At 40.2% G+C, this 71,701-nt stretch overlaps 2 protein-coding genes across 2 annotated transcripts; both read left to right on the top strand.

Annotated features, from left to right (window-relative positions):
* Positions 1–1,356: 1,356 nt before the first annotated feature.
* On the top strand, positions 1,357–21,623 carry NDUFA9 (NADH:ubiquinone oxidoreductase subunit A9). The gene is made up of 11 exons (XM_065632003.1): positions 1,357–1,443; positions 5,546–5,716; positions 6,540–6,637; positions 6,829–6,920; positions 9,650–9,791; positions 10,951–11,053; positions 11,788–11,855; positions 12,014–12,090; positions 16,559–16,654; positions 18,654–18,720; positions 21,339–21,623. The coding sequence occupies exons 1-11, from the start codon at positions 1,386–1,388 to the stop codon at positions 21,507–21,509; spliced, it is 1,143 nt and encodes a 380-aa protein (XP_065488075.1). The 5' UTR covers positions 1,357–1,385; the 3' UTR covers positions 21,510–21,623.
* Positions 21,624–35,956: 14,333 nt separating this feature from the next.
* Positions 35,957–53,362, top strand: GALNT8 (polypeptide N-acetylgalactosaminyltransferase 8). Its single transcript, XM_065634213.1, has 11 exons — positions 35,957–36,149; positions 38,862–39,150; positions 41,786–41,952; positions 43,063–43,246; positions 45,156–45,353; positions 46,989–46,998; positions 48,000–48,179; positions 49,763–49,900; positions 50,717–50,812; positions 51,393–51,560; positions 53,288–53,362. The coding sequence occupies exons 1-11, from the start codon at positions 35,957–35,959 to the stop codon at positions 53,306–53,308; spliced, it is 1,644 nt and encodes a 547-aa protein (XP_065490285.1). The 3' UTR covers positions 53,309–53,362.
* The last annotated feature ends 18,339 nt before the right edge of the window (positions 53,363–71,701 follow it).

The raw sequence follows: 71,701 nt of genomic DNA on the forward strand, positions 1-71,701 counted from the left end.
CCACTATGCCACAGCTTTGGCAGAACTGTCCCTTAAGATCTGTGTCAGAAAAGGAGTTGAGTTAAAATTGACTATTTTGGAGTCTGTACCGAATTGCTAGAAATATTCTCTTACTGCTCTGCCTTTTACTGCACTGATGTTTTAAAAACATTTTTGTGAATATGAGCACTGGCTACAGTGGTGTAAGCCAGGTTACAAAAGAATGGCCATTTGTATTCAATGCAGGCTAAAAAGCAATGGGAACCCATGGGAAAAACGAGGTTATAATAGTGCGAGTGGCAGATTTAGAGTGCCCTGTGTGTGATTGTGATGCAACATTCACAGCAGCACTTGCTTAGGGGAAAAAGTCTCAGTGAAATGTTGAAGACCTGGGCTGACAGAGGGAGTTAGGAATTTTAGAGTAGTTGCATGTCTGTAATCATAAAATTCTTTAATGCCCATTTAAAGGCTAATTTAATGAGGCCAGGTAATTCAAGGCATAAGTAATGAGTTACTGAAAATGTTTTCAATCAGTCCAGCTCAGTAGTGGCCAAAGTTACTGTCATTTAATTGTTAGACTTGGCTGCTTTCCTGCTTGACAGGCACTCGGAAGCAGGCACAAGGACCTGAGAAAAAGCATTTCCCCGAGGGAGAGAAATAAATATTTAAGCTTGGGGTTTTCACATACACCTGCAAACGTTGGGGGTAACCCCTGCTCTGAAATTCCTATCTTAGGTGCTTCTAAACTTCCGTCCCACTCTCCGGAGCTGTGAGCCCATGGCCTCAAGTGTCCTTCCCCGGCCTGGCCCAGACTCGGAGCCATTCCCTGCCACAGCGCTCACACCCCGGCCGCCCTGTCCACCAGGGGCTGGCTGGGCTCCAGCCCACCATAGAATCACAGAATAGTTGGGGTTGGAAGGGACCTTCAAAGCTCATCTAGTCCAACCCCCCTAAATGAGCAGGGACATCTCCAACTAGATCAGGTTGCTCAGAGCCCCGTCCAGCCTGACTGTGAACGTCTCCAGGGATGGGGCATCTACCACCCCTCTGGGCAACCTGTGCCGGTGTTTTACTCGGCTGCCAGGGACTACGACTGCCCGCAGCCGTGCCCAGAGGCCGGGGAGGGGAGCTCGGCGGGGGCTGCAGCCGCCCCAGCGGGACCATAGCCCGCCCCCGGCTGAGGGAACCCCCGCCCGGCCCCGCGGCCCCGCAGCCGGGGGGTGGGCGGGGCCCAACCGCGGGGCGGGGCCTCATGTGCTCGCAGCTCCGCCCTCCAACCCCGCCCTTCGGGAGACGGTAAACAGTGTTCACACACGCACGCGTGCTGCGACGGCTGGGGTTACGCATGCGCATTCCCTCTCCTGCGGTCGCTGCCGTCCGGCGCGAGGGTTGTTGGGTAAGGCAAGATGGCGGCCGTGGCTCGCTGCTCCCGTGCTGCCCGCGGCCTCTTGTTGCCAAGGGCAGGTGAGTGTCACCGCCGCCCAGGGCCCGGGGCGCTTCTTCTCCCCGCCGGGCCGCGGGGGAACCAGGCTGCCCTTGCGCTCTCGGCCCGAGCCTGTACGGTGCGGTGCCAGCGGCCTGCCCGCGGGCCTGCCTGCGCTCACCGCGGGGCGCCCTCGGTGGGGAGCCGGGCGAGGGAACTCACAGGGCAGCGCCTGAAAAGCAGCTGTTTAAGATAACTGCTTGCGGTGGGAATGGTGGGGTTTCTGCCTTCCTTCTCTTTAGGGAACTGGGGTTTGCCGCCCTAATGGCTGCCTGGGGTTGGCTCAGGCTGCCGGTGTAGCGATACAGTGAGTTGCCTCACTGGGACTGTCAAAATCTCGGCAAATAAAATGCTGCCCTGTAGGCTAAAAGTTTGGATTCCTTTTACGACCTTGATATTTTGGCCGTGGTCTACAAGCGTGCTCAGTTACCAAAAATTATATATAAAGCTTGTATTTGGGCCTTTGCTGCCAAAACAGAACTGATATTTAGTTAAATTGATTCAGCACATGCTCCTCTGTTGAGTAAAGTGGGAGATGGGAAACGGGACTTTTTGGTTGAGAAAAGGGAGGGAAGAATGTAACATGCTTCTAATTGTAGCAATGTGTCTTTGAAAGAAAAAGATGGTTCTTGTTTACTGTGGGTATTTGAGGTTTAATTCAAATCAGTGCTCAAAAACTGTTTCAGATATGGATTGCTAAAGTAAATTTACAGTGAGAAATAGATTATGGTTAGTGAAGAAGATGAAATTGTACTCTTTTGGGTAAATAATCTCTGAGTAAGTGTGTGTTACACTGAAGCTCAGAGCTTTTAGCAGTGTCGCTCAGTCTGACGGTACTAACATAAGTTGTGAAAGCTGTATGGATCTATTAAGTTATGTAGTCCAGAGTTATTACGTGTTGCATTTTGACAGGGCTCTGTGCCACATGGAAGGTCCTTTACTGGTTGTGAATCGGTGTGAGGATCTCTCTAGCCTGCTTTCTTTGAGTCTCATGCATGTCCTTAAAACTCAACTGTGTGTTGTTTTTTTTTTTTTTGTAACGTGGTAGTCACTGGGCACTGAGCCATAGATGGTGATATATTGTGACAGATCTTGTACAGTTATGGAACAAGAAAAGAAGTACACCAGTAAAGACCTTGCAGAATAAGGAAGGTGACAACAGGAGTATATGCGCAGGTGGGAGAATACAAAAGAGGAATTGGATGTTATTTGTTAGTGTGACAGTCATAGCATCATGAAGAGAATATCATCAATAATTTTTGCAGAAATAACAGCAAAAAAACTACAAAGTAGTTGAAAGACATGTAGAATATTTTTCAGATTAACTTTCCTGTCCTTCTTACATGGGTTGTTCTGTTTAATAAGACTTTTTTTCAGCAGGGGCTCACATTGGACTAAAATGTTGCTTTTAGGTTTTGTATTGTAAGGACTGAAATATTCCTATCTGAAAGTAACATATAGTGTTAGTTCTCTAAATGTGGATATTGTGTGATTATTTTTTTTACAAACCTTTAGATTCTAGAGAAGTGTACGTAAACGTAGTACTGAGCTTTCTCTTTCACCATCTCAGCATACCATGTAGCTTCTTTGCATACTTGAAGGTATCTTGTTGATTATAAAGAACCCAGTCATTTCTCTGTGAGCCTGCTTTTTCTAAAAATCAGTAGCAAAATCCTCGTTATTAGAACACTGCAAGAATAAAGGTAGCAAGTTAATCAAACCACCTCTCTCAATATTATCCTTTGCACTTGCGCTCATACTGAGCTTGGTTAATGTCCACTCTCCAGGTATCCATTACATAACTACAGGCTTTATTCTCTACGGAGTATTCAGGATACACTCCTGATTTCATTTGCAACTTTATTCTGTTGTTGTCATTTAAAAGAATAAATAAAAAAAATTCCCTCTTCCCCCCAAAAGATTTTTGAATGTAAAAATTTAGGGCATAAGCCACATGTTTGTGTATTTTGTGTCAGATAACATTGTAAAGATAACGTGGTAATGGGTTTTAAAACGTGCTATATTGGAAATCCATTGAAATTACTGTCTTCACCTTCATGGTAATTTTGCAGAAGTATACATTAAGTTTTTAGAGGGCAATGTAAAATTAACTAGATGGTAGAAAAAGCAGAGAGTGAAGATAACTAGTGAATATAGCAGTGATGATTTGGCACGTTCCGTAAAATTTCAGTTTGAGGTGTTGTAAAGTTTAATATGAACATACTGCATTACTTTAAGAACCTGACATATAGTTTTAAGACATTAATTGGATACCACAGAAATGTATATTTCTATTAAACTGCAGCAGATCTTTGACAAGTTGGGTTTTTTTGCTTGGGTGTGGAGTTTTTTCTTTATAAGGTTAGTGTTGTATGTTTTGTTTGTTTGTTGGGTCTTTATCAAAGGGTATATTTTCCTTCTTTCTCATACTTAGTCTCAAGGTTTCCGCTCCAGTAATGGAGAGGCCCTGTGTATCTGTCACTTTAAGGCAGATACCGTGCCCAATTTAACTGTTCCTGAACTTGGACCTATTTGGTAGGAGAGTTGCTTTTAAGGAAGTCATATACCTACTTGAAATTTGTGTAGGTAATATCTTATTTTGTCCCATTTCTGTCAGCCAATTGGAGTATATCTTCTAGGTATATTGTATCAATTTCATAAGTACAAATGTATATATGGGATTGCTTTATTTATTTAAGTGGGTGCCAGCCTACTTTCAGGACAAGATTGGAGATGTGGTATCTCTTTTTATTCCAATTTGTGCAGTACGGAAAGAGGAGGGATAGACAAACTTTCGGGTACAGAAATACCTCCTTAAGGCACTGAAATCTTGCTGGTTTTTTTTCTGGTTTGAATTCTATTAGCTGATCTAAAAAAATATAATTTGTCCAAACACACCTTGTCCTTTTTGTCTTCTTAATATCATGGCTACAACATCAGTGTCACAGGGTAACTGGTAATACGTAACCATATGTGGATAAAATGTACTCTTTCAGTGTACAAGTGGGATTTTTTTTTTGGTGGTTTCCTAATGCATCCATCATTCTGATATCAAATATTAGTCTTGTTTTCATGATAATTCTTGGTACATAGATTTATATGGGGCAGATGAAACTTGCTTATTCTTATCCAGAAAATGCTTATGGCCATGACTTACTAAAAGTTGGAAGGTCAGTTACTGGATTTCTGTTATATTCTCAAGCTAGTTTTCCAAGGTCAGTTCCTACAGTCTGCTCTTGTCAACAGCCAGATATCTGTAGCATGTTAACGCACTCTATATTTCATCTGTTCCTTTTTTTTTTTTTATAATCATGGACATGTACTAACATTAAACACTTCTAATTTCAAAAATCTCTTACAATCAGTTAATTTCTTGCTTTTGGCTAACTTTGTTGGAGAGGACATAGGCTTCTTCTCTTCAAACTCCCTGTTGGAGCTACCTCGGCAATAGCCTAGTGATGTCCTGTTTCCCTGGCTTTCAACTTTTCATCGTTCTTTGAGAAAAGGAGCAGCTTGGAGGCAATTCTATGTGTCGTGGCTCTGGCTCTTTGCATTTCTTTGTTTATCCTCACTCCCAGAGATTCGATATAGGAGGGTTGCTCTTCCAGCATTTGGGTCTGCTATATTTAGACTGAGGTAAAAAGTCTGGTTAACTGCATCTGGAGTGATTCTGAGGTCTTTGTCCTGCAACTTCTAGATCTGGGAACAGGATGTGAATATACTTGAATGGGACCTACCTGTAGCAAGTATTCTTTATTTGTTTAACCTCTGTGCCTCACCTTATACATCAAGTACTAATGCTAGCCAGTTAAGCTTTACTTGCTGTTTAGGAACCGATAACCTTAGTCTGCACCTTTCGCGTTGTAATTTGGTCTTTGACTCTTATAACAACTTGCTCAAGCCTACTGTCCTCCAATCTATCCAGATGTCTCTGCAACAGTCTGTCAGGACTCTTGACATGGGAAATTTTGCTGAGGGAGATTAGAGGAAATGAATCTGTCATGGGAAAAATAACATTAACTATGGTTTGACACTGATAACTTTTAGCTTGTAACATGCGCTCTCTCCCGTTTTGTGTTGTAGGCCCTGGCGTTTCTGTGTTAGCTGCAGCACCATCTGTGTTGCTGCAGCACCGCCAAGTTCATCATGCGGTGATCCCTCATGGAAGAAGTGGACGATCCTCTGTTAGTGGCATCGTGGCCACTGTCTTTGGGGCTACAGGTTTCCTGGGACGCTATGTTGTCAACCGTTTAGGTAATATTCCCCAGCAGGACTAAGTAAAAAATTTCAGCGTTTAACAAAACACTGGTTTTGCTTCATTTTGCAGGATAAGCTAGAAATCTGTAGCATTTTGGTTCTTAAAAGTACTGCAGTGCAGAAGTGTTTCGTGTGATATTTTCATAGTGTTTGGTCTGCTAAAGTGCCAGGATGTGACAATTAGTAAAAGTTGGTTTAATCTAGGAAACGTAGAAGCCTTTGAAGGTTGTTAAAATCATTAAAATAAGTCATTCTCCTTCAAGTACTGTTTTTCAGTCTGTGAAATGCAGATCTGAGGAGCGTATAGCACATATTTCATTCTTCTGGTTTTGGCCTTATTAGGACTTCTTACGAAAATGTTTGCAGGAATTTGATTGGAATTCTTTAGAATTGCCATTTTCAATTTAAGTATTAGAAAATAACTCTTGCTTTTTTTTCCTTCTCGTTTCCATCCAACTTAGAAAATGTAAATATCCTTATGTGACCCGTTTTTAGGTATTGTACTAATGTTTATAGCACACACTATGATTTTGTTGTTGTTGTTGTTAATGAGCTTATATTTTTTTCTTTCAAGCATGTCTGCTTGGTCTTACAAGCCCAAATGTTCAAGTACGTCCCCGCTCAAGAATTCCAATGATGTATGTTCCCAAACTTACTTCTATGCTACTTTTAGCTTTGCAGATAACTATTCAAGATATCTATGTGTATTTGTTGTGCGTTAACATCACAGAAAAAAAGGAATTTTTGTATATTCAGAAGTTCCTATGCTTAAAGTGATGCAGTAGTTTGAGAGAAATGAAACTTCTTTTTGAACGCTTAGGTCGCATTGGATCTCAAGTAATCATACCCTATCGCTGTGATCAGTATGACCTCATGTATCTGCGACCGATGGGTGACCTGGGGCAACTTCTCTTCCTAGTAAGTCTTTTGCTTTGGCTTTAGATCAAATACAATGCCATTGCTATACAAGGAAGTGTGCTAATCGTTCCCAAAGTCAGAACTCCAGCTATTGTTTAGCCTCTAAATGGAAATGATGTGAAAGAGCTTTCTTTGATTATGCCTATCTACACATTATCTCATCTTTTTCCCATTTGATGCTCTGGTTACAGGAGTGGGACTGTAAGGACAAAGACTCTATCCGAAGAGCCCTGGAACACAGCAATGTGGTCATTAATCTTGTTGGAAAGGAATGGGAAACAAAGTAATTTTCCTTCTTTTTTTTTTCCCCCTTATATAGATAGATTTCCACCAGGTATTGGATATTGTAGCCACATTTACAGCATGTGTACAGTATGCAGTGACGCTTACATTGTTCTTGGCTTCTATGAAAAGGCAAAACTGAAATTTTACATATAAAAGTTATTTCATTTCTATAAATAGTTAACTAGAACCCTGATTGTGATCTGCTCTTGAAACGTGTGTTCTTTCTATAATTTTCTAGTGTACAGCTTTTGATCTGCCAGAGTGTTCATTGTACAGCTTTCATACACCTTACAGATGTTTGGAGGTTGCTTTCCCTCTAGCTGACAGAGATTCACCGGTTTCTGTGAGACCATGTTTGCATTGTTACAGAAGAGGGATAGTTTCTTTTTGAAATCAATTTTAAAAAATCCCATATTTATTTTAGGTTAGAAATACCTGTGATAGCCTCATATTAGCGGGCGGGGGGTGTGTGTATGTGTGTGTGTGCAATTAGGTCCACTTTGTTTAAAGCATTGGAGAGAACTGCCAGACAAAAACTCATTAGTTGTGTGATTTGCCTTTATAGGCTACATAATTTTGCTGTTGTAGTAGACAGAAACAAATGTAGATATCAGTTTCATCTACACTTACAAGCCTAATGCCTTTGCTTTTTTTTTGTGAACAGCCATTTGCTGTTGTAGTGTCAAATTGTGTAATTATTTTTCCTAAAATAGTATGTCTGTTGGCAAGCACCTATTTCAGCTGTTTCTTGTCTAGTCAAATATCATACATAACTTCTGGAGACACTTTGATTTTTTTGAATTCAAATTTGTAGAGGTACTCTTTTTTTTTTTTTTTTTTCTGATAGTCACGTAGCAAATTGTCCCATTGTTGGAGTCTATAACATAGCTTATTTGGGAAAGACCCACCAAACCTAAACTAACTTTGGTGTTGTGCATCTGTCAAGGTTTTTTATTCTTTTTACATCTTCTTCAGACTTTGAGGTATAGGTGAAAAGGTACAAACTAACCTGTCAGGATTTTTTGCACTGTTAGCTAAATTATGAACATAAGAGTTCAAACACCTATTGCTGTCAAAATAGAAGAGATTTCTTCATAATATGAGTGAGGGAAGAAAAGAAAGACTCTACAGTTGGCCCCAGGCCAATCTAATCTTGATTCATATTTCATATATGTATTTCATATGTACTTCCTCCTCTAAAATTTCTGAAGTCATGTAAAAAGTATGATTTATGCAAGGGACGTCTCTTTGTTATTGAAATGAAGTGTAAGGACAACAACAAAAACTTTCATTCTAGTTAAGCCCTCAAACCTTGTCCCCCCCATCAGTTTCAACAGCTTCAAAAGCAGAGGTGTCTTGGTACATGTTAAAGACTTCTGAATGGTGAAAAATTACCACTGTATTGCACAAATGTTCTTGTCACGTATTTTGTCTACCATGTTGGTATCGTTGGTGGTGCTGAGATAAAATTGTATGGTCTGTTAAACACGATGTCATACTAACCATTATAATAACCTCGAAGTCTATGGACAACATAAGGAGGGGAAAGAAAAAAAGTAAAATTAGAAGTAGAGATCAGTCAAAAAAGTAAAGCCTGCCATTAAACATGTTCGTCCTTGCCTAGTACTAGCGTACAGTGCCATCTGTGTATTCTATGTTGTTTGAAAACTCCATAGTTACAGGAGGGATGTTGTTTGTTCTTCTGTGTTTCTAAAAATCTATTTTTGTGAGTAGAACAGGAGTGATGGTTCCCAGGATCAGATTAGTTATTGAAGGGTCAAAAATAACTTTTTAAGGCTTTCTTTAGACTCCAGTGGGATCTGAAGAGCTGTGGGAGTAGATAAGGACAGAGAGAGAGGCATTTGGACAAGTTGTTTGTTCTCCAAAGCAAATGGAAAGGATGGAGCAGGGTGCTTACAAGGACAATATAAAGACATGAGAAGCCAAATCTCTTTCTTGCAGTCTTGGGATAGTTGGAAAGAATTTGGGGATTGTTGCCAGCCTATAGTGTCAGTTCTGATGGGAGACAGAGCTTCTGTATTGTTATTGATTAGATGCCAAACTAAATTACAGTTGAACGCCCTAATTTAGGCCCCTTGAATGCCATAAAGTGAGTGGAGTTGTTCTTTTTGCGTGCTTCTCCTTGAAGTCCTTTACAGCTGCTATGAAAAGATTCTAACTGTCCTGTCAATGTGAAATTTTGCATTTGCATAAACACCTGAATGGTGTTTGGTCTGGTTTTGTCCCCTTTCCCAGTGCCTAGCATCTGCCCTAACTTAGGCTGCTCAGAATTTTTGAGCTCTCTTGTAGCGTGATTGAGAGCATCGAATCAAGCCAAATTTTGAACAGGTATTGTAAAAACACAGCTTTGATCCAAATTCAAGATGCAGCACTTCTCTTAAAAGAAAAAAATAAATTTAAAAAAAAAAATCTCTTTTCACTTTAAGTTTTCCATCTGTTACAAACAAGTGGGCAAGAGGATTTTTGATACCGATTTAATTTTAACAGGTGAAAAAGCAGACAGTACCATTGCTGTAATTGAAGCTTACTGTTGCATTTCACTCTCCTCATGTTTTTCTTATGCGAAGAGTCCCTCATGGAAGGAAACTTTCTAGCAAGGAACATCACAATAGGTTTTTGGAATATATTCAAGGAATATTTATTGATTGTTAGGGAATTACTGTTGATTGCTCTTAAGCTAACATTTGTTTTTTTGCCTTGTTTTAGAAACTTCAAGTATGAAGATGTATTTGTAAATATTCCTCAAAGTATTGCACAGATAGCTAGGGAAGCTGGTGTGGAAACACTCATTCATATCTCTCACCTGAATGCTAACATGAAGAGTCCTTCCAAATACCTCAGGAGTAAAGTAAGTCTGGAATCCTGAATATATATTCAGAGAGCCTACTTTCATGTGTGTGCATTTCGTTTGTGGTTTTGTGGTTGTTGTTTGGTTGGTGGTTTGTTGTTTTTTTTTTTTTTTTTCCTTCCCAACTGGATCTGTTTGAAGGAAATCAGTGTATGAATTGACTATGGAATGTTTTCTGCAGCTGAGGAATTTTTGAGTTTCTGTGCATATTTGAGCTAGAAATCCTCCTTAGTACTTCATGCGCCTTGAGGGGAAATAGAACTTGTATTCCTGAAAACTCTTCCTTTCTTCTAGCCATGAATATCTTTACATCTAAAATTTTTGTCATTAAGAAAGAGGAACTAGTTTGATGATGGTTTGGAATCCGATATGAAGCCTAACATCTAAGGCTGGAATGACCTAGCAAATTAAGTAGTTGATGTCAAAATAAGCGCTGCAAGGTGCATGATAACAGGCCCTTAAAGTGGGATTGTTACATGTGCAAAAAAAAAAATCAAGTTTTGGTATCCTATTATTTTTTTCCATATTAGGAGGTATAGTTTTCTGTTACTGATTTTCTCTTTTTAATATAGGTGGTGTCCCAATTTCAGCTATTTTTGTTTTATTTGAGCTTATTGTACTCCGCCTTGTCTTTAATATAAAAAATTTTTAAAACCAGGTTTCAAATTTGGTAGCTCTCAACATATAACAGCTCTACAGGATAGTTAGGCCTTACTGTATTGGCCAGTCCCATGAGAAAAGCAGATAACTGCCACTGAAATTTCTAACTGTACTTAAGCAGTTCTTGGAGTGTTCTGATGATGTAGCAGGGATTATTTAAACCTTCTGTTTTCTTCCAAGCTCTAGTCTGACATAAGCAAGAGAAGTACTTAGGTTAAGCCTCTTTCTTTTTAAACGTTACCTCTTTAAATTTGTGTCACTTCACTAGTGAGACTATTGTATCTCAAGTAGAAGAAATGATCTATGTGTTTATGGGACTTTTGAGATGTTTTGTGAGAGCATCTCAAAGATCAAATGGCTCAGATACAAACAATTGTGCTACTGATGGTGTCATTTCTTTGAGTGCTGTAGTCAGGACGCATTAAGTTCTGAAAAGACATCCTTTTCTGGTCTGTTCAGAATAAATCTAATGGACATGTTCATTTTAATTGAATGATAGGCTGTTGGAGAGAGAGCAGTGAGGGAAGAATTTCCAAATGCTATAATTCTGAAGCCCTCAGAGATGTACGGGAGAGAGGACCGATTTCTCAATCATTACGCAAGTAAGTACTCTTGAAATAATAAAACTATATGTGATTTGTATACCTGTCTGTAGAGAACACAAGGAAAATGTGATTTGCTTTTGAAAAACAGAGGTATGTTTTTATCAGAAATGTTCTGTATGTTGTTAGCTGAAAGTGTGTAATGGAAACATAAAAAACTTTCATGACTGATTTCTAGAATTCTTTCTAAATCTAGTTAGATTTTGCTGTGTGTGGTGTTTGTGTGGGGGTTTTTTTTGTTTGTTTGGTTTTGTTGGTTTGTTTTTTTTTTTTGAGGTGGGGCTATGTACTACTGTGTTTTGTTTGTTTTGAATTTAGGTTGTTCTGAGCTAAGGTTTGGTCATCTCAGCCCTGAAAGTAGTTCATCATGAAAGTAGTTTTTCAAGTTGGTAATGTGGGAATGCAAAAATCCATCTGAGTTTTCCTGGGCTCAGAAGCAACTGTAATGACTCTGATGTATCACCAACAAAATTTCTAGGCAAGATAGAGTGGAATCTGTTTCTGTCTTGCAAAGCTGAGATATCTCTGAACCACTCTAGGTGAACAGTAAATACAGCCTTACCATGGCTCTTAATAAGAAAACTAAATGTGCATTGAAAACAGTGCTACTGATTTTTAAAAGTTAGTTTTCAGAAGAAATCCATACTCAGTGTAGTGCAACATGCTTAGGTTATTGGTTTACTGAAAGGATTCACAGATTTTATTCTCAAGTTATATATGTGTCTTTCTATTAGACATGCGCTGGTTTGGTGGTGTGCCTCTTATTTCTCTGGGCAAAAAAACAGTGAAGCAACCGGTATATGTAAGTTTTCTGTAAAACAAGACAATCCCAAATCCTCTGTGTGTGTGTGTGTGTGTGTTGGGTTTTTTTCTTTTCCTCCTATAAATCACTCCTCAAAGAGGAGTGTGCGCATGCATTCACTTATTCTATTGGTAATTATCTGAATTTGTTTCTCACAGGTGGTTGATGTAGCAAAGGCAATTATAAATGCCATTAAGGATCCTGATGCTAAAGGAAAAACATATGCCTTGGCTGGGTATGTTACTTTTCTAATTAAGTGAAGAACTTCTTTTTGGTGTCATTTTTTGGCATGCTGCACAGTACATTTAATTTCTCCATCCGTGCACACAGTTTGAGCTGCAATAAATTCCACCTCCTTTTTGGGAGGAAGAATGACTCAAGCTGTTATTGCGAGTACTCTGAAAATCCTAGTTTGGACCCCGTTGCATTTAACGTTATGTATGTGCACACAAAGAAATATGCAGTGTTGGGAAATGTACTAGACAGCGCAGCTTTGAAGAAGATTCTGCTAAAGCTGTGTGAAAACCACCTGGAATGAGAATGGGTAGAGACTGGATCTCTTGGAATATTTGGTGTACAAAAGCTCCAAGTCAGAATATGTCATTAGCATTAAGAATAAACGACGTGGCAAATGCCAAGTTAATGGGTCCATGTTTTGCTATTGTAACATGGCACTGGAGTTGGTCTTCATCGAATATATGTGGTAAAAGGAAAATCAGATTAATTGATAAAGAAAGCAGTTACTAATTAGTCGAGATAAAAATTATGCTGAAGAGCTCCCTTTTTTTCTTTTGCATGCATATCTGTCTTCCCCACTTACATGCTGAAAATGTGTGTAGTATCTGGATGTTGCAAAAGGCTTATCTGAGGTTACATTGTTTTTGCCATGCTGGTTTCCTGACGCTGTTACAGTGACGGCTGTTTATTCCTGTAGTGCAGAGATCATTGCTAGTTTGGCTTTCACTTGTGTGATGTCTCTTTCTTCAGCGCTGTAACTGAGCTCTTGAGGAAGATGTTATCCCGGCAGCCAGGCCAGATGTGCTGTGTGTGCCGGTGCTCTGGAAGAGGCACCAAGCAGCTCTTCAGCTGCTTTTGGATTATGATGCTGAGGAACTTCTGCTCAAAAACGAGCAAAATAAGACTAAGAGGCTAAAAATGGTCTGAAAGGACCAACAGCAACAATAAGGTTATTAGGTAACTTGGAGTGGCTTTCAAATCACCAGGATGATATGAAGTGCCACAGTAAAGAACAAGTGGAAAAAAAGGCTAAACAGCCATTCAAAACCACTTTTTTATCAAAGAGAATAGATACGTAGGTGTCAGAGGGACACAGTGCAAAACCACAAAATGTGACAAAATTAACCCTTTGACTGTTTTTCTCTCTCGGGGGCAAACTTGAAGATGGGTCAATATGTATCCAAAACCACCTGCCACAAAAGAGAGGCGCCTGTTTTTAGGTTCATCTCTGCCTCAGCAGAAGCAGCTGCTCCAAATGCAGGAGAAATTGCGAAGTGCACATTAAATAGAACACTGTTTGCAGCCAAATGGAAGAGCAATTAGCTAAACTTTGAAGGTATTCTTACAGTTTCACATTTTTGGCACTTTATGGAAGGCCAGGAGTTTAGTGCCCAGGTTTCAGAGACAGGAATTCAAGCACAGATGCCAGGCTCTCACTGCAAGGAATACAGTTTCAGGCACATAACAATGACTGAAAACACTTTGAATAAATGATAGTCTAAATGGAAGATCCAAGTTAGTGTTGTAAAACCAAAGGAACTCTGCAGCATACCTCTTGACTAAAGCTTTATGAGACTTTTTTTTTTTTTTTGAGAGCAGTTACCAGTTTGAGTTTAAAATACTAATTTTGTAAAAGAGCATTCTGTTTCTGTGTTTCTGTTTGTTCAGGTTTTTTTTCCTTCCTTTTGTATGGTGGAACAGAGTTATAGCTATGACAGCTAGTCATGTTGTTGCTATGTCTAAACGTCTGAATATTTGGTATGGTTTTTTACCTCTTCCCCTCTTTCCCCCATGGCGTTGGTTTTGCTTCATCCACTCTTTCAATCTTCTCTCTTGAATGCTAATGCTTTCTAGAGCTTGCTGTCTGCTAGTGTTGTATTTAGTGTAATGACACTTCAATGTGATTCTGTTCTTACTGAAGTCGTATTGTTAATGTTTGGTAATTTCTAAAGTAACAAACAGTATCTTTATTTTCACATTTTTAAGTTTGGCTCTACTATACATCCTTATGTGGTTCTTACATATCAGGATAAAAGTGAAATTGGCTTATGCTACCTTTGGATAGACATGAAGATATTAAAGTGTAAGGGCAAAAAATTTGGTAAAAAAACCCCACTAATGACTAATGAAAACAAAGGTGGTGTCTTTTTTTTTTTTAATCTCAGCTGAGTAAGTAAATTTGCTATTACTACTTTTTGCTGTGTTTCTCTTGTAAGTTCTGTTAACAGAAGAAAACTTAATGTCTTGGTTTTGGTAGTAGTCCTTTAGTGCAGCTTCATAAATGCAGATCTCTCTCAGGTTCTTTAGTCCAGCCACCTGGATGAAGTTGATAAGGAGTTTTGAGCGTTGAATTCTTTTGAATTCTCCCAAATACGCTAACGTACCTTTAAGTATATTCATTAGAATGTTTTGCCCTGATTTGCTTTTACAAACTAAAGTAGTAGTAATTTGGGGTTCTGTCTTTTTTTTTTCCAGCATTTATCAACAAATTTTGTTTGAGGTTATTAACATTGCTGTTCTTTTGGAAGAACATGTCAATTGAAGACCTTGATATCTATGAGATCATGGGTTCATCAAACCGAAATTCATGTTCTTTGTATCATAGTCTTGGACTTTTGGACTGTGTGAAGTTTTGCATACTTACTTTGTTGGGGTTAGATTCCAATGGTAATTCAGTGTCTCCTATTTAAAAAAGAAAAAAAAGGGAGACTGAAGATGAAAAAAAACCTACAGTCTTTTAGAAGGCCCCTACCTGGGAAGTAATCAGTCTCGAGATGATTGTCATGTCACTGTGGTCTCTGCCTGAGCTGAAAAGTGTAGCAAATCGTTAGGAGACACACACTTTTGGTGTGTTCATTGCCGCTTTGATCATGATCAGCAGGAAGTGATTTTGAAGGTTTAGCAGTGGGCTCTTGTGTGTTGTGAAGATTTTCAGAATGTTTTGGAAGTTGCCTTGAAAGCCAATATCTGTTTCAGTCTGAGTCATCTATAAAGAGTATTAAAATGTTAAGGCAAAGTTTGAAGAGGAAAGGAGTGGGAACTCCCAATGGTATATGTTTCTCTTAAGCTTCTGCAGGTGTGCAGGAGACTGACTGCTTCCTTCCCTCCATCTTGAGAGGGGGAGTGCATTCTTTTGGGGGAGTTTATCTTAGTTTCTTCCTCTTGCTTTTGAAGAGAATAGTATGTTCTTAATCGAGCAAAGGCAAGTGAATCACTTTCCTTGCAGCCATTTGCTACCGAAGATGGGAAGTCTTGTTAACAAACCTTTCTTAATTTTGCCAATTGCTTTCTGGTTTCGTTCTATTACAAACTGCCAAGTGGACTTTTACAAATTCAGTCCTGTCCCAGCACTGAAAATCTTGTATTCAGAATTCGAGTCAGCATGGAGGAGGCACATTAAATGTGTGCTTTAAAAGTACAGACAATATACTTTATTCACCATGATTGTGGTGGGTCAGCCTTGGCTAGCAGCCAGATGCCCACCCAGCTGCCCACTCCTTGTCCTCCAAAGGGCAGCAGAAAAAAATAGTATGAAAAACTTCCAGTTTGAGATAAAGACAGGGAGATTGCTTACCAGTTACTGTCGTGGGCCAAACAGATCCAACTGGGGAAAAATTAATTTACTGTCAATTACAGTAGAACAGTGTGAAATAAACACCAAAAGAATAAAACATCACCACCTCCCTGCTACCCTTTTCCCAGGCTCAACTTCAGTCCTTCACTCCCGACTCCTCTCCCCTGTCTCCCCAAGCAGTGCAGGGCTATGGGGTCAGTCCCTACCAGCTCCTCTCTGCTGCTTGTTCCTTCTCACGTTTTCCCCAGCTCCAGCATGGGCTCTTCCATGGGCTGCAGCCTTTCCCGTGAACCTGCTCCACCGTGGGCTCTCTACGAGCCACAGGGGAATCTCTGCTTGGGTGCTTGGAGAACCTCGTCCTGCTCTCACCTTGTTGTCTGCAGGGTTGTTTCTCACGCTTTTTTCCTCACTCCTCTGTGGCATTTCTGCCCTTCCTTAAATATGTTTTCCCGGAGGTGTTGCAATTTTGTCTGAGGGGCTCAGCTGTGCCCTGTGATGGGTTGGTTGAAGCCCACTGTGCCCAGCGCAGGGCAACCCCGACCTCTCCCCATAGGCCACCCCTGCAGCACTTCCCCCCCCCCGCCCCTACCCGCCAGCACCTGAGATGAAACAATTTTGCACTTTGTGATTTACACTGTTACCTTTGCTGGTGTCAGATGATACATGTTTCTAACTGAAAACCTCTTAAATTCAACCAGTACAGAATCTTGAGAGCTGGAATGTGTTCCTCTCTTCTGAGGAAAATGACAAATCCGGCAAATTGTTTAGACTGACCAAAACCAGGCCTTTGTAGGCTTAGGGAAAATGTAGGTGTGTGTATTAAAATTTTTGTCTCTTGCTGAAAGTTTTTAAGTATATCTAACTTACCTACAATGTTTGTGTTTTATTTCAGACCTAACCGATACCTCCTTTACGACATGGTAGAATACATCTACTCCGTTTCCTTTCGAACCTTTCTTCCCTATCCGCTTCCACGTCCTCTCTACCAGTAAGTGAGACCCTTCCTTCACTAAGAACTTGAGGTCCACCAGGTGGCACAGAAGCATAAATAAGTGTTGCATTGGTTATTAAATATTGTCAATTGTTATTTAATGTGATGAGTGCAGATACTGGCTTTCCCTTGGTAATCATTAGTTACGTTGAGGCTTCTGCTGAGGCACAGGCCTGCATTTGATGAGCTAGTGTGTGAAAGGTGTACTTGTAATAAACTTAAGTTTATTCCAGAGTCGTTGAATGGCTTTGCTTTTGCTGAGTCAAAAAGTAGAAAAAGGTCCTAAGCAGAAACAATCAGTAGCAAACTAAATGAACTTCTAATAGTATCACAAAGAGAGTCTGTCTGTATGCTGCTGACTGCAGGCCCTGACAGATTTTTCTGCAGCAGCTTAAGGTATTGCTATTGTCAGCTGTCCTTCCAGTTTGGTGAGCACTGCCACCCTGGAAGCAGAGTTGGGGTAAGGGTGGGTAAAGGTATTGTTTGACTTTGTAGTTCAGTCCTTTGTATTGATTTGAGCCAGTGTTGGAGCTAATTTTGTACTGAGATCTTGGCCTGGGAATTAGAGCAGTGCAGTTGTGAGCAAGCATTTCTTTTTCTGAGGTATGAGGGCAGTAACAACTTTAGAAGATGGTAAAAAATTGAGAGAAGAAGGGAAAGTTGTAGCATCTCTTCAGCTGACTAGAATACAAGAACTCGGCTCTGTTTGCGTGCCCTGAGATGTTCCTGCAGCTGTGTGTTTTGGCCTCAGGGGGCACGGAGAAGCATTTGCTGAATTGCAGCTACTTAGTGCATGAAAAGGTGTAGTATAAATCTGAGCCTGGGCTTAGTCCTTGAGGCATAATCAGACTTCTTTTTGAAGATCTACCTCAAACAGTAAATGCCATTTCAGAAGTTGCCCTCAGCATGGTTGAGATATGTTAATGATGAGCAGCTGTCCTCATTTTAAGTACAATGCGAACTACTAAGCTAAAAAAGTCGGCTATGTTAGAACTCGCCTACCAACCTGCTAATAGGACTCAATGTTGGATTCATGTAATGGATGAGGAATAATGCTAGAACAATATCTTAAACTGTTATGGCTATTTCTGAATTGGCTGTAGAAGCATTGGGTTAACATGGCTCATCTGACACAGAGCAGCTTGTTAAAACATAACTGTGTGTATGCTTATTAGTTTTATTCACATTTGCTGCTGTCCATGTTATGCTTTTTCCTTTTTGGACTAAACTAAGTGGCGTTTCATATTTGTGAGAAAAGAGTGTATCTAAATGGTAGATAAACCTAGTTCTGTTTATGTGCAGTAACTTAGTAACACCCTGGTCTGCCAGGTGAGCACTTCAGTAAGAAATTCTACTTTGAATATTGTTGGTCCCAAGATGCTGAGTGAGAGCTATAGTGTTTTATTATTATTATTATTATTATTATTTGCCAGATTTTATTTCTTTCAAGGGAAATTTTGTTTCTGGAAATTGCAAATACAGTAATCTTCATCCTTTTTATATATGCAGATTGCTCCAGATTCCATCATCTTGTTTGTATGGCTGTTAAATCATGTAGTTGTCAGCAAGCATGTTTTCTCATGGAGGCACTGAATCAAACTTCGTGACTAATTGGATTGCTGCCTACACTACTAGGGAACAGAGTTTGGAGGAAAGTCGGGGCAAGACTGAACCCTCTGGTGTGTGGGGAATTGGATGTGGAGGCTTACTTTCCTCAGCCACTAATGCTCAGTTTTACTTCTAGATATCTACTCCTCCATTCCCTTCCAAAGTAAAGCAATAAGAGATCAAAAAATTCAGTAGCAAACAGTTAAAGTTACCAGAAACACAGCTAAGAACTTGCTGGCTGGCACATTTACTGCTTTAATGAATTCATAGCTTACAAAAACAAGTTTTGCGCACTCTCTATTAAGTGTGAAATATTTTTACGAGTTCTCATTTTGTTCTGTGCATCTGAATAATGACTATACTTCTGCAATACTGTTTCTGTTCACAGTTTAGTTGCGAGATTCTTTGAGATTAATCCATTTGAACCGTGGATAACACGAGACAAAGTGGACCGGGTAAGTGTAGGACAACTTATAAATTCTTCTTGGGAAATGTTTCATTATGTATTTGTAACTTGCACTTGTTTTGCATTCAAGGAGTGCTGAAATCTCTGTACCTCATGTGGTGTAGTACAGGGTGTTTCAAAAAGATGGACCCAGTGTCAAAGGGGTAGTGATTTTAAATTGGGTCCATCTTTTTGAAACACCCTGTGTTTCAGACAGTTCAATGGCTAGAATTTGATTATAAAGAATTGCTTTCAGACTGTTTGGATACTACAAAAATTTAAATTTTAAAAGATGTCTATATATAACCTTTCTCAAAAATGGTTATGGTTCCTGCCGTACAATTGCTGCAGCTACTGTTCGTAATCTTGCTCTTAACTTGTTTGTTCAGACCTGTTACATTTCCAACAAGACAGACACGCTGTCAAAGCAGTCTGGAGATTCCTCTGGTGTAGTCTTACAAAGATGTAGGAAAGGAGAGGGACTAACAGAACTTCTTTTAAAAAGGCATCATTATGATGTAGTCTTTCCACTTGCATTGATGGAAGAAGAATAAACATATTTCTCTAAGTATGTTGTAAAAAGTGGTTGAAATAATTGGTAAGAGGGTTATATAGCAAGAAGTAACATGATGGGGACAGGGAAAGGGCCCAAACTTCTTACCTCTTAGAAGTGGTCAAGGCCACATACTTCACTGTGCCCCCATCCCGCTCCTCCAAAACACATGCTATTGGAAATAGCAAAGCCAAAGTAGAGATTTGATGTGCAATGTGCAACTAACTGATGGGGAAGCGGTAATCCCCACTTTTAGTTGACTAGTTAATTTATGTACCTCTGGATTAATTAAAATCACTTATAGCATCCAGCTAATGGCATTTTTAACAAGTCACGTTGAACTGGCAGCACTGGATACAGCCCAAATTCCTGCTTAGCGTTAGAATGCATTTCTCATGAACACATTGCAACTTCACGTTTATTCTTCTTGGAGTGTCTAAGTCAGGGTGGAGAAATAACTTGCAAAAAAACAGCTGCAAGTGAGGAAAAGGTAGCAATTTAGCAAGTATTGACGTCAAAACTGTTGGCATATGTATAGGTTTGCAAAGATGGAGTCCTGTACTCTGGCAAAGTCTAAGCTTGCTGCTCTCTGAAATTTTTGCAGAGTTGAGGTTTAATGCCTTTCGTTATGATGCAATATCAATAGCCTATTTTGACCTGATTGTTCCAAAATTAGTTTGAGACAGGATACTACTGCAAATCTGGGAGAACTGGGCCCTGTACTTAGAACTGCTTACTGAATAGCTGTAAGCAATTAATTTCTATGTTTACATTTATCTATCTGTGAAATAAACAGGTTTCCTGTTCTGTTTGGAAACAATTGTGAAAAACTGTGGATAGTGTGTATAATAAGGGAGTTAAGCTTATTCAGGATCTAGTGCAAAGTGCTTTTTTTTTTTTTTCTCCCCCCCAAACCAGTGACTGATCCCCTGTACTAGAGGGCTGCCATTGTAGTTCTGTTGGCTGTATTGACGCAGGATGTAGATGTAACATATCCTGAAAACCTTACTTCTAGCTGCCTTTGTAGTTTATAGAGTTACATTTAATAAAATAAGACTGCACCAAATCACTAAAACTACTGCAGTTCAGCTGTAGCATGGGTATTGTAACAGGGAGTTTCTCTGTCACTTTGTGTCTGATTGTACTTCTTTCCTGGCTTCTCATTCTTAAGTAATCTACACAAAATTAGGTGTGGTTGACTTAGAGCTTTCGAGGAATAATTACATAAAATAAATCCCTGTTTTCTAAGATATAGATCATATGTGTTGCAAATATGGTAATAGAATTATTTGTTGTAAATGTTAAATATTTACAACAGGACCCTGTTGTAAACCATGAACAGAGAAAAAAAACAAGATGATAATTCAACATATGTTTTCTTGCCAAAGCAGAATGCATATAATTGCGATTCAAAGATGCCCTCACAAGTTTGGCCTGATTTTGTAGTTGCAATGCAGTAATCTTCCTGATAACATATACTTGATGAAGACAAAACAAAGATACTTTCTGTGTGTCTAACTGCTATTTGTTCCTGAATCCAAATCTGAAGCCTAAAGGACTTTTTGCCAGATGCAGAACATCTGTATTTCTTGTTGAAATACATTGGGTACTCAATAGCTTGTATAATTACACCATAGTTTTGTAGGGCCACACTGAATCTTTTCTTCCTCCTGAGGAAAAAACACTGAGTGAAAATTATGGTCAAAGAACTGAGACTGACACACAGTTGGCTGGACCCATATTTATGTTTGAATAGGTCTTCAGATCTAGTACAAGATGCAGCAGCGTATTGTTTTGCAGGGTTCTTTCTTGGGGGAAACAGTCTTACGTCAGCAGCCTTGAAATTGTAGTAGAATCTCCCAAGAGCTGCCATTTGTAGAAAATTGTATTGAGACATTTCAAATGTTTCTAGTACTATGAATTTATGGTAGTTCATTTCCATAAAAGAAAAAAAGATAACCTCAGGTACAAGTACATGTTACTGACTTTAGTATATGAATGATTGCTTTGGGTGTAATGCTGTTCATTCTATCCAGTGAATTCAGTCCTTTTTTTTTTTTTCCTTCTTTTTAAAGTTTCACACAACAGACATGACATTTCCTGATCTTCCTGGTTTGGAAGACCTAGGTATTCAACCAACACCTCTAGAACAGAAAGCGATTGAAGTTCTGCGCCGTCACCGCAGATACCGCTGGTTGGATGCTGAGCTGGAGGAAGCAAAACCAGCTAAGACATATCCCGTGTAACAGTTGATAAGGTGGTTACTTAACACTTCTTAAACTGTCTTTGTATGACCCAATTTGTTTGGAGAACTGTGTACATACTGAGTAAAATATATTAATCGTGTAAATTCTGTTTCACCAATGTTGTCTTTTTAATTATGGAAGACTGTCATTGAAATGCAATTTGTCTGTTTGAAGTCATGAAAGTGAGTTTACGTACTGTTGCTTAGCTCATGAACATTAAAATATTTTGAAGGTTGGGACTGGAGGGAATGTGTCTTACCACTACTCGGTTTCTCCTTCGGCTTTCAAAGCAAGCATGTCACTGAGCTTTAGTAAGTGCTCAAGTAATTTGAATAATACTGCAGTTCAGGACCATGTGGCCTAGAACATGTCCTTTCTGGTACTGCCACCTCATCAGATTATGAGGTCTTAGATAAAACCTCATTTTTGAGTTCTTGACTTCTCTAAGATTTGTTTTCTGCCCTGAGCAGATTATTGAAAATGCCAGCTAAAATGCCACAAGCTGTTTATAAGGTCAGGGAGCATCAATCAGATATGTTAACAAGTTATTACATGTCATGTGATCTCTTGTGATACTCATGTGTGCTGTGGCTCATAGGTATGAGAAAAAGTGTAATTTCTTCCATTTTTAAATGATAAAGTCTATTTTTAGATGCTCAAAGCTTTTATGTGCTCAGACATCATCTTTCTTTTGGTAAAACAGATAAGCTTTACTTCAGGATTAAATATTTTCAATTGTTTCAAGATTAAGAAAAATCCCTGCCTGAATTTGATCAAGAACTGTGCTGTTTCCACATCCAAAGAGCTGCTGGAGTCTTTTGGTTGCATTTTGGCAGGGATATGGTTAGCTAGGGTGCTGTTTAGAGCTGGATAGGTTCGTGCACAGGACTGAGAGCAGACACCTAGATCTTCTATATGCAGTGCAGTGTTCTGATGGTTTGAAGATGTCTCTTGAATTGAGGACTGAGCTGTTAGTTCTGGGAGTAGGCCAAATGGCATTAACTAGTAGGAGTTGAGATTGGTAAGAAAACTAGTTATAAGCTGAGGCTGAGGAGAGATAAAATAAATGACAGAACATCTTGTGTCTTCACCTCGAAGTTTCCCTACTACTTGCCTTTGTTGGATGTGAAACTGGAGGGATGGAACTGGGACAAGTTGGACAAATGAGCATCAAAAGTAGAAGTTTAATGGTAGAGGGGAAATGTGGAGACTGGGTTGGAACAGGTGAAGAAAAAGGAGAGTAGGGAAGAGAGAATAGACAGATTGAAAAGAACAAAAAGGTCAAGGTTATGGAAAGCACAGAAGTCTCTTGATTGAATCACACTGATTGCTGGAGCCAAAGATTAGAATGTCACTATTTCTGTATTATTGCCAAACTACTAAGAAGGTCCTGGGCAAAGTGTTTTTTAAATTCCAACAGCTTCTACATTTTGCTCTTCCCCGTAAAACCTACCGCTGCTAATGTTTACTCTGTTAGGATGAGGTGGGCTCTTGTGATAATACAAATTTTTTGAACCTGCCTACTATGCATTCAGTTTGGCTCTCCAGGATTGTTTGGTTTTCTTTTGATGAGGTAAGTTCAGTTGTTTTAAAATAAGTGTGCCAATTCAAAAGCTAGGACAAACTGGAAGTGAAGTGCATATTGTTAATAATACAATCCTTAACTTTCTTTATTTTTTGAACTGCAAGCTTTTTTCCATAAGACCTTAACTGTAATAAGTAGCCTTGTTAGTGCTCATTTAATATGTGTGGCCCTAATGCTAATTCATTGCATGTTATTTACATCCTGCTGTGAAAACAGTTTTGCAGGTGCCACATAGAGCAGCATAGAGATAAGCAATTGTCATTATAGTCCTGTTTGGCCAACAAGCAGTTTCCATTTTCAGATGGCAAACTGATGCAGAAAAACCTGTCAAAGCTAATGCTGTAATGGTAGGCACTGATGCTGAGAATACTTACCATAATGTGGTGATTTTTTTTTCTCTTTTTTTTCTCCTCTTTATTCAAAGCACAGCTTTTCCCATGGCTTCAGTTGTACCACAGACCATTCTTAGAGGATCTTAATTCAGACAGCCATTAGGTGGAGAAACATGTAGGTGATGAATACCCATTAAAAGTTTGCTTTAAGCAGCCTGCGCCATGTCCGATGGGAACACTAGTGAAACGGAGCATCACGTTAGCGCTGAGCTGCTGCTGCACGTTTCGTTTTCCATACTTTGCCTTACATAGCACTTCTGCTTCCTACCTTGTAGAGATTACAGTGTGATTTCTCAGCATTTATCCTTCCAAAGTAATTTCTGTAGGGTTCTTCATCGTTAAAAAAGGTCACTTATTTTGTAATACAGTCCAGAATACAAAATTTCTAAAATTCGGCTTCATCTGTGACTTTTATCCCTACTCATTTATCAATGAGAGCATCTTCCTTCTTATCCTGTTTCTAATTTCTCAGCTTGCAATAGTTTTTCAGCCATTCTGCAATTTGCAAAGTACTGAATGTCCTTTAAATGCATGGACTCGAGGCATATTTTTAATGCCTTTGTGCAGGGTGTCGCTCGGAGGAGTATGGAAAGAGGAGGCTGTTGTTTCCCACCCTTCCCACAAGAGGTCACTGGTATAGCAGAAAGTGGCAATGGTCTTCAAACGTGCTGGGTGCCTTTACTTTTTGCAGCCTGTCTCCTGCTCAGGCTTTGCTGTTTCTTATCTCTGTTCCTTGCCAGCATGCAGCCAGAAGGCTGTCCAGGAAGGGATTTTCAGGTCAGACTCAAAACTGTGCATCGACAAATTTAGGTACAGTAGCATAATAATACATGGCACAGGTACCATCTCTGGCTGAAAGGGAACCTGCTTTGGTCCTTTCCCAACAGAGTCTAATAATCTAACCTGTAGCCCCACCTTCAGCCTGCTCTAGAGGGTCTTGTGAGAAAGCAGACCCTTCGCAGCATCTGTTTATGGACCAGATGAATTGTGTTTGCATGGCTGTGTGTGCACTTAGGAGATGAATTGTTATGGACCAGCAAGGACTGAAGAGCTGGTGAAGGCAATCATACTGACAGTTGTGTTAGATACATCTATATGTGTATATATGTGTGAGTGCATGTACATAGATATGTATGTATACACGCCACCTCCCACCTTGGACCATTTAATGGAAAGTGTGTGCATTTCCCTGGGGCTGGGAAGAAAGAAGGAAATAGCACATAGGTATCACTAAAACATCACTTCTCACTTTTGGCACTCAGCTAGCCTGAAAGGAAAAAGTGATACTTCTGGTCAACATCATTAACTTCTAGTTCATATGCTGCCTTTGGGCACCAGTATATCTTGACTGATGTGAAGAGAAATTATAAGGAGTAGGAGAATATAATGAGAGATTATTCTAGTGGTTATGGTCTTATTCATATAAATTAGAGCACCTCTTTATTTCGAGTTCGTGTCAGAAATATTGATGGCCCTTATCCTTTATTGGGAAGGTAACTGCTAGTGTAATTTTTCGGTATGAAAGGAATCACAGAATAGTTTGAGTTGGAAAGGACCTTCAAAGGTCATCTAGTTCAACCCCCTGGCAATGAGCAGGGACATCTTCAACTAGATGAGGTTGCTCAGAGCCCTGTCCAGCCTGACCTTGAATGTCTCCAGGGATGGGGCATCTACCACCTCTCTGGGCAACCTGTGCCACCCTCATTGTAAAAAGGAAGTAGGTATGGAAGAAGGAAAAACAGGTATCAAATCCAGAAAATGTAACTGCTTTGGGTTTTGAGATCCCCTTGCAAGTAGGACTGGAGGATACTTGCATTTTAGAAACAGCTTGTGTGGGTAGGAGTACTATCTGCATCTAAGGATGGAGAGAAGGCTTTGGACCTTATTGTCCTAGTTTCAGCTGGGGTAGACTTCTGTTCCTATTAGCTGGTATCATGCTGTGTTTTGGATTCAGTGTGAGAAGAATGTTGGTCATACACTGATGTTTTGGCTGTTGCTAAGCCATGCTTACACCAAGTCGAGGACTTTTCAGCCAGGAGGCTGCAGGTGCACAAGAAGCTGGGCGTGGCACAGTCAGGACAGCTGACCCAAACTGGCCAAAGGGATATTCCAGACCATATGATGTCCTGCTCAACACGTGAAGCTGGGGGAAGGAGGGAGATGCGGAGTTACAGCATTTGTCTTCCCAAGTAACCATTATGTGTAATGGAGCCCTGCTGGCCTGGAGCTGGCTGAACACCTGCCTGCCCATGGGAAGTGGTGAATTAGTTCCTTGTTTTGCTTTTCTTGTGTGTGCGACTTTTGCTGTAGCTATTAAACTGTTTTTTAGAATCACAGAATTTTAGAGATTGGAAGGGACCTCGAAAGATCATCTAGTCCAATCCCCCTGCTGGAGCAGGAACACCTAGATAAGGTTACACAGGAAGGCGTCCAGGCAGGTTTTGAATGTCTCCAGAGAAGGAGACTCTACAACCTCCCTGGGCAGCCTGCTCCAGTGCTCTGTCACCCTCTTCTCAAATTTAAGCGGAACCTCCTGTGTTCCAGTTTGTACCCATTGCCCCTTGTCCTATCATTGCTTGTCACAGAGAAGAGCCTGGCTCCGTCCTCGTGACACTCACCCTTTACATGTTTATAAATGTTAATGGGGTCACCCCTCAGTCTCCTCCAAGCTAAAGAGACCCAGCTCTCTCAGCCTTTCCTCATAAGGGAGATGCTCCACTCCATCATCTTTGTTGCCCTGCACTAGATTCTCTCCAGCAGTTCCCTGTCCTTCTTGAACTGAGGGGCCCAGAACTGGACACAATATTCCAGATGTGGTCTCACCAGAGTAGAGGGGGAGGACAACCTCTCTCGACCTACTAACCACCCCCCTTCTAATACACCCCATCTCAATGCACGTGTTTTCTCACTTTCACTGTTATGATTTTCTCCCTTGTCCCACTGGGGTAGAGAGTCAGCAAGTGGCTGCGTGGTGCGTAGTTGCTGGCTGGAGTTAAACCACAACGTACACACATCCACACACAGAACTAGTGAAGACTGACTATGGCCAGGGTGTACTTAGAAGACCAAGTTTCTACAGAAAGTATCAATTTTCTGCGTTCAGTTCTATGTGCTTTTCAGTTAAAATTAAATTCGATAGGTGGGAAAGCAGAGGAATTTCATCTCATGTAAAGAGTGTATGTTAATATCCGGTTATTCCTCAGAAGAAGGTGAAGGGTGTCATTAACGTCTGGACGGAAATTTTGAAAAAGCCTGATGTGCGTAGTATTTCAAAGGCACTGGACACAGCTCTAGGGCCTGAGGGTGAGAGCTGATCCTCAGCTGAGGGAGCTGGGGTGCTGCTCCCATCTGCCTCCTTCCTGGAGGGTAGACAGTTATGTTCCTTCAAAGACTCTGTGTATCCTAAGGACTCTGGTTTGGACTTACTGTTTGGGTTTAGTGTTAATTATATGCATAATGATGCTGAAAATATGGTAACTCTTCAATTATGCTGTTTATAGTGTGTCACTCCATGTTGGAACAGGTGATTTGTATAGAATTAAGCCTCCCTGTCTGTCGCCTTTTTTTTCTTTCGCCTCATACTTTTTCTTTCTTGACTTAACTTGGAAAGCCTAAAAACTTTCTTGACTTGCTTAGAGGGGAGAAGGTAGCGACTGAGAAGAGAATTCACACTGGCAGCAATTATTCTGTAGTTTTGTCCCTATTTCTCCCTGCTGTTTTACCTTCTTCCTTTCCTCCTGCCTGAAGTGATACACATGGATACACAGTATATGAAATGAGGAGATCAGAGGACTACTGTATTTCATAGAATCATAGAATGGTTTGGGTTGGAAGGGACCTTAAAGATAGTCTAGTTCCAACCTACCTGCTGTGGGCAGGGACACCTTCCTTAAACCACATTGCTCAAAGCCTCATCCAACCTGGCCTTGAACACTTCAAATGGTGGGACATCCATCAATTCTCTGGGCATCCTGCTCCAGTGTCTCACCACCCTCATGGTGAAGAATTTCTTCCTTCTATCTAATGTAAATCTACCCTCTTTCAGTTTAAATCCATTACCCTTTGTCCTATCACTACCTGCCCGTGTAAAAAGTCAATCTCCAACATTCTTGTAGGTCCCCTTTAGGTACTAGAAGGCTGCTATAGGATCTACCCGGAGCCTTCTCCAGGCTGAACAACCCCAACTGTCTCAGCCTGTCTTCATAGGAGAGGTGCTTCAGCTCTCTGATCATCGTCATGGCCCTCCTCTGAACTTGCTCCAGTAGGTCCATGTCCTTCTGCTGGCAGTCCAAGAGCTGAAAACAGTACACCAGGTGGGGTCTCATGAGAGCAAAGTATAGGGGCAGAATCACCTCCCTTGATCTGCTTGTCATGCTTCTTTTGATGCAGCCAAGGATACAGTTGGCTTTCTGGACTGCAAGCACACATTGCTGGGTCATGTTCAGCTTCTCGTCAACCAACACCCCCAAGTCCTTCTCCTCAGGGCTGTTCTCAATCCATTCTCTGCTGAGCCTGTATCTGTGCTTGGGATTGCCCTGGCCCAGGTGCAGGACCTTGCACGTGGCTTTGTTGAACTTCAGGAGGTTCACACAGGCCCATCTCTCAAGCTTGTCAAGGTCCCTCTGGATGGTATCCCTTCCCTTTAGCATGTTGACTGCACCACACAGCTTGGTGTCATCAGCAAACTGGCTGAGCATGCACTCGGTCCCATTGTCCATGTCACCAACAAAGATGTTAAATAACGCAGGTGCCAGTACCAACCCCTGAGGAATGCCACTTGTCACTGGTCTCCACCTGAACATCGAGCAAGTGACTGCAATTCTTTGAGTGCGACCATCCAGCCAATTCCTTATACACCAAGTGGTCCATCCATCAAATCCATATTTCTCCAATTTAAAGGGAAAGATGTCATGTGGGACAGTGTCATTTTGCACAAGTCCAGGTAGATGATGTCAGTTGTTCTTCCCTTATCCACCGACACCGTAACCCCATCATAGAAGGCCACCAGATTTGTCACGTATGATTTGCTCTTAGTTAAGCCATGTTGGCTCTCACCGTTCACGTCTTATTTTCCATGCGCATTAGCATAGTTTCCAGGAGGATCTGCTCCATGATCTTGCCAGGCACAGAGGTGAGACTGACTGGCCTGTAGTTCCCCAGGTCTTCCTTTTTTCCTTTTTTAAAACTGGAGGTTTTATTTGTCCTTTTCTAGTCAGTGGGAATTTAACCAGACTGCCATGATTTCTCAAATATGATGGATAGTGGCTTAGAAACTTCATCCACCAGTTCCCACAGGACCTGCGGATGCAACTTATCAGGTCCTATGGACTTGTAAACCTTCAGGTTCCTTAGATGGTCTCAAACCTGATCTTCTCATACAGTGGGCAGTTCATCATTCTCCCAGTCTCTGCCTTTGACCTCTGTGACTTGGGCAGTGTGGCTAGAGCACTTGGAAGTGAAGACTGAGGCAAAGAAGTTGTTGAGTACTTCAGTCTTCTCCATATCCTGGGTAACCAGGTCTCCCATTTCCTCTGGAAAGAATCCGCATTTTTGCTTGTCTTCCTTTTATTACTGACTTACCTATAGAAGCTTTTCTTAGATGCCCTTGATGTCCCTGGCCAGATTTCATTCTATCAGGTCTTCGGCTTTCCTGACATGATTCCTGGCTGCTTGGACAATTTCTCTCTATTCCTCCCAGGCTACCTGTCCTTGATTCCACCATCTATGGGCTTCCTTTTTGTGTTTGAGTTTGTCCAGGAGCTCCATATTCATCCATTCAGGTGTCCTGGCATTTTTACCTGACTTCCTCTTTGTTGGGATGCATTGCTCCTGAGCTTGGAGGAGGTGTTCCTTTAATATTAAACAACTTTCTTGGGCCCCTCTTCCCTCCAGGACAGTACCCTACCAAGCAGATTCCTGAAGAGGCCAAAGTCTGCTCTGCTGAAGTCCAGAGTAGTGAGCTTGCTGTGTGGCCTTTTCACTGCCTTAAGGATCTTGGTCTCCACCATTTCATGGTCACTGCATCCCAGGCTGCCCTTGAGCTCCACATTCCCCACCAGTCTCTCCTTACTGGTGATAACAAGGTCCAGCATAGCACCACTCCTCTGTCACTTGGTGAAGGAAGCAATAAAGTAATTGAAAGTGTTGTTAAAATTGATAAGTATTTTATGACAGTGCTAGTGAAACCTCTTTGAGGTATGGAGAAAGAAGGTGAAGGACACTGCTGAAATAGCCGGTAGCAGAGCTGACAATAGAGTCAAGTGTGCTGCTGAGGCTTCCTTTTGTCCTTTTAATGACTAGTTATAGCTTGGCACTCACCCTAAACACTGTTCGTTCTTGAAAAATCCTACAAAGGCGGTACTATCAAAATTTTTGTAATAAACAAATGAGACCTTTTGGAGAAAATTCTGAATGAAGCTAGTTCTGGATTCCTGTGAATCTCAACTTCTACTTTCCTTTGTGCTTTTTTAAGCCTGTTTTGACACACATTTCTATTTTGGCTTGTATGTGAATCAGCAACAATAAATCACAAATGATCTACTTCCAAGATTTTGGAGAGTGGTTTAATGTTGATGGGCAAAGCTTGTTTGATTGTTTATTGTTTGTTGGGGTTTTTTTTAGTTGGTTGTTTGGTTTGTTGTGGTTTTGTTTGTTTGTTTGTTTGTTTTTGTTTGTTTGTTTTTTTCTTTTGGGGGATGGTGGGTAAAAACTAGAAAATGGAAACTGCCTTTTTCATTGTCACTGGAGAACCTCATCCAGGTCCCAGGGCTTTTGTTGGGATTCTGATTTGGAGCAGGGCATATGGTGCCAAATTTGAGAAATATGTATAGTAACCTGTGTCCATCAGTTTACCTTCTGTATTGCCGTGGTCTTGATTAGAATTAAATTGGCCAGTAGTCAGAGCTACTGGTTAGCAAATGCTTTTCCAGGTTTTTCACCTCTTCTGTAACTTTCTTGGCCAACATTTATTCTCTGGGCTGATAAAACTGATTAAAATGGCACTAAATACTTTCCTTCAAAGTTTTCTGCTTTGTGAGTATATATGCATATAAGAAAGGATTTTTTTAATACTTGAGTTTCCTGGTGCAATACAAGAAAGGATGACTCAACAAGTAAGAAGAAAGGAGATGGCTTCTGCAGAACAGTTAGAAAAATAGGAAAGTTATTTTCAGGGGTAAGTTTTGTCATGCCTGTATTTCTACACTGTTGTTCATATTCCTTTGCCACTATTTTTGTTCTACCTGCGGAATCACAGAATGGTTTGGGTTGGAGGGGAGCCTCAAAGATCATCCAGTCCAACCCCTCTGCCATGGACAGGGACATATATCACTAGACCAGGTTGCTCAAAGTCTTATCCAATCTGGCATTGAACACTTCCAATGATGGGGCATCCACAACTTCTCTGGGCAACTTCCTCCAGTGTCTCACCACCCTCATCATAACATTTTTTTCCCTTATGTCTGACTTAAACCTACCCTCTTTCAGTTTAAAACCGTTGTCCCTCATCCTGTCACTACAGGCCCTGGTAAAAAGCCTCTCTCTGTCTTTCTTGTAACCCCCCCGCTTTATATATTTAAAGGCTTCAATAAGGTCTCCCTGGAGCCTTCTCCAAGCTGAACAGCCTCGACTCTCAGTGTTCTTCATGGGAGAGGTGTTCTAACCCTCTGATCATTTTTGTGGTCCTTCTCTGAACTTGCTTTAACAGGTCATTTTTGTACTGGGACCCTCAAAGCTGGAGGCACCCTCCAGATGGGGTCTCAAGAGAGTAAAGGGTCACACTTTTTATGCAGCCCAGGATATGGTAGGGCTTTTTGTATGACAGGGCTTTTTATGCAGCCCAGGATACAAAATAGGGATGTTAACAAAATTATGGGCACCAAAATATTTATATTCCAGTTGAAAAGTTTTCTTTCATGAAAACAGTTAAAACCAATTTTTGAATTTGCTCTGGTGAAATCTGTATGGTTGGGAATTAGCTGGAAATCACATTGTTCAATCTTTACTTGTGGACTCCAACTCCATTAATTTTGTCCAATTTTCAGTTTGTGTTACTTTAAAACCTGGGTGGATAAATACATATAATTATGAAAAGTAAGACGAAAGAACCTCAGTGAATGCAGAACATTTATGGAACACATATGTTAATATCCTAAAGTTTAATTATGAAATGGGTGGGTCCTGGCAGTGTTCCACCTCTTTTTCTCCAAAACATCCATTTGAATTCCTTCCAAAAGGAAGAAGTGATTCAGATTGATGGGGTTAAATGCTAATGTGGATTTACAGGCAGCTGCAGAACCTTAAGAACTACAAACCAAATACAGTGATGACAACAGTATGCACATCCATAGCGTGAGTCTGGTGATTTAAAGAGAAGGAATGCCTGGCAGAGTTTTGTCTTAATGCAATTTTTTCCCTATGATTTGCAAGAGGAGCCAGGTAGTGCCTTAGGGACACTTGTAAATGTTTCTAAATTGGAAAGTTGGCAGAGACCTGTGATGATAAAGGCAAATGAATAGACTTTGAAGATGATGTAAATGTGGGCAGGAAAGAATAAAAACATGTCACTAAGGAAAAAATACAGCTTCTTGGGAAAAAAATATGCTGAACAACTCTGAAGGCTGTAGTGCGTGGTGCACCCTGGACTGTTTCACAGAGTAAAAATTGGAAGCATATCTTGGGATAGTGATGAAGGCCACAACTCTGTTCATGGAAATGACCATTTATGCCAGTTCATGGTCTTTCCTCCAGAGTTACCATTCCTGAAACCTATGGGTTGGGTTCAAATCATTTCAGAACCTATAAGAATATAAAGAGTGATTCACAACATCCCTTCTTGGCTGGTGCAGGAATTTTCCTTGGTGTGGACCATCTCTTTCTACCCCAGTTCCAAAGCACTGTCCTTCCTGGTACTGGAAGGCTACTGGTGTCCCTAGGAGCCTGCTTTGGGGGAAAATTCTTGGGTTTGGCAGAAGTGCTACCAACTTCAGCTTGTATGGGACTTTTGCTCAGTGTTTCCTTGTTAGCTGTGGAGGGTGCTGAGTGTGCTTATCAGCAATCCCCCAAAATTCTGCCTTTTAGAAATCATTTCACCTCCTGCCCTTCTTCAGTGTATCACAGTGGTATCTGTGCTGTGATACAAGACCAGTAAAGGATCATTCTTTGATCCTGAAAGTGAGTAGAATTGTACAGCTCTACTAGGCATGCTTATCTCTTCTCTCCTGTTGACCCCAGTATACCCAAAGCATGCAGAAAATGTTCCTATCACCAAAGAAGTATTTTGTTGTTACTTTTAACCAAACATTGAATATTTAAAAAATAAATAATTTTAAATACATGGTATTTAAATACTATTGTACTACACTTGCGCTATTGAGGTATTCCTATGTGTTTACAGTGCATAGTACAGTACTTGTGGTTTAACCATGACCTGTACAGTACAAGGTGCTCTTTGATCCCTCTGATTATCCTTTTTATCCTTTTTTTTTTTTTTTTCCTCCCCTGGTTCTAAAACAGGCTGTGCAATAATATCAGAAAAATATTTCAGCTGTGGTCTGACCAGAGTTTACAGCCACCAGACTTTCCTACCTTAGTTTTTTCTTTCCCGGGATGAACCTCATTCTGTCATTTTTTCTAGTCCTGTTTCTGTCCTGAGGTCCTTTATTTTTGTCTTTCCGGGATTTCCATAAAATTTTAACGAAAGAGTAATTTGTATGATTCGTGAAAATACTTTTGTATTCTCTTTGTAAGTGTTCATGAAAAAAAGTAAAATTGAAATGAGTTTTTCTTTAAAACAACCAACCTACTGTGGTGCTGGGGATTTGTCTTTTTATTTCTGCTTTCCTGCTCCCCCCTCTAGCCCCTGAAAAAAAACCCAAAAAACAAACAATATCAACCAACAAACCAAACAACAAAAAAACCACTAAAACAAAATACCTCTCTAGCAATACAGTCTTGGGAGCTTTGTGAAGCTACTGTCACCTTCTGTTTGCAAGCTATTCCTGGAGCTCCTTCATCCCTTCAGCCAGCAGTGCACATGGTAAGTCAGTCTTTTGACTTCTTGCTATATGAAAAATTGCCATGGGAGTTAGAGAAGCAGGAAGGTTGTCTAAGCTTCTTTGGCCTGGGATATTTTGTAACCAGGAGCTTCAATGAGCAGCTGAAGGATTCTTACCTAGAGAAATTTAGTTTCTTATGGATTTGTGTCTTGTGTTTGGTTTCTCAGCTGTCTAACAGGGCATCAGCATTTCATCTTGTCCCTGTTCTGGTGTTTGTCATTCTCTCTGCCATTGAATTAGCTGGTGTGTAAGGCTTAAACTTATGCTGTAGTCATTCTGCAAGTGGGTAAATGGCAGGGTCTCTTCTCTGTGGAGTTGCCTACTGTCTTTGGCCAATGGGACTGGGACTTACTAGGGGCATAGTGACAGAACTGAGTGAAAATGAAAACAAAAGCTGTTTGCTGGTCTCCAATGTTGCCGGTATGATCCTTGCCTGTTTCTCATTTCTACGCTCCTATGCTTTATAGCCTTATGTATGTTTTGGATAGGAAAGAGAGATTTAGCTGTTGGTTTGTGATAAACTCCAGGTTACCAGTTCACTTGTCAAGACTTGATTTCACTCACTCTGGTCACTCCAGTTGCTGGCACAGCAGGCACATGGTCCTTCTGACCTATGATCTCCAGTTGCTGGCACTTAGAGCTCCCAGCACACAAATGCACACAGAACAGAGAGTCCCTCACTCAGGAGTATGCTCAGAAATGAAGTTTGATAAGAAGACAGGACAGATCAGGTACAGGGCATGGCCAAACAAGCAAACTGACCAGCCAGTCATTCTTCCATGTTTGTTCCTCCTCAAACCACCTTGCTCCCTTTTATTTCCTGCATTTAGTTCCTTTCCTAAGCATCCTATAATTCTTGTACAATCTGCAAATACTTTTCCTAGCATTGCCAAGGAAATAACACAGCTACGACTCAGCATCTGGACTTCAGGAAACACTTACTGTGTGAGGGTGACTGTTCACTGGCACAAGTTTCCCAGAGAAGTGATGTAGTCTCCATCTCTGGAGATTTTCAGAAGCCATCTGGACATGGTCCAGGGCAAATGGGCTCAACTACTCTGTGTTTCTGTGCAGGTGGATTTGTCAGGTGAATAGTCACACTGCCTAGGAGCATTTGCAATATCTGGGTCATGGGAAAACTTGCGAGGACAAAGAAATGCAAGTGAATAGCAAAGAGATCCATAGATCCATCCTGCCCTTTTTTCCTTGAGGAATGATCTCAGTATTTCTTTTTTCCCCTTACACCCTCCCCCTCCTTTTTCATTTCCATCAGCACTTAACATAGTAAAGGAATCTTGGCATGTATAACTATTTTGTTTTTCAGTAGTCTTGGTTCTTTTTTTCTTTTCACATTAATCAGACCAAAGTTTGATGTTTTCTAGGAAGGGGGAAAAAAAAAAAAAGGATTGTACACTAGTGATGTGAATTTGAAGCAATGTTTACAGCAATATGTATCTGGCGTAACTGTTAGAGTTTCTGTAACAGGGGCTGCAGGGCTGCCCTGGGGAGGAAGAGGCCAGGAACTGATATACATAAGAAAGAGCATCAGCCTTAGGGCAAGAGACACGCAGAGGGGACTGCTGAGGAGGAGGCCTGGGGTTGCAGGCACGCTTTTGGAAGAAGATGCTTCCGAAGGGTCTGTGGCCTGTGGGGGACACAGATTGGGGCAGGCACAGCCCTGAAGGACTGTGACCAGCAGAAGACCACAATGGGACAGCAATGCTGGGAAGCGTGAAGAAGCTTGGTAGTTCTATGGAAAGGAAAGCTCCATACGCTAGTTATTGTTGTGAGCAGTACTTCAAATTCGTGTATGTGTAGGAGGCATAACTGGCTGGGTTTTAGTAGTGGTGAGCTGCGGGAATGGCCTGTGTGGGAGAGGGCTATGAAGTGCCCTATACCAGTCAGAATTGCTTCCAAACAGCTCAAAAACTGACGGAAGATCCATTTTAATGTATTCTCACATTTTTGTTTAATTAGATTCACAATCCCCCAGCTGCTAATGACCAGAAAATATAGAACTGGCTTGCAGTTTATTCCTACTGCCTTTGGGTCTCTGGGTGCTTTGTTGTGTGACAGGTTTTCTGACATTTACACGGCAGCCCTGCACTTCCTACGGCATCACGTGCTCACTCCATTCACGTCACTCATTACATGAGCCAGTGAGAGCTGCACACTTTCTCTAACATCAATAACTCATACAGATGTATATAAATACACAAGAGAAAACACCTATAAGCTATACCTTATCATCATCAGTTCTGCAACTCATTAGACTTAATTACTTCATCTGAGCAGTCTTAGCTCTCAGTCAAGTAGAGGCAATTTCAAACAGTGCGTTTGGCAAGAAGACTCAGTGCAGACACAGAACCACAAACTCCAAACAGCTGCAGAACGCTGAGTTTGTTTAAGCTTACAATGGCACCCTGGAAGAGACCGCATAGAGTTGCGCCGTTGACATACAAAACCTGTGATCAAGATTATCTCATGTACTTATTCCAAGATCAAGGGAAGGGAAGACTTGATTCCTTGGAAGTTAATCCTCGATCTCTGAACCCAGACATAATCATTCAGAGACTGGATCATTTGGATGGGAACATTTATAACCTCTGTAAGTAAAATACCATGCTGCTTAACTTTTTGAGGATTAGGTATCTAGATTTCCTGAAGGACAGAATACCAGATAGCAGTGATAATGTTTGTTTAGATTCCCCTGGACACTATTGTTTTTTTCTTTTTCTTACAGTCTTGAAAAAGATTTGTTAGTTTCTCTACTTACACATGAAAAAATAGTCTTTCATGATCATCGTGGTTTTTTGCATATTAGACCTCGAACTCTTTCAGAAGTGGTAAACAATTTTTAGGTCATTGTACCAGCCTACTAATCTCAGGTGGCTATTATTCTTGTCATTATTTCGTTTGCCATGAAATGCTGCTTTTAAGAGAAACTGGAAATGCCCCATTTCCTCAGCCTCCTCTGTGTGGGTGAGCAGCAACGGGACCTGTGACTCAGTCGTTTTCCTTTGTGTACCTTGAGCATAGACACAACGGAGTTTCAGTTTGTGCCAGCTGCCTTTTGTCCCTCACTGGACACCAGGAAGACAAAGACTAAGAAAGACTCTTCCACCATCTTTGTTAGGCCCTCTCATAAGAAGTTTACATAAATCAATAAGTCACCCCCTGTCCCCAAGCCTTCTCAGGCTCACCTTGTATAAGAGATGCTTCAGTCTCATAATCATCTTAGTGGTTCTTTGTAGGATTTACTCCAGTATGTCCATGTCTCTTTTGTACTGAGGATCCCAGAAGTGGATACAGTACTCCAGGTGTCTCCTCACCAGTTCTGAGTAGAGGGGAAAGATCACCTCCCTCGACCTGCTCTTCCTAACGCAGCCCAGGGTACTTTTTGTCCTTCTTTGTCGTGAGAGTGCACTGTTGGCTCATGTCCAACTTGGTGTCCACCAGGATCTCCAGGTCCTTTTCTACAAAGCTGCTTTTCAGCTGGTGCTGGTCCATGGGGTTGTTCCTCCCCATGTGTAGGAGTTTGCACCTGCCTATGTTGAATTTCATGAGGTTCCTGTTGGCCCATTTCTTCAGACTTTTGAGGTCCCTCTGAATGGCAGCAGAACTCTCTGGTGTGTCAGCCACTCACACTTTGGTACCATAGGCAGACATGATGAGGTTGCACTCTGCCCCATTTTCAAGGTCATTAGTAACAAGAATAGTGTAGCCAGCAGGTCTAGGGAAGTGATTATCCTTCTGTATTTGGCACTGGTGAGGCCCCACCTTGAATCCTGTGTTCAGTTTTGGGCCCCTCGTTACAGGAAAGACACTGAGGTGCTGGAGAGAGTGCAGAGAAGGACAACAAAGCTGGTGAAGAGTCTGGAGCACAAGTCTTATGAGGAGCGGCTGAGGGAACTGGGGCTGTTTAGCCTGGAGAAAAGGAGGCTGAGGGGAGACCTTATCACTCTCTGCAACTACCTGAAAGGAGGTTGTAGCATGGAGGGTGTTGGTCTCTTATCCCAAGTAGCGAGTGACAGGATGAGAGGAAATGGCCTCAAGTTGCACCATGGAAGGTTCAGATTAGATATTAGGAAAAATTTATTCACAGAAAGTGTTGTGAAGCACTGGAACAGGCTGCCCAGGAAAGTGGTGGAGTCACCATCCCTGGAGGGGTTTAAAAGTTGCAGAGATGAGGCTCTTAGGGACATGGTTTAGTGCTAGATTTAGGTTATGGTTGGACTCGATGGTCTTAAGGGTCTCTTCCAACTGAAATGATTCTATGATTCTGTATTAAAACAGTGTTGGAACCCATATTGACTGCTGGTGTACACCACTAGTGGCTGGTCTCCATCTGGACTTTGTGCCACTGATTACAGCCTTCTGATCCTGGCAGTTCAATCCCCCTTGCTATCCACTTATCTAGTGCATACTTCCTCAGCTTGTGCATGAGGATTTTGTGAAAGGAAGTATCAGAAGCGTTACGTGACTTTAAACAACATCCACTCCTCTTCCTTCATTCACCAAGAGAGTAATTTAACTCTAGAAAGCTTTAACTCTCACAAATTTTTCTGTGCCATTTTTGTATGGCACAGTCCGGTATTGTGAACTTAACAAGACCTTGAGAGATTAGGATTTACGTTGTTCAAAGGTTTCTGATAGAGCAGAAATCAAAAATGACAATAAAGTTTTCAAAAGACAATGCGAAGGGCTTATTTCTTGTATTTACCTCCAAGAAAAGTATGTCCTAAACAACCTCACACAGACTCTGTGCGGTTTATTTGTGGCACAATATTGTGAACCTAACAACACTCCAAGAGATCAGGGTTCACCTTGTTCAAAGGTTTCTAAGCAGAAATCAAAAGATTCCAGTAAGCTTATTAAAGGAGATGGCAAAGGAGCTGATTTACTGTATTTATCCTAAAGATAAATATGGTAACAACCTGACTTAGATGGGAATCCCATTATGGATCCTTAGAAGATTAAAGTAACTCAAGCACAACATCATGGAAATTACTTGGGCCTGATTTAACAATCTGCGTGTTGCCTCTACTCTCAGGTTTCTCCACTGGTTCCAGTGCAGTGTCCCTTGCTCTGTGCTCATGCAGTTGAGAGCAAAATCTGAGGCAGGGTATTGTGAAATGTGACTAAAAACTGTCCTCGTGTCAGAGGGAGGGTCTGATGCTACTCTCATGTGAATGTCGGTTTAGTTGCAACTTCATGGTTCTCCTGATCTGCAGTTTATAAGGAGAATTTGGCTCAGTTATGATGATGGAGAGTGTTCTCACTTGCTGCTATAGTTGATCTTTTTCTTATTTTCAATCAGCAAAATCAGTGGAAGCATTACATGAAAATATAAAACAAATAGAATATGATCTGAAGCTGCAAGATAACTCCAAGACCGAAGTATGCCAAGCTGACAATGCAAAGGAGGGAAAGAAGATTTTACACCCTTTGCTCTACCCAGACTCATTTTTGTTCAAATGCTGGGGTACAGATTTAAAGGAAGAGGAGCAAACTGTTGTACAGAATCTGTTCATAAAATATGGGCATAATGTTTATCTCAGTGAATGGCTACCTCTGGATCGACCTATCAGAGACACCAGATCTCTCAGGTACAGTATAAGCCCTCTCTACATCCACAAGGAGACATGAAATAAAAGTGAAAGGGATCTGCATTGCTTAGGACTAAGTTAAAATAATCTACTAACAGATCTCAATTTGTGCTCTCTTTGTGTAAGCTTTTTTTCTATCCTTTTCTTCCAAATCTTGCTCAGACTTGTAATACTCCAAAGAATGTGGAAAGAAGTCACAGTGTAGAGAAGACACTTAGGAAAAACAATATAATGTTAACATTGTAACTGATATAGGACTTATAACTGTAAGCAAAAATGGGAAAAATTTACCATAGTATTCAGAATATACGAGACCTTCTGGTCTGTTTATATTCTATTTATGCCCCAAAAGAAGCACATCTGAAGCATGCTTTCTCTTGTGTTGTCTTATGTAAGCCTTTTATATGCTGAGATATCCAAAGTGGTGTTTTTTAACTTGCTTTCCCAACCCCTCCTTTGGAAAAGCCCCAAAATATAGTCAATGAGGAAGTAAACCCCTACATTGTAAAATTCTTTCCTTTATAACAGAATGCTTGTTCTTCTTAGCTATGTTGCAGATCAAAAGTGGGGAATACCTCTACCACTTCTTAGAAGATTGTTAGAAATCAAACAGGAGAGGTGGCTGGAACTAATTTTTGGCCAGTGAGTCCCATGAGGGGTGAGGGAAGGTTCAGCACTTGGGCTGAATCCCTGGCACTTTAGTATTGTATGCATAGCCATAACAGTGACCTGGTGAGTTTCTTTATAACGTTATTTTCTCTCTGCTTCCATCTCAAGTTATCAAAGTCTGAATATTAATTACTTGAAAAATATAGTGGGGTAAGCATCTAAAGGATTAAGATGTAGGTAAGCAGTACACTTTATAAGAGGAAGCCTAAGGGATTTTTCCAGGAATCAGTTGGTTCTTGAAGCCAATAGATAATATTTTTTAAGCAGGCTGGTGGTATTATGGGAGCTGGCATAAGTAACCATTAAAATCCTCATAAGGAACCAGTATCTGTTAAAAAAGCAAACCTTTTTTCTATGTAGTATGATAAGACAATTTATCATATCTGGGTGTGAATTAACAACATTGCACTTGGGAAAAGGGGAGTTGTCTTACTGGCAGCCCTCTGGAACATGCAAAGAGCAGGTTATGCAATTGGTTCCTCATTGTACTGCTTGGATGGAGCTGGTTCCATCTAGGGCAGACAGTAATATTTTGCCCTTGAGTGCAGGGGTCCTCTAGGTCTTGGATCAAGCCTCAGCTCTGGTACATAATGGCAGTTTGCATGTGTTTCTCAGTTCATAGCGTCTGAAGTAGTGTGAGGGCTGCGTAGCAGCTTCCAGAGTGAGTTTCAGGGGGACTTTCTGTGCAGTATGTCTTTGGGTGCTCAGGCAGAGAGTGTGGAGTTGTGTGAGGGCACAAAGTGGTGATCCAGTCACAGATCCTCCAGAGGCAGCCCCAAGCTGAATGATCCCCACTCTGCTGTGGGATCATTTTGGAGAGAACTGCCTGAAGCAGCCACTGCAGAGGTGGCTGGAGCAAGCACATGAGTCTGTGTGGTGCCAAAGGATGGCTGCAGTGCCTAGTGCTCTTTTGCCTTGCTATGAGGATGTATTTGCACAGGCAGCCTTTTGCAGATATGCACTCAGGCTCTTGAACTATTGGGTAATGAATCTAATGGAGGAACTCCCACACAAATGCATTCGATTCGTGCACAAATGCCACAGTAGAGATCTACTTGGAGCATGAGCCTGCCTCCCAGAGAGCTACATTATGCAGCTACAGAACTCAGGTAGTCTGAGTATTGCTTTCCTGAGTATGTTTCTAAGGGGAGGGAACGATCTGCCCAACAATCCAGCTAAACTCTCTTGTCTTCCCTAGAGGGAGTTAGTGCTCAGCACTAATGAAGAAGACCCAGTCCTCACCATCTGCCTGGTGGCCAGGATGTTAATTAGCAGAGCCGATAAATATCCCAAATACATACTTTAAAAAAAATTACATTAAACAGGAAGTACAGAGGTATTCAGATTTACTTCAGTACTGGAAAGAATTTATTCTGGGGTACCATGGAGTTCCACAAGGCCTGATTTACTCTGTAAGAAGGATTTTTGAAGCTTTTTTAAGGATTTCTAAAGAGATCCTTCGTCCAAGGGAATCCTTCTCCTGTGGCAGTTAAGTACAGCTAGACCTACCTTGCTCTTCTTCATTGCACATACAAAGGCATTATTGTCTAATTTGCTTTTGTTTGCTGTCAAGTTTGGCTATTGTCACGTAAATGCAAAAAACATTTGCATTGTAAATGCAAAAAGCCAAATCTCTCAGGTCCACTACCTTGTAAGTTAATCATCCCTGGCTGAGTCAACTGTATTCTTTATTTTCCATTTTTATAAGCATTTTGGATTGAGAAACAGTAATTATTCTTCCTTATTGTCTTAACAGAAATTTTAACCTTACCCAAATGGTTTATATACATACATAACACAACTCAAATGAATAATTAAACTTAGATTTGGGAATTCCTTTTTTCATCACTCTGACGCTGATTTTCACTAGATGTTTTAAGCCCAACATCCTAATTCTGCCTTCTTGCAGCTGCCTTGCTCTCTGAGTTTCTTTAGAAACTGTGCTAAAGTTGTTCTTCTTTTACAGCTGTATAACGAAAACATATCCAAAAGACCTTCTGACACTCAGTGTTGTACTTATATTTCTGAATGAAGCACTGTCAATCATCTTATGTGCAATTACTAGTATAATTAAACGAACTCCTTCTCATTTATTGAAAGAAAACATCCTGGTAGATGATTACAGTTCAAATGGTAAGTGAAGGGAAGGCATGGAGTCTTGCTAATTTATGCCTCTATTGTGTTAAATGACTATTGGTGGCCTTTTGAGTGCACCCAGAGTAGACCACTCAAAATTAAGAAGTAAATTGAGTACAGGAAAAACAAAACAAAACCGAAACCCAAACAAAACAAAAGCCAACCAATCAACTAAAAAACATCTCCAAACCTTAACATTCTGAAAAAAAGGCAGCTAATAAGGAACAAGATGATGCTTTGCAAGTATTTGAAAGGTTAAAAATTGAAGTGAGGGAGTATTTATCACCACTGGCTCATCAGGTACAGTACCAAATTAAAAGTATGCCAAGAAAACTATCTCTGTATGTGTCTAAAATAACTCCTTGAAGAGTAGTATCTTGGGTTGTGGAAAATACTCCTAAAGGAGGAAGTGGGTGCATCATTGTTCTTAAAATTGAGCTAAACAAAGCATTGTAAAATCACCTATAAGAAACAGTCATGTCCCTGACCTTAAGGGTGCTCTTTTTTTTTTTTTTTTCCTGATGAGATGTGTTTGATTTCTCATGTTTCCAAGGCATTGTAGCTACTAGAAAAACATGTCAGTTTGAGCAGAGCAAGAGTTTAAGTGAATTTCCAAAATGATACTAAGAGATCCTAACTTTATGTTCCTTTTCTCTGACGCTAATGTGTTCTTTGGTGAGGGAGTTAGCATGCCTACAGCTCTTATAGAAGCATTTCACATTTTCAGGGCTTATTTTCTCTTTTCGTTTCCATATGGTAGAAGATACACACAGAAATCACTGCACTAAGACAACTATTTTGTTGCTGTTATGGCGCATGTCTAAAGTTTCTACATGCTGATGTATTTGTGTATAATTTAGAAGCCACACAATAACATTATATATAAATGAAATTTAGGTAGTCAATTGAATGCCTGGAATGGAAGCTCTTTTTAAAAATAAGCTTCTTGAATTCATGAGTACCTGAAAAATTTTACCTGTTCTATTAGAAAGAGGAAATCAGTTTTTGATCTGGAATCGGGAGAAGTTGGAAAGCCATTACCTACATGATCTTCTTCATTTCCTAATATTGATTAACTTTTTTTTTATTATTAAAATGTGGTTTTAGATGATCTGAAAGAACCTTTGGAAACACACATCAAAAATTACAATGCAAAGCATCCTGGACTGCTGAAGATCATCAGACATCAGAAAAGACAAGGCCTAACACAAGCTCGGATTTCTGGCTGGGAGGCATCAGCTGCAGATATTGTTGCAATTTTAGATGCCCATATTGAAGTGAACATGGAATGGTAAGACTATGAAGACTGGAGAGTTTCTGACGTAGGGAAAGGGAGGTGGGCAAGGAGTGTAACTCTGTAGCTGGGCCATATGTCCCATATGTGGCTCTCCTTTCTGACTTGCCGCATGTTAATTGACAGCCACAAAATCATTTATTTCTGAGAGGAAAAGGGATACAATTGTTTGAAATAAATATCAAAGCAGACAGGTAGCAGAGTAAGCTGTTTAGTAAAGAAGAAGAGATAAATGCGTACCTTCTCTGTATATTTATTACCTTTCTAGCAAAAAAAAAATGCTTCATGCAGTGAAAAAATGTAAGAATGATGCAGGTTGTTTAGTTGCATAGCAGCAACTTTGGACTTTATAAGTGTGTTAGGCAGCCATAATACTGAATGACTTTAAAATGGTTTGGTTCTTATTACCGTTTTGACTCATGTCTATTTACTGTTGCCTGCTAGTTTAATAGTGCAGGTTCTATAGTTCTATAGGACTCTTTGCAAAGAGAGACAAACAAGGGGCTGATGATGGTTATTCATGTTCTGTTAGGTAGTGATGTTTGTGGTACTGTTTTGTGTGAAATCTCTATGTTCTCTCTCCTCTGAGTTGTTGAATTCACTGGCTATTGTCTATGTGTCTCAATTTCTGGGAGCTGTTACAGTCTTAAAAGTAATACTGAAATCCTTTAGTCATGGCTTTCAGGACTCAATGGGATAGGTTGTGCTGTTGAGACTATGTAGGGAGAGACAAGGTCAGTTCCTCTAGGTTTAACAGTGATTGAGGTTCAGCAAAAAGATTCCCACTGTTGGAGTCCAATACTCTCTGAGTGAGTTCTTTTAGATATTCCACATGAACAACGTTTAACATTTTCATTCTAACTTTACTTATTTGAAGATATTTGATGTTACACAAGGTTTTGGTCTAGAAAAGTGATACAGTAATATGCTGAAATCACAACACAAGCACAATATAGCAATTGTAGTATACCACTGAACTGTAATACAAATACAATTCACATTACCATTCTCTATATGTTCACCATCAAGATGCTGGACGTCCCTAGTTACTGGGAAGGAATACATGGATTGAATCCTACTCAAGCACATTGCCCTTTTCAAAATTCATTTTGCTGGGTGTTCAGTTTTTATACTCTATGTTGCGCTGTGCCACATATACACTTCCCCCATGTTGGTCTAGCTGGCTCAGGATGATAATAATTTCTGTTGACTATTTTAGGAAGGCCTTGTACATAACCAGTTCCTCCACTCAACTGATACTGCCATTTATCTACCACAAAGACCACCTTCCAGTTCCCTGGTGCTGGGATAAGTTCAGCTTCCTTTATGATAGTTGTGGTCACTCCCTACATTCTTCTCTGAACTTTATGAGCATGTTGTCCTTGCCTATCTTCTCTGAACCTTCTTCCATCGTAGGTGTTCATTGACTGGTCACACCCTTTCCCTCATACAGCAGCCATGCCGTCAAGGCACAAGGGAAAGAGGGTGAATGATCAACCTCAGGGCTTACAGCACCTCTCAGGGTCTCCTTCCCTTCCTTTTCCCTTCTTTCTTTTCTCTTCATGCAGAGAGTGAAGACTCCCTAGAACCTGCAGGAAGCAGACCCAGGCAGCAATTAACCCAGAAGGTTAACCGTGGAACTTATGGTTAGCATGATTAATGACAGTAAAAATGCAGAAGCTGCCTAATGGAAGAAAGAATTGATCCATGGCATTAGTAATTTGGGCTACTAATACTCCAAGACTGGCATATAACTTTTTGTAGAGGCCAAAGTCAATGACTTAAGTAAACTAGTTAACCCAGTTTTAGAAACAGGTGGTAAAGTTTAATACTGTTGATTAGATTTCCAGTTTTTAAAGCTGAGTGGACTCTGTTTCTAATAGAAACTGTTTCTTAATTTTGGTAGGGCAGAACCTATTTTGTCTCGGATAAAAGAAGATCGCACTGTTATAGTATCACCAGTATTTGACAATGTTTGTTTTGATAACTTTGAGCTTATTCGGTATTCAGTAGCTGCAGACGGATTTGACTGGGCACTCTGGTGCTTTTACGAAGCTCTACCAGATGAATGGTATGCTCTTAATGATGAAGCAGCTACAGTTTGGTAAGTATGAACAAAATCTGAGAGGGAGCTAAGATACATGATATCCAATGTAGAGCTAGCAGAGGGAAGAAGATGTTTCACAGGTGGTGGGATAGATACCTCCAAAGCACATTATACCTGAATAGTTGGTTTGGAAGTGTGGTTTCTTTAGCAGCTCTGGAAATCTCAGTACAGCAGTTGCAGGGCTGTATGACAGGATCTGCCTTGTGCTGATCCTTCTGTCAGATTTTCAGGCAATCCCCAAGCCTTTGATTTTTCTGTCTTACGTTCCTTAAGTAGGAGTGTGGTAGTAATATTTACTAATTCTACAAGATGAACTGTGGCCCCTCTCCATGCTTGCCCAACAATACGGAGTGAATCTCACAGCTTTGTTGGACAATTGCATGTCTGTAAGGACTCACATGTATTCAAGTTGTGCAGTTGTTTCTTTGGAGGTGTTGGAGTGACAGGTGATTGTAGTAGTCTTGGGTAGCCCTTTTCAACCCTTGTCACTTGTGTATCACAAGCAAGAAAAAGATGTGAACACAATACACACAGCTTTTATACCTAAAGTGACCCCTTACTGCTAGGCTTCGGGTCCACTTTGTGGGCACCTGGTGGCAGCCAGATGAGGTTAACCCACCATTCCTATTTGTGTAAAGGACTTTAAAATTTACTGTGTAGATCCTGAGGAGGAAAGACACCATGAAAACATTTGAAAATAGTGTACTATCTTTTTCAGATGAGATCACAGATTTCTTCATTTGTATACTACTACACCTGGTAGCCAAACATTGGAGATAGGACTGCACAGATACCTAGATAAACAACTATGGGTGAAATTGGCACCTGTATGTGTTAAAAACGTTATACAGCGAGCATTAATAGTTCAGACAGGAGAATGGAATGAAAGCAAGCCAAACGTAGGTTAAAGAATGTTCTGGGGGGGAGTGTCCACAATTCTTAGACCAGACAAAACAGAAGCAGATTTGGTCATAGAGAATGGGGACACCAAAAGAGCACCAGATCCCATCTCAGTTCCCTTCTCCCCACCTCTAGGGTTCATCTACAGTGGAGCTGGTCCTGCCATACAATTGTCTCATCCCTCTTTCAAAACCTTCAGTTGATAGTGATTCCACAATCCCTCTTGGCAATGGGCTTTAGTGTTTAAGTTTCCTTAATGCTAGGTAAATTTGCGTAATGTCCAACCTAATTCTTCCTTGCTGCAGCTTAATCTGATTTTTTCTTCTTATCTTAAATGTATGAAAATTGTTTTTGTTCTGCTATCTATTGGTAGGCACATAAAAGATAATACAGACAATATACATTTGTCTGAGTAAATCACATAAAAAAATCCGGGTTTTTTTCTTTCTATAACAGGGTAGCATGCTTTGTGAAAAGAAGACGACACCACACTGAGTTATGTGGATATACTAACTTGGGTTGATACTATACTGGATATTTTGGCACATTTTTCCATTACTTGTGGTGGACATGGCCGAAGGCTCCATGCTTCCGATTCTATCTGTGAGACTGAAATGTCACATATTGTCACTTCATGTCTTGCAAGGCAGGTTGTGAAATAATATTTCAGTTCTGTTGCTTGAAAAAAAAAAAATTTACACTTCATTCTTTATTGTCCTGCATCATTCACAGTGCTGGCAATGTATGTCTAGTCTGTAATCATTTACACAAATGCTGAAAGTGAAAACAATGGAGAATCGGTCCAGTTAAAATACAAAACTGCTCTGAAAATTTATCATAAAAATAGCATTAAAGGTCTCAGTTTATTTCTATTGTGAAGTTTTCTTGTGTCATATATGCTTGGTTAGCATGCAAGCAGCCCCTCATGTTTTTCTTTAGTCAGCTGTCAGTCCGGGAAAATCTAATGTGAACATGTGAAAGGAAGTCTATAGTACATGATGGAGCATTGTGTGACGATCTCTAAACTAGGACAATAAATCTGCATTGTGCAGTGCTATGTGGACTTTCCAGCTTGAGTTCAGTTCTGCATAGCTGTTTGCCTTTTGAAGAACTTCCACACCTACACTGGTTCATGTATTGTCAGGTTGGGTGTGTTTGTCCTGGAGCTTTGGTACTTTAGAAACATTGGTTATGGCCTGCTTAGGTATGTCTTTGAATTCCATATACATGTTTTCCAGTAATCCTCTGGATTTTTCCTTTCTCTTGAATTCTCCCTAGTTTTTAAGATCTTGCAGGACCAGCTTTGCTCTTGGCATGTCCCAGGCAATGTCACTGCTTCTGAAGGATTCAGGCCCATAACCCGCACAGTATTTAGCAGTCTAGCTCCTAGTAAGATCATTTGGAGGTATGTACCAATTTTCCTTGGTGCATTTATGCCGATTGATCTGAGTGCCTTATCCAGGAAATTGGTGAGTAGTTTTGTCAATGGTGATGCCAAAGAAAAAGAAGAACATGCCTTTACTTTCTTGGACCTGTGACAGGGCTACACACAGTTGGAATGAAAAGTATTGAAAAATTATTTTCAGTCACTGAAGCCACGAGATAGAACTTTGAATGTGGAGGTCATGGCAGTTCATCCGGTGAAGGAGTGTGGGGGAGCACAAATGGAAGCACTTTAACAGAAAGTGCAAAGAGTTTGAATAAATAGGCAACTTTACCTCCAATTCTTTCTTCTTGACCTAGGCCTGGCAGTGTGGAGGTAAAATAGAAGTGCTGCCCTGTTCAAGAATCGCTCATTTGGAAAGAGCTCACAAGCCTTACTTGCCGGACTTAAGCATTGCAGTGAAACGCAACGCCTCGCGGGCAACTGAAGTGTGGATGGATGACTACGAGTACATGTTCTACTTTGCATGGAATCTTCGAGTTGAGATGACAGTGTTTCTCTGTGTTTCCAATTGGAATCCAAAATCTAAAAGTCACCAAATAAGAGCATGTACTCACACAAAAAGAGGGATACTGTGAAAAAAAAAATTTAACAGTTATTGATATCGACAACACTCAAGAGCCTTTATCATAGACATGTTCCTCTTAGGTTCAGACCAAGAGCTGATGTCTAGCTTGAAGAACATAAAATGTAATTATTTAACATGTATTATAACTTTTTTTAGGGAATATTTTACTTGGAATATTCAAAATTTTGCACGAAAGAGCATGTGTCTAGTGATCTGGGTGTCTCTGAATATCTTTCAAATAAGCAAAATCAAACTTTAAATACCGTATTCAATTAGTCTTCATCACATACCCAACAAAGTTTATTAAGTGAGCTCTTCTCTCTGCAGCCCAAAGTTCTGGGTTTTTTGGTGGTTTTTTTGTTTGTTTGTTTGTTTTATTTTGTGTTGTTGGGGTTTTTTTGTTTTGGTTTGGTTTTGTTTTTTCCCTGCAAGAAAAAGGGGAAAATCTTATAGCATCCTTAGAAGGTTGAAAAATGGTAATACCAGGAAATTAAGACATTTCCTTTAATAATAATAACCTAAGTCCTTTTAATTACAGGCTTTTTTTCTCCTTTTGATTAATTTCAGTACTTCTGCATATGGTTTTAATTTTCCTCTAGCACAAACTGTTGAAGATACTGGAAATGTGAGACCAGATCTTTTGAGTATTTATAACTTCAGTCAATAAAAAAACCCCAACTGTGTGAATTTTCCCAGCCTGCACCTCAGTGCAAAAGAAGAATAGCCTACCACCTCCTTGTGGTTTTTTTGATAGATATTAAAGAAACAAATTTAAATACATAGTAGTATAGCATAAATCAAAACTTCAGAAGAATCCACTTTCCTTCCCCATTAATTACATTTTACTGTAAGTATTTGGAATTTTTCATCTGAAAATGTTAGTCATCAAATACTAAGCCATTGGTAGGAGCACAGTATCTGTTCTATCACAAAATGAAACTTGAGTAAAACTTGTTCATCTTTAATGACTCCTTTTCTCTGAGATGTACAAGTCTGTTTGAAAATTCTAACCTCACTTATTCAGGTCACAGACTGCATTTTGCAGAACTGCTTAAAGACAGGATGTAAGCTCCTGTTCAACTGATTTCTGTCAAATTTTCCTGCTGGAGCTATTCTGCTTTGCCTAAGAAATTGCACAGTCTTGGAAACAATAGTTTGAATCTTGATTGATCCCATATGAGATGAGCATCACAGTCAACAGTCTATTGATTGTTAAGATTGTTCATAAGCTCTGTCTTATTTTTCACTTAGGGCTAGCCATATCTACCTTTGATGTTCTTGATGTTTATGAAGTCATAACATGTTAGTTTTTCAGTACTTCATTGGCACCTCTAGGCAAACGTGTTCTGAAATTCTGAAATTTAAAAAATCTACAGGTTTTTTTAATGAACCTTTAAATATATTTTTATGTTTTGAATAGACAATACAGAGAAATAAGTCTGTATTTTCCCTAGTTTCTTTAATGTTCTGAAATTTTATATATTGCTCTTGCAGCATCCTGGAATAGACTTTGGAGATGTTTCTTCCAGAAAAGAGCTAAGGAAAAAACTGGGCTGTAAAGGCTTTGACTGGTACATAAAAAATGTTTACCCAAACTTAATACCTCTTCCCAACGTTGTTGGCTATGGAACAGTAAGTGTTGAGTCTGTTTATTTGAAATACAGAAAAACTAATTACCTCTACTGTTATGAAGAATTGTTGTGAACACTGTTTTACTGATTATATGTTTTTCTAGAAACTTTAAAAAGACTTTTACATGTCTTTCTAGACACTGAAGCTTTCTAAAATCTTTTTCATATTAGTTGTCAGTCTGGAATTTCTAAACTGTGGTTATTGTGTATGTAATGATGGGAGCACAACAGCAGTTTGGGAAAGTGCTTAACATGCATCTTTTTACTGCATGCAAAACTCATATATTGACCAACAGGAATGGATCAGTATCTTCTTGTAAGGGCCTGAATTTTTCAATGGACTGTATGGATTTTTTTTTTCCTGCAGAGATTAGAAGGATAATTTGGAAAGAATGCAGACATTAATCAAGATAGCATGTAAACATTGGAACTCAGGCCACTGTTTGCGAAAGAGAGAACTAATCACTCAGGCTGCAGTAGCTTCTCAGTAGCAGTAGGCATTTTCTAGACCCAAGCTTGCATACCTTGCTGGAGCTTGGCAGTGATAGTCACCTGTTTGGAGCTGCCTGGTGACTTCTGAACATGGTGCTACATGACATGAGGTCGATGAGTCTTTGGACCTTAGGTTTGCTTTTGATTTATGCTGTGATCAATCATTTCTACAAAGGTAATCTGAGATTTTTTTTTCTAAACCCATATTGTATCTTCCACTTCAGGATTTGATGCAGGGCTCTCAAGACGGTTTCTAAAAATAGCAGTGAGGAGATGAAAAACGGGTTGCTGTTCCTCATGATAAATTTCCTGTTTTATTCTGCAGATGAAAAACACATTGAAAGAAGACATCTCTCTTGATCAGGGTCCTGTCCCTGGAAACACACCGATTATGCATCCCTGTCATGCATACACACCATGGGTAACATAAGCAACTAATCAGACCTTCACATATGAGCTGTTGTTAACTGTTCCTTTCAAACCTCCTCAGGGCCATAAGAAACATCAAAACTATTATCTCCATGCTATCTAAAAGGCAATATTAACCTTTATTTCATTGAATTCTGCTCCCCAATGCAGCTGGCAGCAGAGAAGGTTCCTGTGGAGATCTAAGTGCATTAAACTAAGGCTTTTGTGCTAGCCTTGCCAAAAAAATGTGAGACCTTTTGTTGATACTGATTGATCTTGCTGATTAAGAGAAGATCAGTGGGCCGAATGGGAGAGAGGTGGAGCTTCCTCACACCTCACTGCCCATCCTCTCAGTAGGAGGGAACCTTAGAGTTACTATTCAATTGTAAGCATCTTGCTTTTTTTCATTGGAAAGCAGAAGGATGTTGCATAGGGTCAAATTCATCCTGGTTTAATTACCGATAGGTCAGTGAATGCTGGTGCTATTCAAGTGTTACCTCTCAGTATCAGTTTTGGAGCTGTCTGCTGTCATCTGCTGACGAGATTTCCCTGGTATCTTAATTCACTGACAGCAGTGTCGCCTTGCCTTTCAGCACATCTTTTATCACAGCGCTGGAGAAATGTATGTAGGAGGTTTACATGCCCAATGGGATACAGTTGATAGATGCCTAACAGACCCGGGGAATGGGGACCTGCCAGTTTTAGAGCAATGTGACACAGCTGTGAATAAAAGCCTGAACCTACACTGGGATTTTAAGCAGGTAGATGGATTTCTATATCCCTATCTTTCAATAAGCTTTCCCATTACATTGAATCCTTAGACACTTTCCTTGCAAAGCAATTTGGGTCTGACTAATATTACGTCAATTGCAAGACTTGCAAGTGCCACAGCAAGAGCTATGGTGAAGCTAATTGAGTCTTCGAGAGTGTGTGATGTTAAAAACAAGGGGGGATGGTCCCACAACTGAAGCTGAGTGAGTTACCAGAATTTAACCAGTTCTCACTTTCTGTCTGAACCACAGCCACTTATTTGTACTCCAGCTGTCTGTCAGTCTTGATAGAATCAGCTGGTTTGAGCCTTTTACTTAATGGTTTGAGTCTTTTAGTTTTTAGCTGGGCTGACTAAAAACCTTGACTTGCTCAGTTAACACAGTTCAGCTAATGGGCTGGGAATGTTCAAGCCCAGGTGCCTCTGTTGCTTTTGACAGTCTGAATATACATTGTGAACTCTTTCCACTGTCCACCATCTCCTTTCGCAGCCTCCTCATAGGACCTGTTGGTCTTAGGGGAAAAAGTGGGCTGATGCCTTGTCCTGCCCACTCTCCGGTGTAATCTTCTGTACCAGCATCTGAGTGTGGAAATCCTTGTTGGAGATCAGGTTCATCCTTTCAGAGCTCAGCTTACAGCTGGTGATTAGAGCCTTCAAGCCATGTTCACTCCATTTGTGCAGGATTTATGCCAGCCAATGCTGACATGCTTAAGTTCCGAAGTGATACTTTCATATTCTGTATTCAGTGCCTCTGAATACAGAATATGATAATACTAGCTTAGTCAGATAGTCTAAACCAGATACTGCTATGCTGCTGGGGCAGGATAAACAGGCAGCAACAAAAATGGTGGAGGGAGAGATGCAAAAGGAAGCCATGCAGCTTCTCCCCTCTCAGGCATTTCAAACCTTATAAGCTTTATGTAATTAATATTTAATTAATTTTATGTGTAATGCACAGGCCTTCTTACTGTGTCTCTCAGTGAAAAACTAAGCAGTGGTTAAGAACACAGGAGTTTCAGTGATGTGCATCAAATAATATAGACCTACATGGTCTGCACAAATTCTGCTCATGAGCTTTTTTTTATCCTTTGTCTGGTCTGCAACCACAAAGCTTAGAAAAAGTTGCAGGTGTGTTTCTGGAAGGTTTAGACTCACCTTAAAAGTAAACTTTCAGTTATTTGTAACCATCGAGCATTGTCATAGTGAAACAACTGATTGCCTGAAGGAGCTGGTTAAGATCCTGTTTGTTCTGGAGTCCAACCACTTATGAAAATCCTTATTGCCAATGTGATGTGTTGACTTAATCACACCCCACCCAATAGCTGGTAATGAAATATCGACTTAGAGATAAAAGACAAATATTCTCTTACCTGTTACTAGCTCTTTCAAAACAGGATACAGTATTAAAATTTACTAAAATGATTCTTTTGAACTGCAAAAAATCCCAAAGACTGCACAAAGAACAAACACCACTCACCCTTTCCTCTAGCTCCAACAAAACAGACACAAAATTAACCTCCATATATATTTCAATATGCCTTGGAGAGTTCCATAAGCTGTCACACATCATTAGCCTGAGGAAAATGCAACATTTTTCTTTCAGATATGTGACTTACTAGTGTTTCTCAAACACATTAGTAGAGGCCAAGAGAATTGCTTCCTGACTGAACACTATTTTATAAGCCCTCAGCTTTTCGCATACTTCCTTTCTTCTTGCAGGGATCAGCCATAATCAACTAGAGCACTTATAGATGCCTGGAAATCACAGCAGACAATTCAGTTTCATACAGACCTGTAATGCGGAACTGCACAGGGCAAAGGTGGAATATCCAACACACAGCGAAGGACTGGGGAAAGACAAAAGACCTGGAACAGAAGTCACAGCACCCAAAGCATTGACTAGAGGATGATTTTCCTTGAAATTTGCTATGTTTGTAAAGCAGCACTGAAAACAATTATCTCAAGAGGTTTTTTTTTACACAGGTTGTTACAATGTATTCAGTATTGCAGGAGGTATGAGCTGCTCATGGAAAGGTGCAAGTTTGTCTCATTAAATTCTTGGGGCATTACCCCCCCTGAGTTTCCTCAGTTAGGAGAGGGATTGCCTTTGCTCTCTTTTCTTGTCACCAGAGAGAAGCAGCGATGTCTGAGAGTGTTTCAGCCCACCTAAGTTCCTCATGTTGTCCTTTACGGGTGCCTTTCTCTGCTCATTAATGAAAAATTAGTGTAAGATCTCTAGCTTTCTAACTTCGTCATTTCAGTTAGATACGAAAATTCGGAAGAAATGAAAGTGGGTCTCACTTCCTCTTGTACACAGAGTTTATCTCAGGCAGAACTGGACCATTGTTCTTGTCTTAGGTCATATAGGTAATGCAAAGTCAAGATGTACTTGTGCTAGTGGCTGAAACGAAATACATCCTTGTTCTTCTGTCTCTATAAATTATCTAGACATATTTCACTTTCTCAGTGAAGTTTATTGGATTCAACAGTATGCCACACTAAGGCTGTTTTGTGTTTACCTATGTTAAGCTGGTTTGTGCCAGCCAGCTGACAGAGTGCATAAAGTCACTTTTGGAAACAACAGGATTCAGATCAGTGGTTTCCACAAACTAATACAAGACCAATGCAATAGCATATGTCTGTCAAAGAAACTGAGTAAAATATGACATGAATTGCTAATGGGAGGCAACTTCCAGGTAGACATGATACGAGTTAATGTAGAGATAGGATTAGATGGAACTGGCTGTCCTACATCTTAGAGTAACCACTCCTAGAACCTGTGTTTATTTGTTAAAGGGAACTCCTCTAAAATAAACTCATTGAGGCTATATAAAGCTTCAGCTGAAGTCATTTTGTTATCAAAAGGGTGCCAAGGATTTTATCTAAATAGAAAGTGTATTCAGGGTTTGTTTGAAAAATTGTTTAAATGTAATTCAATATGACTTGTGTTTAATTTTCTAATTTCTCTGTAAACTTTATGTGAAGTATTTGGCCCTGATATTCAGGACTGAAATTGGACAAGCTCTTCTTACAGGACAGTTTTTGGTCCATGGGATCTGGGATTTTGTTTGTTCGTTTTTTGTTTGTTTGGGTTTTTGTTTGTTTGTTGTTGTTGTTGTTTTAAAAAAAACTCTTAAAAATGCCAGATTTAAGCCAGATTGAATTTGAACTATTGAAGTCAACTTTTATTCCCATATCCTGGGTCAAAGCTAAAAACACCAAAGAAAGTGGAATATGTGCTCTGATGGTTTTCTGCATCTTCAACAGTGTGTCTTACCAAAGTCAAAGAATTAGTATTTTGGCAAGCACAATGAAGACAGAAGGAATTTTACTAGTACAACTAAAATTATAATCTGGCCTTCTGGTGGTGATGAATAAAAAGTGTTCACGTAATCATTTTTCCACCTTAATATGCCACTTCAATAGAATCAAAACATAGTGGTCATTTGGACAATTTTGTTTTGCACTTAGAATTTGGAAGAACATCAAAATGTTCCGGAAAGTCTAAATTTTCTGGTTCTTAATGTATGGCCACTGGTTATACACAGGAGTCAACACTGAAAGAAAATGCTTCAAATATTTTGATTTATCTCAAGTATGAGTTGTTTTTATTTCCTGAAGCCTCTCCACAAATGTTGCTTTTTGGCTAATTTTGTACTAAGGAAAGATAACAGCCATAAGAGAACTCCTCAGTTTTCAAACTGGTGCTTTCTGGTGTCGCTTGATGAGACATGAATAACAACTCAATGTTTTTGCTGCTACAGTAGTAATACATTGCACTCACTAGCGATACTTTTGAACTTGGAAATCCACTGGTGATGAAGCAACTGATGCATGATTCCTCATCAAGTCTGCAGTAAAGTAGGACTCTATTGCTGTGGTCTATCACAAGAAAGCAGCTATGACTGCTGCACAGCAAAAAGAGTGGGATCTCTTCTTGACCTGAAAACTGTCATTAACTGAACTTTCAGAAATGCAGAAAATCACCTCAGCTCCTGCAAAATGACGTGAGTACTGCAGTGTCATGTGCTGAAAACAGGTAATAAATAACATATTAGGCAGGAATTTTTAATGGGCATGCAGCTGCAAGGGAATGAGACAGTTTAATTCAGAGCAAATATAAACAGAATGACCAAGGCATGTTCCCGTGAAGGTAGGGTCTACTGACTGCTGCAGAACAGTAAGGCTTTCCTTCTTTTTTTTGTGCTCAAGCAAGCTTGGCTTTACTGCTTGTGCAACAGGAATCCACCTTGGGAGGAAGAATTAGAAGAAGCAAAAAGATTTTTTTCTTTGATGTTGGGTGGAATGGAGAGAATAGCCAGTTTGGAGACATGAACGATTTAAGAGACTACCAACTGTCAGTCTTTCTAAAGCACAGAAGAGGTCTGTCACCAGAGGACCAAACCATGTGTGGTGGATAATAAAAAACCCCATTGCTTTCATTCACTTTTTTTTCCCCCTGATTTTTCCCATCTCAATTTATGTCCTCATTTTCCTCCCTTTTTGTGAAATTAGCCCTTTAGAAACATTAAGTGTATGTGTTATCAGTGGGGTATAGCCCTCTGCTTACATTGAGAGCAATCCAGTTAGAATCAGTGAGCAACCTTTAACAAAATTATTTTTTTTTTTTTTGTCTTATGTCAAAAGCAAGAGTAGATTATTAGATACAGAAAAGTTTGGCAGAAAAGTAATAATTTTCAGAAAGTTAGATGGTTTACTACTGTTTTCACCTATTTGCCACTATGCATGTCCCTGTCACAGCACAATTTTTCCATTCTAACACAAGACACAAGTAGCTCACTTTGTTCTCTGGTTTGATTTAATATTCCTGGGCTTTATTCACCCTATTTAAGATGCTATATACCTGTTTTCTTGTCCACATTTTCCAGCACAGTGTGGTTTTCATTTTTTTTTTCCTACTACGTAACTTATGAATGCATGTTTTTTTAAATCTTCAGCAGACTGGGAGCCTGAGTTTTCCATTCTGCTGAGAGATTTGGGTGAGGTGAGGACACCCACTGGAATGAGAATTAATCACCAGCACTGAGAGGACCAAAGGGTAAACTGCTCACAGTCAGTCACCCAGAAAACCTCAGAAAACCATGCAAGCCTGAAGACTGCCAATGAGGTAGAGGGTCCATGCATCACACCAGGCAGATCAGAGTCATGTCCTGTCCCTTGTGCCTGGAAAGTTATCAGCTGCGTTCGTAATCTCAGATTAGATTTCAGGCTGCTTTTGCCAATTTTTGGCAGTCTCGCTGTTACTTCAGACCATGATTTTACATCTGTTCACTGAATTTACTTGCAGTCCCTGGTCCTCCCAACCTCCCCTCCCAGCCAAGGCAAAATGGTACCTTACAGAGTGTGTGTTTGCTTGCAAAATTCCCCAGAAATGTGCCATCTGTTGCTAAGTGCTCAAAGCAACAATGATAATGGCAGTAGCTTTGAAACAAAATCATGTTTATTTGAGCCCTACTGTGGTGGACGCACAGAGCTCTGAATTCAGTGTCATGATAGCTGTTTGCTTTTAATGCTGTATGTATTTTTGTTACAGTGGTTCAAACGAGGTTTGCAAATGTAGATCGTTTTTTGTAGATTATTTAGCAGAAATTCTCACTGTGTTACTTATGCAAGTGTTAGTATTCAAATCTAGGAAGTGCATGATGTAATGGCACACATACTGAAACTACTGCTTTTTGGGGAAGAGTAGTTTCATAAAGGGGAAATACTTGTCTTACACAGACAGCTTTGAAAAGGTGTTGTCGATTCACCATATTTCAAGGAAAAGAGATGCAGTGTTAGAGCTGTGCACTGACAGCCACATCCAAAAAAAGGCTGAGACAAATATGTACAAACAGATGACGCAAGGAATCTCCAAACGATAGCTGCCACACCACAGGGTTGCCCAAGTTTGCCTCTGCATCTCCTTTAGACTTTGAATTTCTGTGTGGCTGCCATCTTTTTTTGTTGGGTGTGTGCATGTGCCATTAGCCCAAATGAACAGAACCTGGCTTATTCTTCAGCTCCTCTGGAAAAGATCCCTAATGTGTTCAGCTCAGTCTGCATTGAGCACCATGTTTCTGGGGCTTCCATGCTTCTGGCATGCAAGTCCATTGATTTAAGTAATAGCATAGTGTGCTGCAATCTGCTGTATAATTACACACTTAATTAGATTCACAGCTTGTTACCTATGTCACACTGTGACCAGGCTTGTTGCTCTTTAGGAGGGAAAAAATTTCTTCTGGTTATAACTTAGAAAATCATCATGAGGGTTGATATTCTTCCTGGAGGTGTGAGTTCCTTTTAGAAGAACCTGCAGAATGGATTAAAACTCAAGTGATCACTGTTTATTAAATGCCTGTGGTTAACACCCTCCAATTAAAAGTATGCCTTTGGGCTTGCAAGGAAAAAACCCTGAGAATGAGATGATGGTGACACACACACATTTACTGCTGTGGGATAAGCAAAGATAGGAAATTTCCGTATGTGAGTTCTGGGGTAGATGCCTGGTTGTAAGATCTTGCACTGCACTGAGGTAGCTTCGATCTATGCCCTTGAGGGATGAATTGTCTTCTTCTTCACGCGGGCAAATACGCTGTTACTTGCTCTTCTACAGTATACCTCGCTTCAAAGTATCTTCGTCAGGTACCTTAAATCTGCCTTAAAACTGTGTGTGCAACGGGCACTGCTTGTGTGTGTTGGTGCACATGTAATAGTCTCAATTTAAGGTGGTTCTTCTAAAACAGTAATATGTTTTGGAATGAAAATATTGGTTCCTAAAGCATGAAAATGATTTTCACTGCTGCTTGTTGGATGGTCTTTAAAGCCTATAAAGGGAGTGCAAAAGAGGGCAGGGCTGTCTAGAAACAGGAAACAAGAGTTGTCCTAGTCAATTTACCTTGTACTGGCAGCTACAGGTAGAAGTTTAAGTAAAGGCACTATGAATGTTCATTGCCATTATTTGTCTCATAATGTTGGACGAAAGGTAGACTGTTAGTTTTGTAATTTGAGAGTTCCTTGATGTTTGAAGTTCAAGTAAATTTATGTTCATACACAGTAAGGAAGCTGGTGATTATGTAATAAATATGAAAATACATGATTATCTAGAGAAAATGAGTTTCATACATGTACCTTTGTTTTGCGGGTTCTGATTGGGACAGCCTATCACAGATGAGAAGTGAGTATACCTGCTCCCAAATTGAAACACTCACCTTCCTTCCCTGCATCCAAAAGAAAATAACAGTGAAAAATTTCATGAAAATCTGTATGTGTGCATGTGAATGCAGGGAATGGTAGCCATTCCTCATGTATCTGGGGATTTTTGTTTGGTTGGTTGTTTTTTGTTTGTGTTTGGTTGGTTGGTTTTGTTTGGTTTTTTGTTGTTGTTTTTGTTTTGGTTTGGTTTTTCGGGGGTTTTTTTGTTTTTTTTTTTTTTCCTCCTCTTTGGGAAAACAAAAAATTAATTTGAAATAAATAAGTCATTGTTTATTTAAAATGTAAATATACCTGCAGGACCAAAGCAATTTTTCAGACAGTCCCTGCAATTTTCCTTGATTCCTGTGGAAAGAAAGTTCATAAAATCAGGCTGTGTGTGCTTTTGTTCCTCAGTGTCCATTGACCCTGCAGCAGATGTAACCTTCAGGAACAGAGGTCTTACAGTTAAGAGCCTTCAAGTTATGTCAAAACATGCAGTCAGGTAAAGAACAGGGAGAGATGTGCCTCAATTGAAGGTTTCACCTACCATAAGCAACACAAGGGAGATAACATGCACACGTTACATTGCCATAAGCAAAACTTCAGTCTACTTTACACCTCTTAAACCCTATAAAGTCAACCTAATGTTGAATTTAAATCAATAGGAAGCCAGTGTTCCTGCATTTTAATATTAATCAACATAACTTTGTTTATTTTTATTTTGACCCTTCTGTATTTTTAACTCAGACCACTTTTTATTTACTTATACATCAGTGTGCTGAAATAGATCGAAATCTGTATGTGTGCTGAGCTTTTCCAGGCTTTTTATGCTTCAATTGTGGGACTTTATGACTTGGTGAAGGGCCGCTTTCCACTGAGAGTGCTCTCTGTTTGTATGCTTTTAATTAAATCCTGGATAACAACGATTTTTAGAAACCATTAGGAAGGATACTGAGAGAGAAAAATAGAAAATAATATTCAGCAAGAGTGAAAGCAAGAAATACTGTCAGAGACATGCAGTGGACAAACTGGAGGAGATTGGCTGCCCTCTGTGGAATATTTGGGCTGCTTCTAATTAATTGTAACTGCCTTAAACACAATTGGTGGTGAACCAGAAAATAGTTATTCCTCGCTTTAAGAAATTTTAGGGGAGCACTGCAAGGTAAAAATGCCAGAAAGAATCTTTGCAAGCTTGGTATTTGAAGATTTTCTGCAAAAGAAAAAAATTAGAAATATTGTTATTAATTAAAAATATTTCACTCTACATTTAACATAACCCAAAATAAAATGATTCAAAACAAGTTAGTTCAAAATAAAACGGAAGCATTTTGTTCTAATATGTCAAATCACACATTTTTAATTTGTTAAAATTATCTTCTTTTTTTTTTTTCCCCCAAAACCAAGAAAAAAATGGCTGACTGCAAGAGGTCTTTTATTTCACTATCATTTCAGATCAGAATTTTTTGTTTAAAAAAAATCCCACAAAACCAACACCTTTGGCAAAGTTTTTCCAACCAGCTCTAGCACAAAATAGAATATTACCTTGGTAAATATAACTGAAGCTTTCTTAAGTGTGGTACAGTAAATGACAGTCTACAATTTCTATAACACCTCTGTTTGCTAGGTATCGTCATTCATCCCTCCTGAACTTGTTAGAATTCCAGTTCTGTCACCTAGGATAAGATTAATCCAACAAACAATATTATGTTCTATGATAAACTGTTAGTTGGCTCAACACTATATATGATTGCATATCGTATCCTACTATACAGACAAAAGTATAACATTTGAGTTTTTAACAAGAATTTATTCCTAATGTGGTTTTTTTTAATCATGAATAACACCAACTTCCATGGCATCACTGAGCTAATTATTAAATATTTTTGCTACTGGCTTCAGTAACCGATGTCTAGAGAAATACTTTTAAGATAAATTTTATCAAGCAGTATCTATCTCTCAGTCCTTTAGTTTTTGTCCCATTCTGTTTTCTGCATAATTATTCCTAGAACCCTTGAACACATTAAATAGGAAAATAAGTCATTCTGCAAGAACTGTAAAAAGCTGTTTCTAGGTGCTGAAGATGACATGAGGTTTAATTTTCTGTTTCTGTTATATAAAAAAGGGAAAACATATCTATAAATGGGAAAAATATATATATCAATGTAGCTATATAAAAAGGGGAAAATAAAGCTTGAAGGACTGTGATGTATTTTATTTAGCTTGAAAACTTTGACAATTTTATTAAGTTATGATGGGATGGTGTGAAGTTCCAATTACATACAAAGCATGTGTTTTTCTGGCTACTTAAAGGTAGCAAGGTCATAAAAGTTCTGACATGCTCATTCACTATAACTGAAATGATGTTAGATTATTAATATTTTTTGACATCATCTACTGATCATATTTTGTGAAGAAAAATTCTTTTGACTTACTAGAGTAATAGAGTAAGCATGACCATGAATGATATTGTAAGATAAGTACAAAGTTTGTACAAAGTACAAACATAACATATTGCAAGAATATATCCCAAGGTGGGCTACTCTACATGTAGTCTGCATAGTGTGTTAAGGAATAGGACAATCAAATGACACTTTAATAACGGGGGTATTAAACTTAAAGGTTGATTCCGCAAACTGATGATTTGATGATTTGTTGCTTATCTTGTTTCTTTCAAGTTAGGATTTTGTGTGTAAAAGAACATATTTATGTGCTCTTTTATGCATTTTAACATTGACTTCTAATGTTAATTATAGTTATCATGGCTCTGTCTCAGAACAATGTAAACATATCTCTCAACAGTAACCACTATGTTTAGAGGCAAAAACTTAAGGAAAGAAACAAGAACAGAATTTTATTTATTTATTTTTTAATATTTACAGATTATAAAGTCTGTTTTCTCAGTGACTGCCCTGCCTTTGGTGGGTCTGCCAACTTTCTTCTGGCTTGATTTATGAAACCTCAACACACAAGTTCAAGCCTGTGATGAGGAAATGAATTGCTTTTTTGTATTGTGGACGGGAGGACAGCTTGAGCCAGGGCTTTGACCAATGCAGAGATGTCAGGCGATCTCTGGCAGCGGTGTAATGCCACAACCCTTCATCTTCTGCCAATATGCCAACCATGACTAGTTTGCAGGTCACAAAAGATGCTGGTTGATTGTGCCTTTCCTGGGGTGGGAAAGAGGCAGTGACACCTCTCCACTGTGTAGGAAGTATGGGTCTACCTGGCGTGGAAGAATTGTGAGGTATTTTTGTGACCTTACACACTTTTGGTTCATAAAACTTGCTGGACGTTTTTGGGCCTTTGGCCCATTACTGTCATGACTAATAAAATTATTCCTGGTGCAGTTAAACCGTTAAGTTCAGACAGCTGAAGAGATAAGGGCTATTTAGTCAGACCTATTAAAATTATTCCAGGAAAACCAGGTGAAACTTTAACGCTGTAATTGCTAGTTAAAATGCAGCTCTTAATCACTGGACTCCAGGGCATTTCACCTTGCCAGGAGGCTAAGTACAGTGTTTGATATTCCCTGTTCCATAACAGTGCCACTGGTTTTAATGAGATTTACCTGCCTTCATTAAAAACACAGCCACTAAATCCTTAAATCCTTTCAGAGCTTTAAATACTTGCTTGTAGCTATTTATTTATCAGTATGTTTCAGCAACTGCTCCTTTCATCTCTCAGTCTCTGACTCGTCTACTCAGACACACTGTCCCAAGTTATCCTTCATGCTGATCCAGGGTGCCTGCTGATACAGGAAAGCACCTTGTCTCTTTTGTTGTTCTTGAGGTCTGTAAATGCTTTGATGTTTCTTTTATCATGTAATGGACCATAACTTCTTCCTGTATTGTTCTATGTCAGTGTCACCTGCAGCTTTCTAAAGGCCTCAGTTGCCTGACTGTTCTAACAATCCGTCGTGGTTTAACCCCAACTGGCAACTAAGCACCGCGCAGCCACTCATTCCCCCACGGTGGGACAGGGGAGAGAATCAAAAGGCTAGAAGTGAGAAAACTCATGGGTTGAGATAAAGTTTAATAAGTAAAGGAAAACCTGTGCACACAAGCAAAGCAAAACAAGGAATTCATTCATTGCTTCCCATGAGCAGGCAGGTGCTCAGCCATCTCCAGGAAAGCAGGGCTCCATCACACGTAACAGTTACTTAGGAAGACAAATGCCCTAAGTCTGAATGTTTCCCCCTTTCTTCTCCTTCACCCAGCTTTATATACTGAACATGACATGGTATGGAATATCCCTTTGGCCAGTTTGGGTCGGATGTCCTTGTTGTGCCCTGTCCCAGCTTCTTGTGCACCTGGCACAGTGTGAGAATCTAAGAAGTCCTTGACTACTTAGCAACAACTAAAACATCAGTGTATTATCAACATTATGCTCATTCTAAATCCAAAACACAGTGCTATACCAGCTACTAGGAATAAAATTTACTCTGTCCCAGACAAAACCTGGACACCATCCTAGTCTTGTTATCCACTGAGGGGCATCTAAATAGCAGCCTATCCAGAAAGTAAACACTGAGACTGTTTGACCTTTCCATCCTTTTCCAGGTTGTATCCCCAGAGCAACCTGAGTTCACTGGCAGACATTTCATGGGACAGTGTGGCTGAGACCAGCTCTGTAGCTCACCAGAAGCTCTGTGGCCCTGATAGGATCCGACATTTTTCTTTCTTGCACTGCTTTGTACTTCCATATCACTAGCACGGAGTTCACAGAATTGCATGATGGTAGATGTTGAAAGTGACCTTTGGTGATTGTCCAGTCCTGTCCTCCTTCTCTTCGGCTACTACAGGTTGCCCATAGCCATGTCCAACTGGGTTTTGTATATCTTTAAGATAGAGATTTTACAAACTGTCTGGGCAGCCTGTTCCAGTTTTTGTCCACCTTCATAGTAAAAAAACTCCTTTTTTCTTACCTTTAGATAGAATTGTATTTCAATTTGATCACATTGCCTCTTGTCTGCTCACATGCCACCCCTAAGAAGAGTCTGGGTCCATCTTCCTTATGCCCTCCCATCAGATTCCTGTACACAGTGATGAGACACCTCAGTCCAAGTCTTTACTTCTCCAGGCTGGACTGCCGCTTAAGCATCTTTGTGGCCCTGCATTCTACTTGCTCCAGTAAGTCTATTCCTCTCTTGTACTAGGGAGTCCAGAACTGGACAGAGCACTGCAGATATGTCTTCACCAGATGTTCTGTGACAGAGGGTGCTGTTTTCTTGTGATTCCAGTAAGAAAGGCACTCAGATTCTGTAATGTATGATTTAAAATATTATTTATTAGAGATAACTCTATAAAGAAAGTATAGGTAACCTTAGGTCCCTTCAAATGCAGACCCTGTCCATAGAAAAGGTTACCCCATTTTGATCATTTGAGTTATTCTAAGATTTTCTTAAAAGAAGATAACTCTATTCAGCATTTCTACCGTCAAACAAAAGGGATGTTTACATGAGAACTTCTTGCCACACATTTAGATAAAGGCAAGGCCAGGCAGGTGGTGCAACTGCCAGTGCCAAGTGGAAGCTACCTGCAGGCTCCTCTGTTACCCTGGGCTCATCCTGCAGCCAAGGAGTTTGTGAAGCCTGACAAATGGGCTGAAGGCCACATTGTATGTGCAGCATGGCACAGCAGAGACCAGCGCTTGCTCAGGTTAACTGATCTATGGATCACTAATTCCTCCATATATAGTGCTCTCCTGGTCAGGATCACTACACCAGTGGTGAGTAGAAAGGAAAGATGACCTACCTCAGACTGCTGGCAACTATCTTCCTAATGCAGCACAGAATGCTGATGGCTTCGTCTGCCACAAGGACATGTTACTAGCTCATGGTCAACCTACTGTCCAACATGAACCCCAGAATGCTCTCTGCAAATCTGCTGTCCAGCCAGTCCACCCACAATGTGTGTTGGTACATGGAATCATCCTCTTCAGGGTCAGGACTTAGAATTTCCTGCTGTTCAACTTCATGAAGTTCCTCTCTGTCCAGTTTTCCAGTCGGTCCATATCTGTCTGAAAGGCAACACTATCATCTGATATATCATCCTCTCCTCTCAGTTCTGTATTATCTGCAAACTTGGTGAGGGTACACTCTTTCTCATCATCCAGGTCATTAATGGAGATGTTGAACAGTATTTGGCCCAGTATTGACTTCTAGGATATGTCACTAGCAACTAGCCTCCAGCTGGATTTTGCTACCTTTGCTTGATTTTCTGCTTGTTAGGATGGACCATTCTTGAGCATGGAGTAGGTGACCCCTGAATATCACCCAGACCTTTCAAACTTTTTATTTTTTTCCAGGACTGTAATCCCATGGGATTCTTCCAAGTAGATACCTGAAGAGGTCAAAGTCTGCTCTCCAGAAGTCCTGGGGTGTAATCCTACTTTTTGCCCAGTTCCCTCTTCGCAGAATCCTGAACTTTACCTTCTCATGGTCACAGCAGCCAAGAATGTTCCCAACCTTCATACTCCTGATCAATCTTTCCTCTTTTGTATGTATGATCTAGCAGAGCGCATCTCCTTGTTTTCTCCTCAATCACCTATGTTAGGAGATTGTCATTGATGCATTCCAGAGACCTTCTGGTTTGCTTATGCCCTGCTGTGCTGTCCCTCCAGAAGCTACGGGCATGGTAAAAGTCCTCCATGAGGACCAGAAACTGTGAACATGGGGCTTCTTCCACTGGTCTGAAGAAGGTCTCATATACTCCTTCTGCTTGATCAGGCAGTCTATAGCAGACACCAACAACAATGTCACCCATGTTGATCTGTCCTGACCCATAAGCTCTCAGCTGGCTCATCATCTTTTCCTAGACAAAGCTCCATGTGTCCTCATGACACTCTTTTATAAAGGCCACCTCCTCCTCACCTTCCTGGCCTGTCCTTCCTAAAGAGCCTGGGTCTCTCTTTTGCAGCATTTCAGTTGTATGAACTATCCCGTGTCTCTGTGATACCAATGAGACTGTAGCCCAGTAACTGTACGTAGACTTCTAATTCCTTCTGCTGTGCCCTGTGGTGTGTGCATTGGTGTAATGGCACATCAGAGAGGAACCCTGGTATGCTGGTTTCCCAGAAAAGGTATGGGAGCTTTCCACATAATGCTGTTCCATAGACACTTCCTTATTTATGTGCATGTGGTCAAGGTGACCCCACCTCAGCCCTGTTTTGTTGGTTACAAGGTCACTTCTGTTCACATCATCCCAGAACCTTTGCTTGCTAACTCCATCCACCACTTCTTCACTTGATTGCTGGTCATTTTCTCCCTCCTTCATCATACTTACTTTAAAGGTCTTCTTATCAGGTTGGACAGTCTGTTTGCAAAGATACTTTTTCCCCAATGGATCTTGTCCCTTCTAAACTATCGTTGATCTTCATAGAGGGCCCCATGGTCATATTAGCCAAAACCTTGTTGTCAGCACAAGCTGCACAAACAGTTGCTGACCTGCAGAATCCATCTACTCCTCCTCAAGCCCTTCTGTCTCACTGGCAAGATCAATGGGAACACCACCTCAGCCTCCATGCCCTTGATGATTATCTCCTGAGCCATATGGTCATGCTTGATATGCTTCAGGTCTTGGCAGTATCATGGGTGCTCACATGGAAGAAAAGTGGTGGGGGTAATAGTTTGAGGACTGGACAAGCCTTGGCAACATCTGTACAGTGAGTCTTAGTTCCTGAGGAACTTCTGTTGCTTCTTGAATGTTGTTACTTCTCGGTCCTTTGGGTTATTTAAGTTCCTGTGAAGTGTAGCCTTTTTGTTGTCTAGTCAAAGAAATAATTGTTCAAGTTCACAGGAAACCTACTTCTGGAAACAATGTCCTATCTGTACTACCTCTCTGACAATCCACACTCAGTACCCTTGTATGGGACTCTGGTAATATAATGTCAACACTATGCTGACCTGGCATGTGTTTGTCTGGAGCTACTACTATGTGTGTACACAATTTATACACATTCTTAGTCAATTGAGACTTATGATAGTGTACAAAATTTCTTGCTTTTCATGTTCAAAGTGCTGTACTATGTAGAATGCTGTCACACATATATTAAATATCTGCATATAAGGCAGAACAATGTTGATCTACACTATAGATTGAATAAAGACTTGCTTCTTACTGTGTTTTTAGTCAAAATGTAGCAGTTCTGTCAAAGAGCCTGGGTTACCTTTGTTTAGCTCTGGTGTTTTAATCATTTCAAGAAGATTAGTAGTAACAGGAAAGATTCAGTGAACTTCGACTGATAAACATAATGTGGAAAAGCCTGTGCAAGTGTTTCTAAGCTCTGCTCTATAGTAGTTTCCAATAATACTGTTTACAGTAATTTTTTATGCACACACAGTCCACACAGCCTGTAGTCCTGCAATAATCTGCTCTACTCTCTTCCTCTTTTCCTCCATATGGGTTTTGACATCTTTCCTTGTTCCAAATTGCTATGCAGCAAGAGAACAGCAAAAGAGGAAAATTCCAAAAAGCCAACCACATAAAGAAAAAATCTGTAAGGGATAAGCAGATGGAAAAGTCTGAGAGACCAAGTGGAAAGAGAAAGATGGCAGCAACTGTACTAGGGCCTGGCTGAAGGTTGTCCACTACTTTTGCTATTTTCTGTCCATTGCTAGATTGCAGAGTGATATTTGTAGTCTTAGGAACGTACAGAAAAAAACATATCAGAATATGCTTGAGTGTTGTTCTTTCAGGTTTTCTTCAGTTTCTCTATTTTCAAGTGTTATTGTTGGCTGGTTGATTTACTCTTTACCAGCTTGAATTTTTCTCAACTACAGTCTTATAAAAATATATGCACAGTCCATATTATTAACAATAACCAAAAAGCTTGACATATGCTTTCTGACTTATTTTACCCTAATGGGCAAAATTATATACGGAAGGACCTGCCACTAAGAAACATCGGTGGTGCTCAGTGTGTCATTTTTTGAAAGTTAAAACATTCACTATTTTCTGTACCTCTCTTCTCTCCCATCCTCGTCCACCCCCATTTTAAAACTCCAGTGCAGTGCTGAGGTCCAGGAGTCTGAGCAGGAATACAAGGTCATTTATGACTCCTTTAATCATCATGTCCATGTTCACAGTAGTGCAAGTGGTCTTTTAAATCCTGCAATTTAAGAACTGGCCAAGCTCTGTAGCAAAAATAGTTCCTTTGCCCCCCACTCCTGGAAGGCTGTTCCAGAACTTCATAGTTCTAATCTTTAGAAACTTCACCCAAATTTTCAGCCCACATCCTCCTTTGGGGAGTATGAATAAACAGGCCATATGTTCTTCTGCCAGCATTGTCTTTTAACTTAGAAGTTCCTCCTCCTTTGTATTTTCCCTCCTGGGAAAAAAAAGAAGCAATCATATCCCCTTTTCAACATAATTTTGTTACACTAAAACAGTAAGGTTGGTGTTTTTTTTAGTTTCCTTTCATATGATCTCCTTCCCAGATCATCCTACTTGTGTCTGCTATGCATCTGTTACAGTTATAATTCATCTTCTTCAAACACTGTGGTTAGATTCATACACAGTAGTGCAAAGGAAGACTTACCAATATGTAGTGCAGAGTAATTTTTATTCTTCTCTTTGCTGAAAATACCATTCTTGATACATTCTAGGATTTTACTACCTACTTTCATAGGCTTGTCCCATTGATGTCTTTAATCTTCCTGTTATCAAGGAGTATATGGAATCCTCAGCTTCATTCTTTTCCAATCCATGAACACATAGTAGAGAGAAGAAATTCTCATTGATGTCTGTGTATACACTTCTATATTTTATACTACCAAATTTAATCTCATTTCTATAATTCTGGTCCTTCAGCTCACTCAATTTTTTAATTTATTTCCCATTCTTTCTAAAAAGGCCTGTTTAACAAACTAATGATATGGCTCTTCATTATCACAGCCAAATAAGCAGTCCTTCTAGAAGTGACAGTTTCTGCTTTCAAATCCAGATATTTTTGGCATTGAGAAAAAAACAAACCAAGCCACAATGCAAATAGATCTCTTTGCCCTTCTCACCTGAAGAAACAATGTTTTATGTAAGATGCTGTCTGTAAAGAAGCTGAAAAGGTACATAAGTACTTAAAGAAGGAAAGGGCTCACAAAAGTTTGGTTTCATTTGAAGTGGGAGTATTAAGGTATTCATTAGCTTTGAAAATAAGGCTATGGAGGCAGGGAGACTGGGGGACGTACAAATTAGCACCTACCTGAGACAGTTTTGGAGTATAAGGACGGTTTGTTTCTTCTAGGTTGAATGAAATGCCTGTTGAGTCCACAGGCAAGGACATTACAATTGATTGTCAATAGGGCTGAGAAACCTTAGACGGAATTATCGATTTTTGCAAGATTAGTTTTTACCGGTGTAAACACTTGAGCCTGCAACATTTCTGTCAGTCAGTCCTGTGTCAGTGCAGCTAAAGTCTCTTGAGGGGTGGAAGGCTGACCTTCCTCTGTAGAAGACGTAGCAAGAAGAAAGCTACCTTAGTCTTTTCTAAGGAGCCACACTTTCATAAAAAAAAATATTAGCTTTGAAAATACAGCATCCAATGGCACGTTGCTTTCAGAAAACTCCTGAAAAAAACATAAGCAGAAGTTGGCCTCTCTTCAACCCAGTCCCAAGGCTTGGAGCCCTCTGGCTTCTGCAGTCTATGGCTTTAGGGCAAACTTTGTCATCTGTCTCAAGGCAAAAGGCAGAGGGTTTCCTAATTACTTACTGGCAAGTCCCTGCAGCAGGAGCCATTGGAGATTTTGGATTAGTTCTTCATGGTACAGAAAATCAGTGCTATGCTTGAGCATGTGAGGCACTTCAAGGGTGGGTAAGGCTTAGGATACAGAATGTGTCACTGAAATGTTTAATTTCAAAATGAAAAATTCTACACAAGATAGCAACATATTCCAGCTGGGAGATTTTGGGATGTAACAAACTGCAGTGAAGAAATCTGCTCCCTAAAGATTTCACTTAGCACATCCTTTAAAATGCTCTCCCTTATTTCTTCCATTATGAACACAACCACACACCCTACTGCTGCAACCCACTCCACATTGCTGTGGGGCCAGCTACCACTGCCACTGGAGGTGAAAAGCTGCATGCTCTTAGGTGGATGCTGCACAGCTGAATGAGCAGGCTCAAGCCAGCTCTCACTGGAGAGAGATCCCATGGAAAAAATAAGGTAATTCCATTCCTTAACACTAACAGGAACAAGTATAGAGTGAATTGTCAGAGGGGAGACACTCATCAGATAACTGGTGCAGTCTACCAGTTGCCAAAAGGCAGATAAGGGTTTGGAGTCACTATAAGTTCAGATGGATGCCATGCAACAGTTCAAACAGGTTGGCCCAGTGCAGGTGGAGTAAAAGCAAAGCAAAACACTTAAATATTTGGAAGACTTAAGGACTTAAGGATTTGGAAGACTTAAGGAAACATTCAGAAAACAAAGGCCTTGCTGCTTTGCATCTATGGCAGTTTTGCATTGCCTAAATTCTTGGATAACCCAGAGATTTGTCTTTTTATTTCCTGAATGACTCTTGAAAGTTTTAAAGTTGATTTTGTCAGCCTTCTGGAACAATACAAATAAAAAATTCTCAAAAGACAATTCTCAGGTTGCACATTTTATCGATGGTCTGCAATATCTTTGGTTGATGAAGTGTGTTAGCAGAACCATTTTATCAGCAGAAAATACAAATTTCATTACATCAAACTGTTCTGCAGGCACATACTGAAAACCTGTTTTAAATTCTAGCAAATTCCAAAAAGCTTGGTCAGTTGCCCTTGACCCAAAGCTTCCTGAAGATTTGTTGTAGCTGCCTCTTGATTAGAGATGGTCAAGTGCCCTTTCGGTTGAAGTGAGGGAGAGATCTATATGAAAGACAGGTCTAGAACACAGACAGCAGCTTGCTCAGAAGGATGCAAATAAGAAGTCATCATCTGAATTCAGATCAGCCTTAACAGTTTCAGGTATGATGGCAATGTGCCACTTTCTGCAGCAGATGATGGAGCAGCTGTTCCTGCCAGGGCAAAGGTCTCTACCCAGGTGGAGGATTGGATGGTGAATGCAGCTCTGCAAGTTCCAGGCTACCGGGAGTGCCTGCAGGCTTCTCTGAGACTGGAAGAGATGGCCTTTTGTCCTCCAGAAAGTGTTGCTGTTGTTGAAGAGCTGTGTCACCAAGTGGAGGAGTGATGGGAAGAAACGAGCTGGTTGTGCAGCATCAGAGAGGAGGAGAGAGACAAAGAGAGATAGTCAGGGACATGGGGGCACTGGTGGTCTGCAACTAGGATGCAGTGTCCAGATACATTTTCAGTGTGCAAATAAGTCTGGACTTAGCAGAGAGGAAAAGCATCTTTAAAAATCAAGTTTAAAATTAGTAAGGCAGCTACTCTGCAGGTTTATGAGGTTAAGACGGATGATATTGATATACCTTTTTACAATAACAAGGCATAGAAATGACTGGTGAATACGCTTAGGCTAGAAGTATCGCAGGACCACACACCCCAGTATTACTTAACATACCAGCAGGCAAACCTAACTAGGGGAACTTGGTTGCTTTTTTAGCATTCTGCTGAAATGAGATTTGCATTTTTCTTTCCTGTCTTCTAAAGGAACCTCTGTCCTTCTGATTGTGAAGGTTCAACAGGGAAACTGCCTGTTTCTTGCAATCTTACTTTACAGCGTAAGTACTTGTATTCCCTCCTTATAAACGTGCAAAACTTTTTCTCCTGAGAATACTGTCAGCATTATACAGAGTTTAAACAAAAATGTATAATTTCTGACAATATTTCTCTCTGGGGACTCCAAAGATACAGGAAACTGTAGAAATAATGCAACAAGTTTATCTTAAGGGCCGAGAACAGTTGAAGGGATTTTATTTGGTCTGAATGTGATGTTAAGAGGTAGTCAGCAAAGGAAACTGTATTTTAGACATTTGCAGCAAAAGACAGTCTTAATGTAGAT

This window comes from Caloenas nicobarica, chromosome 1, assembly GCF_036013445.1.
Source record: "Caloenas nicobarica isolate bCalNic1 chromosome 1, bCalNic1.hap1, whole genome shotgun sequence".
In the NCBI taxonomy this organism is placed as follows: Eukaryota; Metazoa; Chordata; class Aves; order Columbiformes; family Columbidae; genus Caloenas; species Caloenas nicobarica.

Bases quoted from the DNA above. Each gene is read 5' to 3' on its own strand.
- NDUFA9 (XM_065632003.1), top strand. From the start codon at position 1,386: ATGGCGGCCGTGGCTCGCTGCTCCCGTGCTGCCCGCGGCCTCTTGTTG. The intron at 11,856-12,013 runs GTAAGTTTTCTG...TGTTTCTCACAG, and splicing joins CAGTGAAGCAACCGGTATAT to GTGGTTGATGTAGCAAAGGC. The intron at 12,091-16,558 runs GTATGTTACTTT...GTTTTATTTCAG, and splicing joins AAAACATATGCCTTGGCTGG to ACCTAACCGATACCTCCTTT.
- GALNT8 (XM_065634213.1), top strand. From the start codon at position 35,957: ATGGCACCCTGGAAGAGACCGCATAGAGTTGCGCCGTTGACATACAAA. The intron at 39,151-41,785 runs GTACAGTATAAG...CTTCTTTTACAG, and splicing joins AGAGACACCAGATCTCTCAG to CTGTATAACGAAAACATATC. The intron at 48,180-49,762 runs GTTGAGATGACA...TTGCTCTTGCAG, and splicing joins ACTTTGCATGGAATCTTCGA to CATCCTGGAATAGACTTTGG.